The 72,089-nt window shown below is 44.2% G+C and overlaps 1 protein-coding gene across 1 annotated transcript; it reads right to left on the bottom strand.

Moving 5' to 3' along the window:
• Positions 1-18,488: 18,488 nt before the first annotated feature.
• On the bottom strand, positions 18,489-61,781 carry GPR139 (G protein-coupled receptor 139). The gene is made up of 2 exons (XM_052636230.1): positions 61,658-61,781; positions 18,489-19,423 (listed from the first exon to the last, which is right to left on the bottom strand). Exons 1-2 carry the CDS (start codon positions 61,779-61,781, stop codon positions 18,489-18,491), a joined length of 1,059 nt encoding a protein of 352 aa, XP_052492190.1.
• Positions 61,782-72,089: the final 10,308 nt, after the last annotated feature.

Genomic DNA, 72,089 nt, shown 5'->3' with positions numbered 1-72,089 from the left:
TATTTCCTATGTTTTTAAAAATATTAAAAAAACTTTTAATTTTGTTTTGGAGTATAGTCGATTATCAATGTTGTGATAGTTTCAGGTGAACAACAAAGGGACTCAGCCATACATACACATGTATCCATTCCCCCCAAAACTCCCCTCCCATCCAGGCTGCCACATAACACATAACACTGAACAGAGTTCCATATGCTATACAGTAGGTCCTTGTTGATTATCCACTGGAAGTATGTGCTGTGCTGAGCTTAGACCTGTCCAACTCTTTGTGACCCCATGGACTGTAGCCCCCAGGCTCCTCTGTCCATGGGGATTCTCCAGGCAAGAATACTGGAGTGGGTTGCCATTCCTTTCTTCAGGGGACCTCTTTCCTCAAGGAAAAGAATTTCCCCCAGATCACACAGCATCCTAGAGGCTGAGCTTGAATCAAACACCAGACCTCTCTGTGCCCAGTTTCTTAGTCTTTCTGGTAAACCAGGCCTCAGCCTCACTGAACAGCTTCCATTACTTACACTGTACAGCCCAAAGCTGAAACCCTATCAGTAAAACTTTCACTCTTTTTTCTCAGAGGTCTCTTTCTTCCCAGCCCAGGGATAGCACCCAGGTCTCCCACATTGCAAGCAGATTGTTTATCACCTGAGCCACCATATAGCAGTGTAAAAATGTCCATCCCAAACTCCCTAATTTCCGTTCCTCTCAGTAACCATAAATTCATTCTCTTAAGTCTGTACATCTATTTTTTCTGTAAGTTCATTTGTATAACTTCTTTTTAGGTTCCATGTATAAAGGATGTCATATGGAATCCCTGCTTCTCTATCTGACTTACTTCATTCAGTATGACAGTCTCTAGGTCCATCCATGTTGTTGCATATTTATTTACTTATTTGGCTGAGCACATCTTAGTTGTGGCACGTGGGATCTTTGGTCTTCATTGTAGTGTGTGGACTCTGTAGTTGCAGCATATGAACTTTTAATTGTGGCACATGGGATCTAGTTCCCTGACCGGGGATGGAACCTGGGCCCCCTATACTAGACTGCCAGGGAAATCCCCTCCTATGTTTTTCTCATCACTGATTACCTATCTTTTGACAAATAGTTCAATCTGCTGAAACAGGGCTTTGGTAAACTACAGCCCATGACCCAAGTATAGCTTCTGCCTGTATTTTTGTAAATAAAGTTTTATTGGCACACAGCCATACTTGTTGATTTATGTGTCTATGGCTGCTTTCATGCTACTATGGCAGAGCTGAGTAACTGTGATGAAAGTGATATGATTCTCAAAGTCAAAACTATCATCTGGCCCTTTACAGAAAAAGTTCATTGACTCCTATGCTAGAGAAGAACCAACGTGTATTTCAAGGTGAATAACTGATATGAGCTGCATGATAACTGACATGATAAGATGTCAAAATTGTTACATGTTTGGAACTATCACCTGTATAGAAATGAGGCTACAGGCCAGAAAAACCATAGCTTAATGGCTCGAGGTCTGGATCATGCCCTGGATGTGGAGTTTGGCCCATCTAGTTCTTAGACTTTTGCCTGTGTTAGTGAGCTGGGGCAGTGTGCAGTTTTGAATGAGAAAAGCTGGGTGAGGTTGATGATATTTCATAACAGCCCACACACACTAAGCATGATAATCACAGCACAGCCATCCGAATGATGTCCAAGCTAAACCCAATGCCCCAACACCTTGAGCATGCCTTTCCCTTTAATGTAACACATCTGTTTACTTGTGCCTTTATCTGGAAGTAACTCACACCCTCAAATCACAGCTGGGTCATTACACATCCTGGTGCTTCAGACAGCCAACAAAGATGAAATCATAGATGGTTCTTATGGTTCAGTCATCTCATCTCAGATTTTTGGATGAGTGCCCAAAGCTGAAATAAATGGGGGCCAGTTCAGTCCAGTTCAGTTCAGTTGCTCAGTTGTGTCCAACTCTTTGTGACCCCATGAATCGCAGCACACCAGGCCTCCCTGTCCATCACCATCTCCCAGAGTTCACTCAGACTCACGTCCATCGAGTCCGTGATGCCATCCAGCCATCTCATCCTCTGCTGTCCCCTTCTCCTCTTGCCCCCAATCCCTCCCAGCATCAGAGTCTTTTCCAATGAGTCAACTCTTCGCGTGAGGTGGCCAAAGTACTGGAGTTTCAGCTTTAGCATCATTCCTTCCAAAGAAATCCCAGGGTTGATCTCCTTCAGAATGGACTGGTTGGATCTCCTTGCAGTCCAAGGGACTCTCAGGAGTCTTCTCCAACACCACAATTCAAAAGCATCAATTCTTCGGTGCTCAGCCTTCTTCACAGTCCAACTCTCACATCCATACATGACCACAGGAAAAACCATAGCCTTGACTAGACGGACCTTAGTCAGCAAAATAATGTCTCTGCTTTTGAATATGCTGTCTAGGTTGGTCATAACTTTTCTTCCAAGGAGTAAGCGTCTTTTAATTTCATGGCTGCAGTCACCATCTGCAGTGATCTTGGAGCCCAAAAAAATAAAGTCTGACACTGTTTCTACTGTTTCCCCATCTATTTCCCATGAAGTGATGGGGGCCAAGGATCCTTATATTTAAAAGTGAGGTGCTAGACTCTTGAGAGGACCTTTGTAGTCCCCCAGATAGTTTTCTAGCATTATTTCATCCCCAGCCTCCAGGTGAAGAGGCTAAATTTTCATTCAGAAGTTAAAGACAGTAGAGGGTAAAGAAACCAAAGAGTTAAGATGGTTTTGGAGAGAATTTTTAGACTGTTGATAAATTTATCCCTCTTCTTCCAGCCACGGGGCAGCAGGGGATGGTAGTAGAGTTAAACATATCTGCTTGGATAGGTTGAATTAAATCCCCTGAAACTTGAGGAATAGAGCAACTCTAACCTATTGCATTCTTAACAATCCAGAGCCAAGATGCTGGTTCAAAGCAGAGTATGAGATGAGATTTCCTTTGTATTCCCCCAGCCTCACAGCCAAGGTTGCCTCACCTTATTCATGGAAAATAGCTGGCTGTGAGTCATCCTCAAAGGCATGTCACACATGAGGATTATCCAGAGAGAGGACATTGCCCCAGTAGAAGTATAGACTCCCAGGAGCCAGGACCTGGGGACAAATGAGGTGAAAAAGTTTCTTTAATAGAACAGTGGTAAGAAGAAAGAAGTTTACAATTGATATCCACTTCCACTTTCAGTCTCAGGAAACCATTAATCTACTTTCTGTCTCTATAAAATTGCCTTTTTGAGTATGACACTTTATATAAATAAGATCAAACAGTATGTGGTGTTTTGGGTCTGGTATCCTTCATTTGACATGATGTTTGTGAGGTTCATCCAAGTTGTAGCATATATTCATATTTTATTAATAACAGTATTTTATAGCATGGATATACACTAGATATGGGCAGATTTCAGAGACATTGTGGCTTTGGTTCCAGATCATTGTACTAAAGCCAATATCTCCATAAAATGAGTTACGTGAATCTTTTGCTTCACAGTGCAGATATAAGTTATGCTTATACTAAAGTGTGCAGTAGCGATTATGTCTAAAAATGTACATAGCTTGGATAAAAAATACTTTATTGGTAAAAAAAATGCTAACCATCCTCTGAGCCTTTCATGAGTGGTAGTAGTAACATCAAAGATCACTGATCACCAGTCACCATAACAAATATAGAAATGAAAAAGTTTGAAGTATTTTGAGAACTACCAAAATTTTGAGAATTACTCAGAGACACAAAGTGAGCAGATGCACAAAGTGAGGAAAATACCATGGATAGATTTACTCAATGCAGGGTTGCCACAAACCTTCAGTTTACAAAAATGAAACTGCAAAGTGTAATAAGGCAAAGTGAAAGAAAATGAGATATACCTGTATACACCATGCCATTATAAATTAGAAACTTTTCCTGGTCTATTAAAAAAAAACAAAAAAAACTAAACCCAGCAAACTTCCTTCAGCCTCACCCCTCCATGCAGCAAGAGGCTCCCTCCCTCTCAGCCTTCCTTCCTAACATACTTCTTAGTTAGCTGTCTCTAACTCCTAGCCTCCTGCTCACCTCTCAACCCACTGGCACTCAGGCTTGGACCCACCCACTGCTTTGAAACTAGAGCCAAGGAAATGTCTTGGTCATCCCCTACTTTAGCCTGACAGCATTTGTTTAGCTAATCACTTCCTTCTTCTTGAGACCTGAACACTGTGATGTAGCAGTTTTATGGTTTTCCTCTGTCTGTTTCTTTTCATGAACATTTTATTTCTATTAGCTTTTTACCACTGTGTAACAAGTTATTGCAAATCTAGTAGTTTAGTAATTAGGTTTAAAACAACATAGCCTTATGGTCTCCGTTTCTGTGGGTCAGGAATGCAGCTACAGCTCTTCTGGGTCCTCTGCTTGGATCCCAGAACGCTGGAATCAAAAGACTGGCTGGGTGTGTTTTCATCTGGAATCCTGACTGGGAAAAATTCAGACCTGTGAGCAGTCAAGCCACTGCCATTTCCTCGTGACTGTATCACTGAAGGTTCATGCTTCTTGCAGGGTGCTTCCGCAGGCAGCTCTTAGGTCCTAGAGGGCCACTCACAGTTCCTTGTCATGTGGCTTTCCCCCAATACGGCAGCTTATTTGTCAAAGCCAGCAAGAATTTCTCACTCTCATCTTCTAAGGCAGAGTCTTATATAATATAATGAAATCATTACAGTGATATCCTATCACCTTTGCATAAGATATAACCCAATATTGAGAATGACAATCCATCTTCTTTACTGTGTTCTATTGGTTATAATTAAGTCACAGGTTCTGCTTGAACTCGTAGGGAGGATATCATATCAGGACTTGACTCACTGAAGTTGACTTTAGCATGTATCTGCCACATTAGTATAAATATGATAAATGCACAGAAAATCAAAGGAAATAACAGAAAGGATACTCATCTATATAATATCTTGATAGTTTGCCTTGTTTGTTTCAGAGTTTTTTTTAAAGTAATGAAACAGAGTTTCAGCCCCTGGAAATGTTTGTCCCCTTCTTAATTTCTTTCTCTTATCCAAGTAGTACTCAGTCTCAGAAATTGGTAATTTCCCATCTCTGTTCATGATTTTTAATACTGTTTCTATAAAAGTATGTATGTACGCAGAGAAACTTCATATACATGGAATCATATGGTACATAGGTGTCAACTTTCAACATTCCCTCTTGGAGGCCTATGCTTATTAACACTAGAAGCCTTAGTACATCCATTTGCTTCGGGGTAGAGTATTCTATCTACCTGTTCTCTTCTTCATGGGCATATAGGTTGCTTCTAGTTTGTTGCTAATGCAGTAAGGGGAAATAAACATTGCTGTATCCATCTCTTCAAGCACATATGAGCTTTTTACCTTTCAGCATACACATGGAAATAGCATCACTTGGTTGCAAGGTAATGCATCATTTATTTTTCTGTATGTTGCCCAGTTTCTCTTCAAAGTGGCTGTATCCATTTTCACTCTCACCAGAAGCCCTTAATACTTAAGGTTGTCTATTTCTTTTAATCTTTATCAGTCTGATAGATGTGAACATTGTTGATGTCTTAATATTCACTTTTCTGATTTTTAGTGAACTAGGGCTTGATTTTATTATTAGTCATCTGAGTTTCTTTTTTATTAACTGCCTATTCATAGTCAGAACTTTCATATATTTTTTCCCCCAAATGTGTGCCCATGTGACTTGACCAGGAAGAGGGACCATTTCCTGCCTCTGCTCAGAAGGGGCTCTGTTCCAGCTCCTTGGTGGCCTTTTCATGTGGCCTCTGTCAGCAGTGGCAGCAATGAAGTCCCTGAAGTTCTTTATTATTGGGAGACATCAACAAGGAGGATGTGAGGCAAGGGAAGAGGAATGGGTGTGTCGGAGGCTGGGTGGCATGGGTTGAGAAGTGAGGAGGAGGTGAGGAGCTGGAGAGAATTAGCCAGGACCCCACATAGACATGGTAACTGACAGATTGAGAATATGCGAAGTGACTACAGAAACTCCCAGAATATCGAAGGAGGGACCTGTGTGAACACAGGCAAGATATAAACACTTTGGAACATTATGATTCATGCAGGATCTCAGTGTAGTTCTTTGTCTGTAAGATGAAGCAGGAACATATTTGGATTATTAAACATGTTAGCCTTTTCTGGACTGTGGATAATATGGCACCCGTTAAATCCTTTTATGGAGATGGCAATGGCAACCCACTCCAGTACTGTTGCCTGGAAAATCCCATGGATGGAGTAGCCTGGAAAGCTGTAGTCCATGGGGTCGCTGAGGGTCGGAAATGACTGAGCGACTTCACTTTCACTTTTCACTTTCTGCATTGGAGAAGGAAATGGCAACCCACTCCAGTGTTCTTGCCTGGAGAATCCCAGGGATGGGGGAGCCTGGTGGGCTGCCATCTGTGGGGTCGCACGGAGTCAGACACGACTCAAGTGACTTAGCAGTAAATCCTTTTATACCCCAAGAGGATGTGTGTAAACCAAAGGGAGAAGTTAATCTCTCAAAGATACTGCTGCTTCCTCAGGCAGGGCATCTCTTATCATAAAGATCTGATCCTGCTCACTTTCTCTTTGGGAGGGGTGGGGGCGGTCTATAGCTGTGCTGGTCTTGTTTGAGAGTATATTCTTGTTTGACATTTCAGTTCAACTGAGACAAGATGGAATATTTAAATAGGGCTTTGCTAAAATCCTGGGATTATAACAGGAAACTAACCAAAAGAAGCACAAGGAGCTGGTCAAGCTTTAAGTAGAGTTGCTGCTCCAAGTTCACGTTTCTCATCAACAGGGCCTCAGGAAAAATGGCCCATCCCAGTCCTTTTCCTTCTGGCTTCACCCCTTATCTTTAACATCTCTGCCCCAGGAAATCTACTGCTGATATCTAAACTGTCCAAGTGAAGACAAAGATTATCTGAGCCCTTTCTCCTACTTTCCCAGGCACATTTCCTTTCTCCCTGTGTGATGACCTGCTTCTTCCCCAGATGACTGATGCTATGATGACCCTGTCCTTTCCCCTCATGGTTGTGGCGTTTCCCTTGCAGACCTCACTGGCACAGCAATGTCAGAACACATCACCATGCCCCAGCAATCAGATGCACTAAGAGGCACACATGTATGGCAATAGGGAGTCATTTCCTTACAAATTCTTAGAAATCAGATATTTACAAGATTAATTTACAATAACAAGAAGCCCTTGTCTCCAGCTGAGGAATATTTGTATCCTCTCTCAGAGCCCTAGAGACATACTTGACATAGTTGGGACATACAGGTCATCTGAACCAACCTCCACCCACCAAGAGGAAGGACTATTTCCATTTTTCTCATCATTAGAACCAAGTGATAGCAATTCTAATAAGATGGGCAAGTGGCCTTTATGCAACTGCTATCATATTGCCCCTAAAGGCTGAAGTTTTGCTCTAGAGATTGGCAGTGGATGCAAACTGTCTGAGAGAAGGAATTAAGGTAAAACTAGAGACCACATTTCATTGAAATTTGGAATTGAGTATAGAGTGAGTATGGGCTTCCCTGATGGTTCAGTTGGTAAAGAATCCGCCTGCAGTGCAGGAGAATGCCTGCAATGGATGCAGGTTCAATCCCTGCATTGGGAAGTTCCCCTGGAGAAGGAGATGGTAACCCACTCTAGTATTCTTGCCTGGAAAATCCCATGGACAGAGGAACTTGGCAGGCTAAAGTCCATAGGGCTGCAAAGAGTCAGACATGATTAAGTGACTAAACCACCACGGAATAACTGGGGGTTTCCTTGGTGCCTCAGTGGTAAAGAATCCACCTGCGATGCAGAAGACGCAGGAGATGCAGGTTCAATTGCCGAGTCAGGAAGATCCACTGGAGGAGGGCATGGCAGCCCACTCCAGTAGTCTTACCTGGAGAATCCCATGGACAGAGGAGCCTGGCGGGCTACAGTCCACAGGGTCACAAAGAGTCAGACATGACTGAAGTGACCGAGGATAAGCATGCATGGAGTGGCTGATGGCCTGCCTCTAGTCTTCCACATCTTTGATGATGTATCTTTTTCAGGGACTGTCACTGGATGACTGCAATGAATGATATGCTTTTTCTACACTGGAAAAGAGAGAGCGCTGGAAAATAACACAGCTAAACCCTTTTTTCCTGGGAGAGTCCTCATCATCGTCAAGGTAACCAAGTTTCCCCAAGAAGTCCTGGAATATGCCATGTTCTTCTTGTCCTTACTAAAGGGAACTAAATAATAATGATAAAATAGTTTATTAATGATACAAATATGTTCTAGACACTTAATAATATTATAAATATTTTAGTATTTCCCACTATTGTTATTTCATTTGACACACTATCCAACAGTAGCTCAGAGACTGGGAGTAAGTTGTCCGATGTCACTCATCTAGAAAGTGATGGAATCAGGATTTGAATCCAGATCTGCACAATCCATATCCTTGCAAACCAGAAATCTGGGGGTTTGGGGGTTGTAAAGTTATGAAGATGTCTGGTATTGACACCATTTTTTTTTCACTCCTAAAAGTGCTATTTGGCATCCTTATTTTAATTAAAGTCAATTAAAATTATTTTTGATTTCAGAGCTTTTAGGTACCTATGTGCCAGCTCTGAAAGATAGATATACCAGGGTCTGGAATCTCAGACCCTGAAGATTGAATCATGCCTTTGGAAGCACCCAGTAGCCCTAATTTGAAGACAGTGAAGCCCTAGGTAGATCAGAAGACTCTTTTCTTGCCTTTTCTCAAAGTATTTTAACAGTACAGCACACCTGACTGTCTGTCTCCTTCAGGGTTGTGAAATTCCCAGAGTCACAATTGTAAAATTCCCTAGGTCATGAGGAAGTGAGTATAGGGGGACTTGTTTTTTCTAATAGTTCCATTTTAGCCCATAATTTAGGAATTCTTAATCTTACAGTCAGAACTGTTTGGAATATAACTTCTCTCAACCCTTCTCTTTCATTCCATCCTTGATGGGGAAGGAAAGCCTTGACTGTAGGACTGGAAGAAGGAACACAACATATGTGAGAAAACCCCTTCCCTCTATTTCTCAGGCCTCTAGAAGGGAGAAGTTCTTCCTGTGCCCCCATCTCCCATATTGGAACCCTAACTGCATTGTGATCCAAGCTTGGCTTCTAGAGGAGGGTATGGATGTCCATCTCAAATTGTCCCCACTAGTAGGGTTCTACTTGGGGAACAGAAACTCTGCCTGCAGTCATCTGGGTAACTGTCTTTTACACAGTTCCAGATTCCCTCAGGGATGTTTGAGCCAAGATCTAAACTGGTTGGGTAGGAAATTCATTGACCCTGAATTCAACTGAGGTTTTCCAACCTACCCTTCCAGTAATAGAGCTGATAACTGATCTTCACTGGTATATTTCTTGAATCAATTTCTCAGTTGGTTCCACAATGAGAGTGAGGGGAGAGGTGGATATGACTTGTCAGCCCCCTCGTTCTTCAACAGTGAGAAGTGCAAATGCCAAGAAAGCTCAACAAACTCTGGAGAGTTTGATGAGGCAACTGGCCTGAAGGCAGATTTGGGAAAGCTATGTTGTAATTCCTCAGTTCTTATAGTTCTTCAAGTGTTACCAAGTAGACACGCAGATTCTCAATTCTGGATGTACATCAGAAGCACCTGGAAGTGTTTTAGAGCATTTTGATACCTTGGGCCCATTCCTAGAGGTTCTGATTTAAAGCATCTGGGGGTAGAGTCAGGACATAGGCATAAAAACTCTAGGTGAGTCTAAAGTGCACCTGATGTTGGGAATCACTAAAATAAAGAAACTGCTGCAGACTCCCATGTTTCTCAAAGTTTAGTGTTCATAACACAAAGAGTGTATGAGTGGACTGAGATGGCCATTACACTGAAGCACACTGTAAAAAAAATTCTACCTTTCCATTTTGCCATTAATTCTTCTGCTTAGGTTGAAGAAAATTCTCAATATGGTGGTAGTAGGCCCTTAACATCTACCTTTAAAAAAAAAAACAGAGTGTAGATATCAGTTTCTGATAGGTATGTAAGGTAAGAATTACTGACAGTCTTTGATCTTTTTCTTTAATAGTGGCTATCTATTTATGGCAGGTGATACCAGTTTTCATTTATGATAGTGACATAAAGTTTTCTTTGGGAAGAATCTTCCCCTGAGAAAAGGAAACCCTCATACACTGTTGGTGGGAATATAAATTAGTGCAGCATCTGTTGAAAACAATATAGAGATTTCTCAAAAAAACTAAAAATATAGCTACCATATGATCCAGCAATTCTACTCCTGGGAATATATCCAAAAAAACTAATTTAAAAAGATATACGCACCTTAATTTTCATAGCAGCATTATTTACAACTGCCAAGATATGGAAGTGTTCATGATGAATGGATAAAGATGTGCCATATATGTATATGCATTTACATACACATAGTGGAACATTACTCAGTCTTAAAAAGAATGAAAACATGCCATTTGCAACAATATGGATGACCTTGGAGGATATCACGCTAAGTGAAATATGTCAGACAATGAAAGACAAATAATTATGATATCACTCATATGAAAAATCTAAAATATCAAACAAACTAACAAATGTAACAAAAAAGAAATAGACTCACAGGTATAGAGAAGGAACTAGTGGCTACCGGTGGAGAGAGGGAAGAGGGTAGGGGCAAGATAGGGGTAGGAGAATAAGAAGTATAAACTACTATGTATAAAATAAGCTGCAAGAATACAACAGAATATAAGTACAACACAGGGAATATAGCCAATACTTTATTAGTGGAGTGTAAACTTAAAAAATTGTGAATCACTATATTGTATACCTGTAATTTATATAATAATTGTACATCAACTATACTTCAGTATAAAAAAAGTCTTCTTCTTGGCTGAACACTAGAATTATCTGAAGAACTTTAAAAAATACTGCTCTCTGGATTTCATCTTGGGATTGGGATTTTCAAAAGCTTCTCAATGGTGTGAAACCACTGTTTAAAAGTGCAAGTGTGCAGTGCTCCCCAAACTTTAATATGTGTATGAAGCTCCTGGGGATTGTTTTGAAATTCAGATTCTGGTTCAGCAGGCCCATTGAGGTCTGTGACTCTACGTTTTTTACACACTCTGCCCATGCAATGCTCCTGTGAGTTAGAAGAGCAAGACCAGAGTGAATTTTGTTTCGGTAAGAAATCCGATTTAAAATTGCTTTATAAGGTAAATAATGTTGTCCCAATACCTTTTTTTTTATGAAGGGGGGCACAAAATCTGAATACTCATACATAAAATTTTCTTAACATGTATTACCCTTGATGCTTAAACCAAATTTGTGGCCCAGTAGCGTCAGCACCTTGGACAGAGACATTGGCTTTTTCTTTTTCTTTTGGAAAGACCAGTACTTAAACTGGAGAAAGATTTAGAGTTGAAACCTGCACACAAAACCACTTGCAAAACAATGATATCAAAATATTACTGAGGGTGGTGCAAGAGAGTTTTAAAAAGTATATACTTCATGCCTTGCCCGCTAGTAGAGCCTGTATCATTTCATCCATAATCTTGTTTGGCTGCTTCTCTGCCAGATTTCATGAGACACATGATTTGGATCATTAACTAGAACCATATGATAATATGGCCTGGTGGTTTCTGAATCCTCATTACTGGAATTAGAGGATGACTTTAGCTGATGTAGCAACCTTGGATAGTGAAAAGTCTAATGGGAACAAACTGCTAATTCAGGAGAGTGTTGGGATGTCAAGAAAAAAAAGTGTCACAGTGGCCTGATGAAGTGTTTCATGGAACCAGACAGGACTGGGCTTAAATAACAATTCATAAATTACTCACTATGACCTTGTATTAAAACAAGCTTTATTTAATCCCCAGAGATTTAGCTTTCTCATCTGAAAAATGGAGGTAACAGCATTTTCAGAGTTATGCTGATTAAATGAAGTAAGATCACATCAACTTCTTGATTAAAATTCTCCCTTGTCTTCCCACAAATTCCTTACCAGGGCCCACAAAGCTCTATATAATTTTGCCTCTGTCCACCCCTCCTTGTCTTGTTCAATACCATTCTCTCCTGGATCACTATGCTTCAGCAATACTAGTCTTCTGTTTGTTCCTTGAGTACTCAAAGTTATTCCCATTTCAAGGACTCTGTCTTTAGCCTGGAATGCTCTTTATATGGCTGTTTCCTTTTAATTTGGATTCCAGTTCTGTTACCTTCTCAAAAAGACCTTCCCTGATTAACTTGTCTGCTGTTCTTTCTGTGTGACCTGAGTCACTTACTTTTATTTATTTCCTAGAATATATCACTATCTGAAATTATTTTATTGGCTTCTTCGTGTATTGTCTCCCCTACTAGGGCAGACACCCTATCTGTCTTTTTCACTGAATCTGTCTTGAATCACTATGCCTAGAATAGATCTTGGCACACAGTGTATTTCAATAAATATTAGTCAAATAAATCAATGACCATGGGAGTGCCTGGGACACGTGGATATTGAATAAATGCCCACTCTCTTGATACTCTTCATTTGCATTCCTAGACATGTTCAAGTTGACAGTCTAGTCATTGGAGATGCTGAAGATTAATGAAAGAGATTTCTGACGATGAAGTTTAGAAAGCAAGCTTGTAAAGGACTATAACATATGTTTCTGGGAATGTGCTAGGAAATCACTGGATACTGGACCTGTCAAGCATCTAGGTCATGTTTTGAGTGAAGTAATCTCTAAGATCTTGTCCAGCATCCAATGATAGTAAAATAAGAATTTAACCTTTGCTGGTTATTCAATTGTTTCCTACCTCACTTCACCTTTGATTGTTCACTGCCTTGTGCCTTGGGATCCGGCCACTATGGAGTATATCACCTGCACTTTTCCGGGCTGACTTCTCTTTGAGATCAGCCAGTGGAGTCATCTGTATGATGTCAGTGGGAAGGAAGAAAGAGGTTGGGGTGTCACTTCCTTCCTCTCTGGCATTGTATCTCTGGCAGCAGCATGGCACCTGCTTGCTGGAGGGCCCCCTTCTACAAAGCACAGCCTACTCTGAGCTGCAGTAACAACTGTTTCCTCTCGTTACTCCATCAGGCCTAGGAAGGTAAGGCTTCCTATTATCTCTAGTTCCTGGGTTCCACAATAGCTCTTTTGAGTGTTCCCATGATCTTGCTCAGACCATTATTTAATAGTCTCTTTGTTAAAGTCTTTTTATTGAAATCATCTGAGTGAGATTTGCTTCTCTCCAAGACTCTGATTATTATACAACTCATTTGGAAATACATCCAGAGAAGCAGATTCTAAGAATCCCCATGGAAAACCATTTGTGGAGTTAATAGACATCACTGCAAATATTTCTTCTTTGGTTTGATCTGGATCCCTTGTACTGCAGTTTAAGTCTCATTCCCTCTTGTTCTATCTCCAGTGGAGAAAAATATTATGTTTCTGCCATTCACTAGGTAACAAAGCCCCACAGACAAGGTAACGCCTCATGCAGAGTTGGTCAGATGGCATCTTTCTTCCCTGTAGACTTGTGCTCTTTTTGAATCAGAAAAGTTTTCTTTCTCTTTTTCTGGCATGACGGTGACATATTCTCTCAATAAACCCAGGAAATTCAGTGTCTATTTATCCCATAGACATGAAACTCTTATCCCCCTTGTTGTGTCTGGCAAGTACTCAGATTAATTGTACACCCTCACAGAGGTTGAGCCATCACATTTAACCAAGTGTACTACTAAAAGGATTGTTATTTAGCAGTTCAACCTCCTTCAACTCACTTTTATCCTGCCTGCCTGAGTTGGTGAACAAAATTAATGAGAATAATGTGGCCGTGCCTACCAGCTTCCGTTTGCAACCTTCTTAGCAAAATCTTTGCTTTTCTCTTCTTACCTCTCATTTTGTAAGTTACTTTCATTCTCCAAGTTGATGCAAAGATAGGTTATGACAATAGTTTGTCGGTGGCTGTCAGAATTGATGGTGGTATGTGTGGGAAATGCATAGCTAGTTTGAGAGCTGTGGTTAGGATTCCTGATAGAGTCACTGAAAAAAATCCTACCTCACAGGGAAAGGTCAAATTAAGTGTTTTAATTATGATGCTGCTATAATATATCTCATGCTTGGATGATGTGTATTTGAAGAGTTGGAAAACTAGGCAATATACCCAACTCTAAAAAGGACACAAAAATAATGTGAACCTTGGGAGGGATGAGTCAGAATCTTGCAGAGATTCAATGAGGTAGAGTGGAAAGGATGAAGTGTTGGGTGACTTGGGTTCTACTCTGGACAAATCATTAACGTCTTTGGGCCTAGCATCCTCACCTGTAAGAGAATGTACAATGGAGGCTCTTTTTAACTGTACTATTAATAGTTATCACCTCATAAAGTATTTAATAGAATTACTATTAGCCCTGTTTTATGGAGAGGAAACTGAGACTCCAAAAGACTGAAAACATTGCCCAAGGCTACACAGCTAGAAAGTGGTAGAGGCTGCAAAGTTATAGCCAACAATAACTCACTCCAAACCTTGGTTTCCTGACCTTGAGAGTGTCTTCTAACCTTGAAGTTACCTGGGAAAAGTTAACTTTTACACCACTTTCTGCATGAGGATGATATTTCAGAGATCTTCAAGGACTTGTTCAAGGCAATCCAGCTAGTACATGGAGAAACAAGGGCTTGAACTTGTGACCATCTGACTTCAGAGCCTAAATTCCTAGCCGTTATGCTAGATTTCCACTACGGTTATAGCCCTCACTCTCTCAAAGATGCCTAGGGGATGTAGTCAGAGAGAATTCAGATTTACTCCCCGTAAGATACCTAATTTAGGATTAAAAATACATATATATATTTGTTTATTTAATTATTTGGCTGCATCTGGGCTTACTTGCTACACGGGGAATCTTTGTTGTGTCACACGATGGGTCAGGTGTTGCAGCTCAGTAGTTGCAGCTCATGGGCTTAGTTGTTCACGGCATGTGGGGTCTTAGTTCTCAGAACCTGTGTTCCCTGCATTACAAGGTGGATTCTCAACCACTGGACTACTGGGGAAATCCCTAGTTTAGGATTATAGAAAGCAGAGTTCAATAGTCTTAAATTCTAGAATATACCTGGATAACCAGGGGCAGGTGGGACGCAGATTTCATTCTAGCACCAGCACAAAGTATAAGGAAGATACTTATTTAAAAATTTTAATTGGAGTTCTGCCATTTCTTGAGCATATATGCATATACGAAATCCCAATTGTGCACCATATTAGAATTTATTATAATACAAACAAGTCCAAACACAATATAATATCTAATTAAGAAAATATGAACATTTGCTATTTTTTTTCCCATTCTTTGAACTGGAATAACCAACATTAGAGTCTCTTATTCACTTCAGATAGGCCCCTCAGGTTGGACCAGTAGGCACCAACTGTGCAAAGTAAGTTTCCATTTGCAGAGTGTTTGCAAAATGAAACTTCATGCCTTCTCATGGTCTGTCTTTTACGGTTTGTTTGTCATCCTCCTTATTTCCTTCCCATTAGGCAGTTCAGTCCTTGAGTTGCTCAACAGAAAGACACAGTGTGTACGTGTGTAGCATCACTGCATGTCCAACCAAGGACACAAATCATACAGGAGGGACGCTAGTTAACAGTCTTTGAAAGGGGCATCACAAAAACCTGATATAAGGCAATTGCTTATGTGCCATCAACAGCAGCTGTTCATGTGCACGCTTCAAAATTCAAAGCTATATTTCCAAAACTGGCCTGAAAGAAAAGGCTTAAAAGTTTGTTTTCTCTTTAAAAAGCTTTTAAATTTTGTCCACAATTATTACTATAAATAAGAATAAATTAAAAGTCCTTATGTTACTTGAGATAAATTTTAGGAGAAATGTATCAACCTAAGCCAACAGGCATTTGTATGCATTGTAACCAGAAGACAACACATGGACTGCCTTCAAAAATCAGACCTCTTTTAAACATTATTGTATCAAAATATAAAATACAGTCAGAAGGACAAGAGATCAAACACTAATTCATATAGCCTCTATTATTAAGAGAAGTAATAAATGAGTGTATGAGGAAAACATTCCAAGTACACACTCAGCTTTTACTTTTTAAACATCAGTAATTAATTTTTACACATACCTAAAAATGTGGAGCAGAGAGCATTGAGATCCACATACATATTTTTCATCTTACATTCATTCTCAAAAAGGAATTGCTTAACCATTATAGATATTGCACGGTGACTCATTCATATATAGCTCAAACTAGCATTTTTCAGACCTATTGTTTAAAAATAAATAATCAAATAAATATTTATATATATTAGGGGTAGGTAGCCTTTGGTTCATTCACAAAGGCGTGTGATGGAGTCATATCATACACACAGTTAATGAACAGGTACCCGACTACACATGCTTGGCAAAAAAGAAACAGAAAGGCAACTTAATGGGAAATCTGCCCATCCTCCCACACAATGCACACTGCCCTGGGGAGAGTGTGACCTGGAAGTTATGAATCTGCTCTTCCCTCATTCAGACTTCCATGAACATCTTTTAGTGGAAGCACCTTGCTGCACCAGTGTGATCCTAATGTTCTTGAATACAATGGAGTCACACAATATGGTCTCTAAATGTAAGTCAATTCTGTCTTGTCTTCAGTGGAAGAAACAGCAAACTGTTCCACTGCTGGCAAAAAAGAAACTTATCTGAGTTAGGGATTTTAAGGGATAGAATATGGTCTCCGACATGGATCCTTCCTGAGAACTTTGCAGAGGTAACTTTGGCTCTGCCAGATTTTTTCCATTTGCACTGACTTCAGAACTAATCTTTGGCTGAGACGAGACTCTTCTGCAATCATGTAAACAGAGTAGGAATTAGGATCTTTAGGGTGAACATAACCTAAAATTGTACTGATTTAATGCTGAGGGTATTGGCTGAAGTTTCAGGATTATGTGGCATTGGAGTCTTTTCTACCCTGCTCATTTATTGCAAGTTCCCTTTAAAAGGGTAGATGTGTCTTCCAATTTAGGGACAAAAGTGCAGTAAAAATCCAGCCCGAGGAACCAAGTGTTTCAAGTGGACTCTCTGCTTTTTGTTGGGTCACCAAAAATATCATACAATTCCAAAATCATGTTGGAATACTTCTTTCAGAACAGGGATAACTTCAAATACTGGGAATCTGGGAGAAGGTTAAAAAAAAAAAAAACTGAGAAAAACTCCAGCATAGATTTTTCTTTCAAAACACATCATGGGGTACACAGGAGCCTAATGTATTCAAGTCTGTGCGTATGCACACATGAGTGGTAATTCCCAGGGAAACCTCCATTAATTATACCCTAGAACTGTTCTTGCCTTGTACAGGCAAGGGAAGAAAAACGAAATTCATATTTTATTATTTTGCAAAGGATCTGGGTTAAATAGCATCATTGAAAACTGGCACCACCCTTCTGAGCCATGTGCATCAAAGGGCAGACATGCAGACAACATGGGCACCTTCTCATTACCGTTTGTGGCCAAATGGCAATGCCAGCTGGACTGCGGGGTGGAGCTGAGACTGCCTCCTTTCACACCTGGAGAGCTACAGTTCCTGACCCTTGAAAATTAAATCCAGTTCAAAAGTCACTTCAAATAAAACAGTTTGGTGAGGGCGTCAGCAAGCAGGGTGGCAGGGTTGGCAACTCTACACATAAAGGCTTCTCCAGGAAGCTTGAGTGGCACGGCAAGAAGAAGCTATTTCAGTAAAGACATCATACACAGCTGACTCAAGGGTGGATTGAAACAATGGCAAGAGTGGGCTTATTTTTTGTTTTTCTGGGCTCAAGAATTCCTCCTATGGCCCTGCACACCAGGCAGGGTCTTTGTTTTGGAGGCGTTAGATAAAACCTATACATCATGGCAAATAGAAAGACTGCATCTTAGACCCCTGAGGGTCTGAGAGTCATGGTTATGTTGGTTTGGAGCATTTTCACAGAAACTCTGCCAGAGTCTGTGCAGGATTCAATCCTCCCCTGTCAGGGCCACTTCAAGACCAAAACCCTCCCTAGGACAGAGGGAGCCTTGGAAAATTCCCGAATTGGTCTGCATTGTTAGCTGCTGGTAACAACACAGGGAAATAAATGATGGATGACCTCAGTTCTTGGAAGAAGAGTGTAGGCTCAGCTATGTGCTACTGTGGCTTGATGTGTCATGTAAATGAGCAGTTCCCAGTGACTGTGGATGATGCCAAGCCTAAGTCCATAGACTATTTCTCTCTGGTGTGTCCTTACAGGCCACAGGAGAATGATACAACCTCCAATGACATCTTCAAACTGGTAGAGACTTTTGCCGTCTACATGACTTGATGGAAACAAATGCATAAAGGAAAACAAGATTCAAGCTTTCGTTGTTTTTCTCCTCCATTTTTTCTCATCTACCAGTCTGAAAGTTGCTCAGTCCGTGGAGACAGGAAATCAGGTTAGCGCTCTTAAGGAGAGCTCTTCAGCCACAGGATGGGCCACGTTCCCATCTGGAAATAGATTATGCAGAGGCACTAGGTGCCAAACCGATGGGGTCATGGGGATACTTTTATAGGTTTTCCATTTTTGTCATACTGGTACACCAGCATCTTGATACAGTGTGAGTTGGCCGGTGAGATCCAGGGGCTACTTGTTATGGAAAAGTTATGGTTGGTGTAGAACTGAACGGGTTGCTTCTGGCACTTGAAGAAGGCCTTGAGTGTAGCGGCTGCCATGGTGCGGAACCGCTTGCTGATGAAGCAATAGAGGAAGAAGTTGATGGCCGTGTTCAGAAGGGCCAGCATGTTGGCAACATCGGACATGACGTGCACCAGCCAGCGGTTCTGGATGGGTGCCCCGTAAAGGTGGTAGAGGATCATGATGATGCGTGGGGCCCAGAGGGTGGCAAAGATGGAGGTGATGGTAAACAAGATGGCAGTGGTTTTCCCCGTGGAGTAGCCACGGAGGCGAAAATTGCTCTTCCTCCTGAGCTTGTACACAATGATTGAGTTCAAGATGAAGAAGATGGAACAGGGTACCAAGTACACAGTGAAGCAGTGAATCCAGATAAGGACATGATGCATGGAGGTGCTGATGTAGTCTTCAGTCCAGAGGTTGGGCCACCAGTAGTAGGGGATACTGGTCAGGAAGCAGGTGACGTAAACGCTTACGATGACTTTCCGGGTGCGGGCTGGGTAGGAGAGCGTGTGGTACTTGAGCGGGTGGCATACTGCGATATAGCGGTCAATAGTTAATGGAACAGTAATCCAGATGGAAGTGTGGATGGATGAGAATTCCAGCACTTCTACGATCTTATCGGGTACCTGAGGCATCTGCATGTTCAAGATGAAATCTTCCAATAGGAAGTCCACGAACACAATGAAAAAGAGGACCAAGATGTCAGCAGCAGCAAGTGCCAAGAGATAGTTGTACGAAGACTTCTGTCTCCTAGCCACCAGCTGAGAGAGGATGATCACGGTTAGGATATTTGCTGTGGAGAGAAGAGAATCTGGTTTACATCTGAAGCAAGATGACTTTGTTGGTGACTAGGGGCCCCTTAGGAATAGTGTATTGAGCACTCCCATGGAAATCAAAGGGACCGAACCCATGTTCTTGAGGGAAACTTCTGCACGGCAGTTGCATCTCATACAAACATCCTGACACTATTTTGACAAAATTTCATGTTCACATTGTACTTTATCTGTCTTCACACAGTCACAACAGTGGTGCTGCTGTGTCCTCATTTCAGAAATGAAACTGAGGCTCAGAGAACTTAAGGGACTTGCTTAGAGTCAAGAGTTAGTAATTCATGGTGACAGGAACCAAACTCAGATCTCCTAATCCTTAATCCTATGCTCTTTGTTTCGTCTGACTTCAAGGAGGATATGGAGCTGGAATGGTGTATCCTGTGCTCAGGTAGGAGATTGGACTATATGACCTCTAAAGAATCTTTAGAACTTAGATTTGAAGACCTTTCCTTTGTAAGTGGGTTTAGAATGGAGAAGACTATGACCTTTAGATTATTTTTTAAATAAATTATATTTATTTTTAGAATAAGTAGTCTACACACATGGTACATAATTAAAGTTAATAGCAGAGAAAAGTAAAATTTCCTTCCACTCTTATACTCCAACCACCCTCAGGGCAATCATAGTTAAATAATTAGTGCTTTACATGTCTGTGTAATACATGTTGTATATAGTGTTGCAAAAAATAGCAATACATTATTTTTATGGAGATCAGAATTGTTTTGAAATGCATCCACATAATTTCTGATCAATTTTAAGAAGCAAATGTCTCTCTGAATAAGATACATCTGGAAAATCATTAGGGACTCATTCTAAAAGGATATCCCAATGGATAACATCTGAAAGTCATTCTACACTTAACTCTCATTAACTCACAACCAACTCTGAAATTTGAACATTGTTAATCATAGTTTGTGAACAAGGGTCTCAGAGAATTTATGTCCCTTGTTTGAAGTGCAGTGGCAGGGCTGGTATCCAGGGCTGTCTTTCTTGCATGCCTCTTTAAAACTATTTCACAATAGTTCACAAGTGAAAATGTAATATACACATCCTGCCATATTCATCACTCAGATTAAACAAATGTTAACATCTTGCCACATATGCTTTAATTTTTTTTAAAAGAAGAAATGACGCTATATTCACAGTTGAAGTCTTCTTTGAAACTGTTCCAGCTCATCTTTTCCTTCTCCCATTCCCTCCCTAGAGGCTGTCATCTCTAGGGCCGTATTTGCATAATCTTAATTTCTTTTATGCAGAACCTGCCACTCTACATGCTGCTGTTTTTCACTCAACAAGATGGTTTTGAGATCTATTTTTACTGATACATGTAGATCTGTTTCACTCATCTTAATGACTATAGAGCAATTCCATTAATAAATTTGCCAGAATTTACTTATTCACTTATCCATAGGCATGTTTATGCATATACAAACTTAAGTCTATATATGTCTCTATGTACATATACACATATTACATAGACATATACATTTAACTGTCTATAGTGTATATATATACTGACATATATGGACATCTATATGTGTATATATATGCATACACACACATTTAAACTGGTTTTGGGATTTTGCTCTTACAATCTGCTATAGTTAATACCTTGATATGGCTCTCCATGAGAAGTAGCTACATGTGAGAGTTTCTCTCAGATAGCATATACATATTGGAGAAGGCAATGGCACCCCACTCCAGTACTCTTGCCTGGAAAATTCCATGGGCAGAGGAGCCTAGAAGGCTCCAGTCCATGGGGTCGATGAGGGTCGGACAGGACTGAGCGACTTCACTTTCACTTTTCACTTTCATGCATTGGAGAAGGAAATGGCAACCCACTCCAGTGTTCTTGCCTGGAGAATCCCAGGGATAGCGGAGCCTGGTGGGCTGCTGTCTATGGGGTCGCATAGAGTTGGACATGACTGAAGCGACTTAGCAGCAGCAGCAGCAGCAGCAGCGTATACATATTAGAAGTGTGTTTCCTATGTTTCAGAGCATGTGAACCTTCACCTTTCCCAGATATTGCTGAACTGCTCTGTAAAGTGGTTTTACTAATCTGCACTCCAAGCAGTAGAGTATGAGAGTTCCAGTTGCTCATAACCTCTCTGTACTTGGCACTGTCAGGTTTTTGATTTGTTTTTTTAAAGTCTGTGCTGCCCTTGTTCTTGTTCAAAGCACTTTGAAATAACATTTTGAAGTGGTGGAGAGTTAAGGTACCAATTATATTAATTATCCAGTATTCAAACCCAGGACTAATACTCGGGCTGAAAACCACTTGATAATATCAATACTTCTAAACGAGTGGGAGTACCATGCAGGTATGTTATACCCTGTATAATAAAGAAAAATTATAAGTAAACTTTAAGTCAACACTAAAGAAAAAAGGTCCATTAAAGCAAAATTCTTTGTATTATTAATCCTGAAATTTCAAAAATTTACTTATCCAGCTTTGTCTGACTTTATGGCATATCAAGTTCCACTTTGTTTCCAGCCAGAGAAAAGTGATTCCTGTTCTCTAGGTTGTCTCTGACTTAGAAAAGTGCCATTATTTCTCAGAACCTCTTTTTTCCATTCATTAAATAATGCCCAAAATCTCTCTCATGTCCCTGCTCTGCTCCCGACTTATAAGGGGGGACAGAATGAATAAAGGCTGAGATCTCCCCAGAAAGAAATGTCATACAGTCATCCTTTAGTATCCACAGAGTATTGGTTCCAGGACCCTCCTTTGATACCAAAATCTGCCAGTACTCAAGTCCTGTGTATAAAATTGTAGAGTACAGATGGCTCTCTGACTTTGTGGGTTCCCATTCACAAATACGGAGAAGGCAATGGCATCCCACTCCAGTACTCTTGCCTGGAAAAATCCCATGGATGGAGGAGCCTGGTAGGCTGCAGTCCATGGGGTCGCCAAGAGTCGGACATGACTGAGTGACTTCACTTTCACTTTCCACTTTCATGTATTGGAGAAGGAAATGGCAACCCACTCTGGTGTTCTTGCCTGGAGAATCCCAGGGACAGGGGAGCCTAGTGGGCTGCTGTCTATGGGGTTGCACAGAGTCAAACACGACTGAAGTGACATAGCAGCGTTCACAAATACAGACGGCTGACTGTATATATTCTGCAGAGAGTGACTCTTCACCACCATCTCTTACTTCTTCATGGAAACCTATTTGTAGTGTGGTGCTAAAAATCTCCCATAACTAAACTCTTTAAAAATATTCAAGCTCCATCTAATTAGTGTTTTAAGCCAGGCAAATCATCAACTCCAAATGAAATTGCCAGCTATTCATATTTGACATTTCCTTAAGTTCCTAGTAATTGCGTCTCTCGAGAAACTAACCCGCAGCCATTGAGTTTCCCATTTCTTTCATGCAGGTAGATTTGCCCCCAAGGCAACATCAAGAACACTTAAGACATCCTTGGGATGAGAGAGATGTGTGAGCCACAGAGACCCAGAGGGGACTGGAACAGTGTCTGTGTATTGATTTTCTGAAAAAGAAATGAGAAGGTAGAATTTTCAACTCTTAAGGTTTGACATTTGCTATAATTCCTCACATTGAAAAATCCTTTCATTTCCACTGTGACAGTTTTTCCCCAAAGAAAAGGAGTGGTGTTGACAGGGCCTGTGTGTATTTATAAAGGTTGAATAAGCGAAGGAACCCGAGTCATCCCCGCCTGAAATTCCATTTCTTACTTTTTTCCTCAAACTAACTGGCCCAAGAATCTGTTGTGTGGAAACCCAACCAAATCCCATCCAAGCAAGTCCCCATCAACTTCATGATCAAAATATCAATGCTTTTAAAAAACAAATCCTTTCTGTCAATGTTGTCTTTGGACAGGTTTAAGCTCCTGGGTAATATAAAGCCCATGTTTTGTGATTGCAAAGCTTCTTGGTTATATTATTGGGGGAATTCATTTCCTATATTTTGCAGCTTACTGTACACAAATTTGAGAGGATTTGGGGAACAGCTAAAAGAACAACACAGGTCGGGTTGTCAGACCCCACCACTGGGTGGTTGACTGGAGCAGAGTGGAAGGGTCAAGGTCTTCCTGAGGTATTTTCTATGTCTATGAGGAATAAGAGTCCCTTCAGATTCCTCAGAAGAGCCCTGACTGGGAGTTTGGAGTTTACATTTCTTAATTCTGCTACATGTCTAGTTTTTTTTGGTCTCTGAAAATTATTTTCCTCAATTATAAAAGTAAAATATACTTGTAAAAATTAAACATATCAGTGCATAATAATATTATTAGCTCACTTTTATTGAGCATTTATTTTTAAGCATCTTACATACAACACTTCAATTTAATCTTTACAACCACCCTATGAGGTCATAACAGTTATCTGAAAGCTTTGAGGCTCAGAGAGGTTATAAGTAACTTGTTTGAGGTCACACAGAAAGCGAGTGGTGAGCCAGGACAGCCAGGCTTTTTGTCTCCTGTGCTGGTACATTTAACTATTACATCAGACACTGGAAAGTGAAAGTCTGCCCAAATCCCATTTTCTAGAAACATTACAATATCTAGTTGCTTAGATGGCCCTCAGTGGACCACCTCCTGATATTCATGCCTCTGTGCAGTCTCTTCCTTTTGATTCAGGGTTGGTCCCATGACTCACTTTTAACTAGTAGACTGTTGTGGGAGTGACATTGCACAATCAGACTGTAAGTTTTTCAAAAGAAAACTCATTTTGGGAAGCTCTGTCTTGGAGTCCAACTGTGAGAAGTCCATGTCACTTGCAGAGGCTGTGCGTAGGGACTCTGATTGAAAGCCCCATGAGTTCATAGCTGACATCCAACATCAGGTGTCATGTGAGTAAACACTCTTGGATGTCCAGCTCAATGGAACCCCTGATAATGGCAGTCGCAGCTGCTTCTCTTCTGCAACTGCTAGAGACCCCGAGCAAGAGCCATCCAGCTGAGCCCAGTCAGCTTAAGAACCAGGACAAACAATCCTACACTGTTGTGTTAAGGCTGTAAGTACTGGTTTACAATAGTTTACGATGCTGCCACCAGAACAGAGGTTAACCATTTGGTGTTTGTTTCTCCAGGATATTTACATGCCTATAATTAGAAATATAATTAGTAATATGATCATCACCACAAAATGAGGTCATACACTAATACTGTCGTGCAAGCTGTTTTTTTTTAAAATTAGAAATTAGAATCTTCCTATGTCAACAATATTCAGGAAATATTCACCTATGGCTGGACATTACTTATTTTATTATTTTGGCCACTACAGAGTTTCATTAAACATCTTTGCATATTTCTGTGGAATAAGTTCTCCAAAGTAGAAATGCTGGTTTAAAGGATAACACATTTTTTCTCTTCCCCTCTCTCTCCTTCCCTCCTGTTCTCCCTTTTCCCTTCCTTCCTCCCTCTTTCCCTCCCTGTCAGCCTCCTCTCTTCCTAAAGACAGCTAATAGAATTTGTAAGAAGGAAAGGAGCTCAAGTTGAAGCTACAAAAAGATTTAGGTTAGACATCAAAGAGCACTCTCTGACTGCAGTGGCAGTTCTGTGAACTAGAGCAGGCCACTGATACCACAGCTGTTTGGTCCATGCAGGTCTTCCAAAAAGAACAGAGAGTTGTGTATTTGGGCTGATTAAATTCCTGGGATTACCTTCTACAAATCCTCTCTCTGCATCCTAAATCATGTTCTTGTGAATTTCCCAAAAGAGAACCATTCAACCCTTTCAGCCACCATCACCTGTGACTTAAATGAATCCCCCCCCTCCTTTGGATGCCCATGTTTTGCACTAGAAGAGGCAGTCCTCATGTCCTACGGACACAGCAGGACCCCTGACATTGTGAGCAATTCTGGTGGTGTTATTCATGTGGCTGCTGGAAGGTACCTCAAGGACAGATTTTTAGGGAAAGCAATTTCCAAGTCCCACGAGCAAGAAATCAGCAGTGTCCTTGTTTAGATCAGCTGTGGGGGCTGAATTGTGTGATGGGACATTGCCTCTTTTGGGCTGCCGCTTTCCTTATTGTTACCTTTTCAGTTAGAGATCTTGGAGTGGAGAAAGGGGAAACAAAATGATGCTGGCTCTGGAATCCTGAACCAGGCTGCTGCTACTGCCCTGGTTCCCCTGTGGTAGGGAGGGCACCAGGTTGCTGCATCTAGAGGGGCCAAAAGTGGAAGGAGGCATTGTTTCCATTGCAGCTGCCACACCGATGATGCAGAGCATCAGGTGTGTGGTGGCAGGTGATGGGACTCAGCGCTACATAACTGATGCCTTCCCCAAGGAGAACAGCTCTGCAGTGTCTGATGATTACAGTGCCCTGAGTGCATGGTGGGCCCAGACCTGTGGGATGCAGGGCCAGGAGGAGTACGACCCTCTTGCACACTCTCCCACCCTTAGGCCAATGTCTTTGTCATCTGTGCCTCCATTGCAGAGAATGTGTGGCATCAGTGGCATCCAGAAGTGTGTGACCACTCCCCAGAGGTGCCCAGCCGCCTGGTGGACATCAGGGAAGACCCGAGAGCCCAGCCTGATACCTGTGGCTCCTCAAGGAGCAGGGCAGACCCATGCTGTGTGCTACGAGCAGGGCTCAACTTGGTGGCAGGACAGCACTCAGCTTGGGAGAGCCCCTGCCTCTGACTAATTGTGCCTTGAGTGCCCCAGCTGAGCCTAAAGGACAGTTCTGAAACCCCTGGAGGTGTTTCCTAAATGCCTTTAAAAGAGGCCCACAGGAAAAGGGCTTTGGGCTCTGCTCCACACCACTTGGGAACACCAGGTACTCTTGAGAGCTCAAGGTGGTGCCCCTCCCCAAGAAGCAGCCCGGTGTCCCTCCCTGTTTTCCCACACAGACACTGCTGCCTAGGTACTGCATCCTCTCAGGTTAAGAGCTCTCAGCTGTCCTGTCCTTAACTGCTCCCTCACTGCTCTTCAAACTGTTCCCCACTCAAGATGCTCTCTCCTTTCCCCAAAGAAGGAGCCACAAAACCCAAGGGAAACAAATGCACCCTAACCTACCCCCATGTGCCCAGGCTGCTTCTGCATCTGCTGACTGACTCTGCCCCTACCCCCTCTGGACCTTTCCCACCCCATCAGCCTCAAGAAAATCTCCTGTCTCCAGTGGGGGCGGGCTGGTGGGGAAGATGATGCTGATAAGACTTGGTATTCAGTTTTTTTGGCCTCTGTGGATGGTGTCAGGAGGTCTTCAGGAGGTTGTGCCCTCCTGAGGGCTCCTAGGAGAGGAGCAGGGAAGGGTTTCCAACCCCAGGCACTGCCTGCTGGCCAGTGGCCATCCTTGTTTCCTGTTGTTCCACTTGCTTCAGAGCAGAAGCCAGGGAATGTGGAATGTCCTTCCTGAAGTTGGTTGTTAGAGGCATAAAACTGACTGTGGCTGGTGGAGTGGAGATCAGACAGTGGGGCCCCACTTCATAGGAAGGTAATCCCTGAGAGATGCCTTCAAGCTTCCTGGAAGGGCCGTTTGTTCCTTTTGCTCTTTGCAGGCTAAAAGTTGCAAATCATCGTGGAAGAAGTTATGAAGTAGAGTGACTAATCTCCCTGAGCCTCAGTTCCTACATCTGTGAATTTGGCATCAATATAAACGGTATCATCATAGACTGATAGAAAGATAGAGGAAATAAAGTGTGTCAAATGCTCCCAGAACATGGTGAGCACTCTGTAAATGTTAGCTGTTACTTTTCACATCTGGCCTGAACACACAGTTCAGTTCAGCAGACAACATTGAGCTAGAGGCCAGACCCAGTGCTGGAAGCAGAGCTGAATAGGTGAGAGTCCGAGCTCTCAATGAATCCATAGAAGAGTCCCATTTCCCTCTATGGATCATTCCAGGCATTACAGTCCTGTCACCTTATCTGGAAATTCTTCATTCCCAGTCCCTCTAGCTGCATCTGTATTTCACCTCCAGCCTCCTCTTTGTTTCTCTGTTGGTGGAGAAAACCATTGCGCTTTACTACTTGATGATTCAGGTGTCCCTTACGTCCTCTGAAACAGCCTTTGTTCTTTTTAAATTCTAGTTCTTATTTTGATAGCCCTTTAATTTTCATTGTAACTTTACTATCATGCCCTTCACTGTTATACTACTTGTCACCACACTTAGCATTTGAATGTATTCTTCTCAAAGTAGGATCAGTGTTTCCTGCTTTCTTTGAATTGCTCTAGGATCTCATGCCTAGAGTGAGAGCACAGCTTGAGGCAGGGATGACAAAAATATTAAATCTTCAATTGATTGGTAGGGGCTCCTGGACACCATATTGAAGTTCAGTTCAGTCGTTCAGTCATGTCTGACTCTTTGCGACCCCATGAATTGCAGCACACCAGCCCTCCCTGTCCATCACCAACACCCGGAGTTCACTCAGACTCACGTCCATCGAGTCCGTGATGCCATCCAGCCATCTCATCCTCTGTCATCCCCTTCTCCTCCTGCCCCCAATCCCTCCCAGCATCAGAGTCTTTTCCAATGAGTCAACTCTGCATGAGGTGGCCAAAGTACTGGAGTTTCAGCTTCAGCATCATTCCTTCTGAAGAAATCCCAGGGCTGATCTCCTTCAGAATGGACTGGTTGGATCTCCTTGCAGTCCAAGGGACTCTCAAGAGTCTTCTCCAACAGCACAGTTCAAAAGCATCAATTCTTCACAGCCAAAGATGGAGAAGCTCTATACAGTCAGTAAAAACAGGACTGGGAGCTGACTATGGCTCAGATCATGAACTCCTTATTGCCAAATTCAGACTTAAATTGAAGAAAGTAGGGAAAACCACTAGACCATTCAGGTATGACCTAAATCAAATCCCTTATGATTATACAGTGGAAGTGGGAAATAGATTTAAGGGCCTAGATCTGATAGACAGAGTGCCTGATGAACTATGGAATGAGGTTCGTGACATTGTACAGGAGACAGTGATCAACCATCCCCATGGAAAAGAAATACAAAAAAGCAAAATGGCTGTCTGGGGAGGCCTTACAAATAGCTGTGAAAAGAAGAGAAGTGAAAAGCAAAGGAGAAAAGGAAAGATATAAGCATCTGAATGCAGAGTTCCAAACAATAGCAAGAAGAGATAAGAAAGCCTTCCTCAGTGATCAATGCAAAGAAATAGAGGAAAACAACAGATTGGGAAAGACTAGAGATCTCTTCCAGAAAAATTAGAGATACCAAGGGAACATTTCATGCAAAGATGGGCTTGATAAAGGACAGAAATGGTATGGACCTAACAGAAGCAGAAGATATTAAGAAGAGGTGGCAAGAATACACAGAACCGTATAAAAAAGATCTGCAATGACCAAGATAATCACAATGGTGTGATCAATCACCTAGAGCCAGACATCCTGGAATGTGAAGTCAAGTGGGCCTTAGAAAGCGTCACTACGAACAAAGCTGGTGGAGGTGCTGGAATTCCAGTTGAGCTCTTTCAAATCCTGAAAGATGATGCTGTGAAAGTGCTGCACTCAATATGCCAGCAAATCTGGAAAACTCAGCAGTGACCATATTGAAACTTTTCCCAAAATCACACCTGTGTCTGGTAGTGCTGTGACACATTGGTGATGTTTGCCATCATGGGAGAAAAAAAACAAAAACGCTGTGGGGATTTGCCATGAGGAAGTCTTAGGACTGGAATCCACGGTGCAGCTTTCCTTTCCCTCAGAACTTAAGGAAGTAGTCATTTCCGGTGTTGACCAGGACTAGTTGAGACCTAGCAAGACAACCCACTCCAGTATTCTTGCCTGGAGAATCTCACGGACAGAGGAGCCTGGCAGGCTACAGTCCATGGGGTCACAAGAGTCGGACATGACTTAGCGACTAAACCACCACCAACCAAGCCTGCCTTTGCAGTTGCCTAGTCAGCAAGAGCTAAGATTGCTGCCACCTCAGGCCAGTCTGAGTCAGGGCAATGGGGAGAAGGGAGTCAGCATCTAGGCCAGGGACCAATCAGTTGGCCTTCTCTTGTCAGTAAAATTGATTCTGGCTTTTTGACCAGGGGCAGCCTCTTTGGGTAACCATGACAACTACTAGATTCTCAACTGGGAAACCACATTCAAGCTGGCCAACGACTCAAATGTTTCCAAACCACACTTCTCAGTGCCAAGCTTCATTGTCTTATGACTGCCATATATTGAACATCTACTGTGTGCTGGGTGGCTTTGTATAGATGAGATGATTTTATGAGATTTGCTGATGAATATTTTTACTTTCCAAGTTATGTATTTAATTTAAATGGTATTAGAGGAATGTTATTTTTCCATTTAGGGCAGTGATAAAAGCCTGTGTATAAAGTAACTTTATTTAAAAAGTGAGTTGATTTAAAGAAGTATATAAAATGGAAGTGCAAGCATTCTCTGATCTCTATTTTACAAATGAGGAGAAACTAATATTCAGAAAGGGTGAGCCACCTGCCCAAGATGGCACAGCTGGGAAGTCTAAGATGCATTTTGAGAGCACTTGATGGTGCCATTCTGGGTCAAGTTTTGTGCCAAGTGAGGGATGCAGCTGTGTTTTTTTCTCAGCTCTGGGGCTTTTGTCACAGAGACAGATGTGGGCAGGGCTTGAGGTGACTGGCCAGAAGACAGAGAGCAGAAGAATTATCAGAAAGAATGGGCTTGGGTAAAAGTGAGAGGCATGGATTTTGGAGTCTGGAGGAGCTGGGTTAGCACTCAAGATCCTCACATTTCTCACGGCACCCTTGGGCAAGTAAGTGCAGGGGGAAAGTGATAAATGAGGGTAACAGTGGTGTCTGGTTCAGAGGGCTATTTTGAGGATTAGAGGGAATCACACGCAGATAAAGCCCTTGGCATGGTGCCTGGTACAGGGAAAGCGTGTGGTAAGTGGTCTCAGTTAGTGTCTTTGAGTGTGATGACCAGTCCTGTGAAGGCGACAAACTGGACCAGGCAAAAGCCTGATGCAGAGACAACAGCACGGGTCTAGGTGGGGCTTCTCCCGGTGTAGTTCTTGAGGCTTGGAGAACTGGCTCTAGGAGAGACCTCTGACTTATTTTTCTTACTTGCGCAGTAAAAGTGTCCTTCAGCCTGCTGTATGTTACATATGAACGTTGTTAAAGAGTAAATCCCAACAGTTCTCATCACAAGGAAAACTATTTTTGTTTCCTTTTCTGCTTTCTCTTTTTCTTGTATTGCAACTGTATGAAATGACGGAGGTCAACTAAACTCATTGGAGTAATCATTTCATACTATACGTAAGTCAGTCGTCATACTGTACACCTTACTCTTATGCAGTGACGTATGCCAATGATATCTTGATAAAACTGAAAAAAGAAAGCATCCTTAGCCTTTCCAATTTTGTTAGGAGACCCCTCGGGATTAGACTGAGTTCTCACATAGACACTTGTGTTCTCCTGGACATATCGCTTCCCTTCTCAGAGCCTCAATTTCCAGATCTGCAAAGTGAGCCAGTTAATAAAGCACTGATTTAAAAATAGTATCATAGCTCCCATTCGGTAAAGGTGGGCAAGGGTTTAACAGGTACACAAGAAAAGGGAGGGCTCCCAGAGAGTGTGACCAGTATGTGCCAAGGCAAAGAGAAGGAAAAAGGAAGATCCCTCGTCATCCTCTCAGGGCAGCTAACAGTTACTGAGTGTTTACTGTTTGTCAGGCCCTGAACTCAGTTCTTCATCTATGAAGAATATTTCATGTTTATAATATCAAACATTATCTAATATTAAATATCCAACAGGGCTTCCCTAGTTGGCTCAGATAGTAAAGAATCTGCCCACAATGTAGGAAACCTGGGTTCAATTCTTGGGTTGGGATGATCCCCTGGAGAACAGAATGGCAACCCACTCCAGTATTCTTGCCAGGAAAATTTTATGGACAGAGGCTCCTGGCAGGCTACAGTCCATGGGATTGCAAAGAGTCAGACATGACTGAGTGACTAACACTTTCACTTTCAAATATCCAATATACAATATTTGCTAATAAAGTAGATACTATTTTCATCCCTTTATTATAGATGAGAGAGATGGAGGCTCAGAGGGTGAAGAAGTTGACTGAAGTTGGATGCAAAAGTGTCCAATGCCTCTTCCAGTTCTTCCACTCACACAGATCTATAATACAAGGGCTGAGCATCTTCAGTAATAATTGGGACATTTATTAATAATGATTCCCTTTACTAGGCACTTGCTATTGTGGCCCACTTGTTAGAGGTTTTACTGGAATCAAATTTAATCCTCACACAACATTAGGAGGTAGATACTATTTATTAATAAGCCCATTATAGAGTTGAGAACACTGAGGCTCAGTGGGTTAAGAGACTGGCCCACTAGATATCAAATGTGCTCTGGACCTAGGATTCAAAAACAATTTATTAGACTTTAGAGTCCGTTTGATGGACCTGCTCATCCAGTTTCTTCCGTCATTAGCTCAAGGGAACTGACCATTAAGTAGAAATGGGTCAATTCTTTCTCTGTTTCTTTTTTTATTGAACAGTGGGTGTCAGCTGGCATGTATATGGCATGAGGTAGCTGAGGGAAAAATTCCCTACAGAGGATTTGTAAGTCCTTCAAGAATACTTACCAACTGGTATAGCCACTATGGAGAATGGTATGGAGGTTCCTTAGAAAACTAAAAATAGAGCAGTGCCACTTCTGGGCATATATCCAGAGAAAAACATGATCCAGAAGGACCCAAACATGCACCCCAGTGTTCACTGCAACACTGTTTACAGTAGCCAAGACATGGAAGCAACCTAAATGTCCAGCGACAGAGGGGCGGATAAAGAAGATGTGGCACATATATACAATGAACTATTACTCTGCCATTAAAAAGAATGAAATAGAGCCAACATGGGTGGACCTAGAGATTAGAGATTGTCATACTAAGTGCTAAGTCACTTCAGTCATGCCTGACTCTTTGTGACCCCATGGACTATAGCCTACGAGGCTCCTCTGCCCATGGGATTTTCCAGGCAACAATACTGGAGTGAGTTGCCATTTCCTCCTCCAGAGGATCTTCCCAGCCCAGAGATCGAACCTGGGTCTCTTCTATCTCCTGCATTAGCAGGTGGGTTCTTTACCTCTAGCGTCCCCTGGGAAGCCCTGAGATTGTCATACTGAGTGAAGTAAATCAGACGGAGAAGGCAAAATATCATATGACATCCCTTATACATGGAATCTAAAAAGAAATGATACAAACGAACTGACAAAATAGAAAGAGACTCATAGACGTCGGGAACAAACATGGTTGCCGGGGGAAAGATGGGGAGGGAGGGATAGGGAGTTTGGGATGGACATGTACACACTGCTGTATTTAAAATGGATAACCAACGAGGACATACTGCATAGCACATGGAACTCTGCTCAATGATGCGCAGCAGCCTGGATGGGAAGGGAGTTTGGGGGAGAATGGAAACAGGTATACATATGGCTGAACCCTTTCACTGTTCACCTGCAACTATCACAACATTGTTAGCTGGCTATACCCCAATACAAAGTAAGAAGGTTTTTTGTTTGTTTGTTTGTTTGTTTTAAAAAAAAGAACACCTGCCACTCCCAGCCCCTAGGAACAAGCAAGGATAAAGAGACAGGGGGTACATCTCCGCCTCTGAGAGTCTAATTTCTCCCTTCAAGTACAAGGTTTATGACTGGGGCCCTCTCTGTGGCTCCTCCGGATATGGAATGGTGCTCACACTGGCTAATCCTCCCTGGGATTCACCCCAGGTGCTTGCGGCTGGTGGCTGCTATGTGCACAGGATGCTCATTTACCTGACAGTTTTGTGGACCCAGAGTGATGGTCACTGGGTGTCAGGGGACCAACAGGAAATCAGAGGCTTCTGGGCTCTTCATCTGGAGTTCACTCGGGTGTCAGAGGCTAATTGTGGCTCCGCTCAGGTTGTCGCTGTTTGATTAAACATCTTGCGCTAAGCACCATCCATCTGTCTCCCAGTGGCTGCTGGGGTAGGTATTTGCAGCTATGGGCAAACTTCTTATCAATCATGCATATAAAACACAGCCAGTATGAAAGCTTCATTCCTGTTGCCTATCTTCTTCTGTGCAGTCAAGGACAATGGGACAATTAAAGGAGGCTGGCACTCATTTACACATTTCACAAACATTTACTGAGCAACTCACCCTGCACCAGGCACTGGGCCACGCACTGCAGATGCAGTGCTGTGCAAACACATAGGTGGAACGAGTCCACAAGGGGCTTATGATCTATTTTAACCAAGTATAGGTCAGTTCTGCTACCTACTAGCTCTGAGGCCTTAGGTGAATCACACGTTTCTGTGGACCTTTTCTCATTCAAAAAGCATGTGCTGGGCAGGTGCAATGTGGCATTCACAGTACTGAGGCTGCTGGAGCGAGGAGGCAAGTCTCTCTCCACTGGCAAGGGAGGCAGAAAGGGAAAGAGATTGCATGACTGAGAAGCGAGTGTGACCCAGGGGGTCCAGGTATTTTCTTGGGCCCACAGGGAGAAAGTGGGAATGAATTCTGACTTTGGGGCCTGGGAAAGCTGCATGAAAGTGTGAAGAGGAGTTGGGATCCAGGACCTGCACGAGCAAAGGAAATGGGGCCATAGGTGACACAGTCAAGAATGAGGAACATAATAGATAAATTAAACAAATAATTCTTCAGCTAATAACCCAAGCTGTCTTTCTAGCCTGAAGGCTCTCTTCCCAGGGACCATTTCCTAGGGACAGCTGATTGCCCTGCAGCTAAAGCCAGGTATAACCTGCAGCAATCAGCTGTCAACTTTGCACCTCCAGCTGCTTTCTAGTACAAGGTCTGCATCAAATGTCTCCAAGTTAAAAGAAGGAAAAGCAATACCACGTGATGCCAAGAAACAAATCCCACTCGCTAGGATAAACAAAAGTCCCAGGACATGTTGTAAAGGTTAATCTACTTACCCAGGGTTCTATTGCTATAGACACCACCAACACCAGGGTTCCATTGCTACAGACACCACCAACACCAATGTTAGCACAACTCTCACGAACACTTCTTTGATGATTTGGGAGGCACTTCAGGGATTCCCAGTGTCATCCCAGAATGAAAAGAGGCAAAGAGTAAGGATTCTGGAGACTTGCTGCTAGGGTGCAAACCTGCTTCTGCCACTTTCTAGCTGTGTGAACTTGGACAATTTACTTAACCTTTCTGTACTTCAGTTGGCACATCTATGTAAAAAATAATGATACAGTACAGGCTTTTGTGAGCATTAAATGAATTAACACATGGAAAGTGCCAGGCACAGTGCATGGTACCATATAGGCCATATAATTTTAACACTGTAACTATTAGGTTAGAAGTCCAGAAGGGCATGAAGTGTATTACTATTAACATATTGCCAACCTCTTACACAGTCCCAGGCATATGGTTGTTGTTGTTTAATCACTAAGTTGTGTCTGACTCTTTTGTGACCCTCATGTACTGTAACTTAGGCTTCCCAGGTGGCTCAGTGGGTAAAGAACCTGCCTGCCAATGCAGGAGACATAAGAGACACTGGTTCAGTCCCTTGGTAGGGAAGATCCCCCGGAGGAGGGCATGGCAACCCACTCCAGTATTCTTGGCTGGATAATCCCCATGGACAGAGGAGGCTGGTGGGCTACAGGCCATTGGGTTATAAAGAGTTGGATACAACTGCAACGACTTAGCAACCAAGTGCTGTAACCTACTAGGCTCCTCTGTCGATGGGATTTCCTAGGCAAGAATACACAAGTGGGTTGCTATTTCCTTTTCCAGGGGATCTTCCCAACCCGGGGGTCTAACCTGCATCTCCTGCATTGGCAGGTGGATTCTTTACCACTGAACCATGAAAGAAGCCCTAGGCATATGGTAGGTACTCTAAATATCTATTGAATGAATGATTATGAATATAGATTAATGTGACATTGTAGACATGCAGAAAAGGGCTTTGTCATAGTTTTGAATAGACTGGAAGATTGCTAAGTGTTTACTGTGGAAAATAAGTCAGGTGATGTGATCAAGGGTAATTGGAAATTAATTTAGTGTTCAGTGGGAGAGAGATCTTTTAAAGACTATCAGCTTCTCAATGTTTTGTGCCAGAATCTTCCATGTGAATCCAATTTCAGTTCAGTATAAATTCAGTGATGCCTAACTATGTGCCAAGCCTGGATCAGTCTCTCAAGGAGTACAAGACCCTGGGCTCAGGGTGCTGAGATCTTACTGAATAAGTCATCCCAAGGCAGCATGAGGAATCATTCAAACTCCTTGCTCCCTTCAATGACTATGCCATGGCTTATAAACTCAGATGTCACAAGATACCAGGCAGCTGACATCAATGTGTGAGGTGAGCCTGCAGGGACCTTTAGTTGACTCCCTAGCTTATATCCCCTTTCAAGAGAGCAGTCACTGTTCATTTCCACCTACTGGTTTCCCTAATGCTGGGAAAGATTGCAGGCAGGAGAGTCGGGAGACAGAAGATGAGATGGTTGGATGGTATCATCAACTCAATGGACATTAGTTTGAATAAACTCCGGGAGATAGTAAAGGACAGGGAAGCCTGGTGTGCTGCAGTCCATGGGGTTGCAAAGAGTCAGACATGACTGAGAAACTGGACAACAACAACAAGTGGTTTCCCAGAAGGGAATGACAACCAACTGTGGCTGTACTCAGTTGCTCAGTCGTGTCCGACTCTCTGCAACCCTGTGGACTGCAGCATGCCAGGCTCCTCTGTCTGTGGGATTTTTCCAGGCAAGAATACTGGAGTGGGCTGCTATTTCTGTTTCCAGGGGATCCTTCTGACCCAGGGGTCGAACTGCAGGTGGATTCTTTACCATTGAGCTACTAGGGAAGCCAACTGTGGCTCAGTCATCCAATATTTCAAGCAACACACACATACACAAACACACAGTGACCCATGGGTCTTGGATTTGAGACCTCTGCTCTAGAGCAAAATCCCATGTCTTTGCACAAACATCCAGATACCTTCCATATCTTTGCATCCCATGCAAATGCTCTTCACTTCATGAGCTGTTGCCCCAGTGTGCAGTGCTCTTTCCTAGCTTTGTAGCACACTATGGGCTATTTCTTCTGCTTGGAATCTTTTCTCTGCCTATACCACTTTGCCTGGCAGACTTTTTATTTTTAAAGCCTTTCCTGTTCTCAAGGCACTGAGGTAAGCACCTTATTGGATAGAGTATTTAGAACCTTTTATAATGATCTCCTTCAAATCTTTACCAATCCATTAACTGGGAGTCCCTGGGAGGCAGAGACTGTATTTCTTTTCTGTGAACCTTGGGGGGCCTATCACAGGGCAAACAAAGAGTATGCACTCTGTCAATGTTAGAGAAATAAAAGAGTGACAGGGTGGATGGATGGGTGGATGAATGGATTCCCCAAGGCACTCTCTGTGGAGCATTCATTTGCTGGCTGTCACTTCTGAGGTGCTCCATTCTGGCCATGATGACATGATCTTATCCTATCTCTCTGTCTTCTCTCTAAACCGGGTCTCTCTAGGTAGCCTCTTGGGAAAATTTTCCTGTTTCCTCCTAAGATGGTTGATGGATCTGGGTTCAGATTACCCATTTACTTGTCCAGGCATGGTCTTAACTCAGTTTCCTCATCTGTGCAATGGGCACAATACTATTTCCCAAAGGACTTCTTAAGAAGACTGAGTAGGACTTCCCTGGTAGTCCAGTGGATAGGAATCTGGCTGCCAATGCATGCAACCTGGGTTCAGTTCCTGATCCAGGAAGATTTCACATGCCATAGCTGAGCCCATGTGCACAATTACTAAGCCTGCACTCTAGAGCCCGTGCTCCCTAACAAGAGAAGCTACCACAGCGAGAAGCCTGTGCACTGCAACTAGAGAACGAGAGAGTAGTCCCCACTTGCTGCAACTAGCGAAAGCCCATGTGCAGCAATGAAGGCAAAAGTGCAAAGCTCAGTGCAGCCAAAAATAAATAAATAAAATTTAAGAAAGAAGACTGAGTAACCTCATACAGTAGAGCATTAATACTATGCCTAGCATTTAGCAGGTGCTCAAAAGTATTATTCATCCCAGGTGGCTCAGTGGTAGAGAATCTGCCTGTCAAGGTAGGAGATGCAAGAGACATAGGTTCGATCCCTGGGTAGGAAAGATACCCAGGAGGAGAAAATGGCAACTCACTGCAGTATTCTTGCCTAGAAAATTCTGTGGACAGCGGAGCCTGGTGGGATATAGTCCATGGGTCACAAAGACTTGTCACGACTGAGCATGCACACACACTTGTACATTGGATGTGCTAGCTTCTTTCTTAGAGCATCAACTCTTTCCCTGGTCGGAAAGCAGGGAGCACCAGTTCAGAAACCAGACTTTGTGGACTTAAATCCCAAGTGTGTCAATTCCTAGCTTTGTGATCTTGGCTGAGTTACTTATATACTCCGTGCCTTGAAGTTCCCCATTTGTAAAGTGGGGATAATAATTCCTGTCTCCTAGGGTTCTTGTGGGAATTAAATCAAGGGCTGAGAAGTGTGTTTGGCACACAGTGAGTGCTCAGTAAGTGGTCAATTTGTTGCTTGCCAGCTCAACCAAAGAGACTCAGGGGTGAAGAGGACTTTGTGTGTTCACCAGGACTCCTTACTCAGTCCAACTTCCTGCCCCTTCCTGCCTCTGAGTTGGCCAAAAAGTTCCTTTAGTTTTTTAAGTAAAAATAAAAGACACATTTTCCATTTTCACCAAGAACTTTACTGAACAATATATTTACCATTTTGTTCCACTACCTTCTGCCATTTTTCAGGCAACTTCATAATTCCATCTTCCCAGTACTTTTATTTTTTTGAGCAAAGAACTCTTCTAAGTGCCTTTTACAGTCTTCTAGGGAATTGAAATTTTTTCCATTAAGAGAATTTTGTAAAGGCCAAAATAAATGAAAAGCTGAAGATGTAATGTCTGGTGAATACAGCAGATGAATCAGAACTTCCCAGCCAAGCTGTAACAGTTTTTGCCTGGTCATCAAAGAAACACATGGTCTTGTGTTATCCTGATGGAAGATTATGTATTTTCTGTTGACTAATTCTGAATGGTTTTCATCAAGTGCTCCCTACAGTTGGTCTAGTTGGGAGCAGTACTGTTGGAAGTAATTGTCTGGTTTTGAGAAGGAGCTCATAATAGAGGACTCACTTCCAATCCCACCATGTACACAACATCATCTTCTTTGAATAAAGATCTGTCTTTGGTATGGTTGGTGGTGGTTCATTTCTCTTGTCCCATGTTCCATTCCACATTATTGTACAGTATCCACTTTTCATTGCCCATTACAATTTGTTTTAAAATAGAACATTTTTGTTATGTTTAAGGAGAGAATTACATGTGGAAATACAGTCAAGGAGGTTTTTTCTTTTTCACTTAACTTATGTGGAACCCAAACATCAAAGTGATTAATATAACCAAACTGGTGCAAATGGTTTTCAACACTTGAATTGCATATTTTGAGTATATTAGCTATCTCCTGTGTAGTGTAATGTTGATTGTTCTCAATTAATATCTCAATTTGATCACTATCAACTTCAACTGTTCTAGCAAGGTCTTCAGCAAGAAAATTCATAACCATTTTTGACACATTCAATCAGTCATAATCTCTTCTCCATACACTGCACATTTTTTTTTGCATTTCAGTTGTGTTTTTACCTTTCTTGAAATAATAAAGTATAATATTGCCAAAAATGTTGCTTTTTTCCCTTCCATCTTCAGTATTAAAATGGTTACACAAAAATTCACCAATTTTGATACTTAAAAAAAAAAATGCATGCTGATATGTCAGCTGTCACAATACTAGCTAAGAAAATTGTTCTGAATGAAGTTAAAGGCAACTAAGTTCTATTAGAGCCATCTTAAAGAGGAAAGTGGGCTTCCCTAGTGGCTCAGTGGAAAGAATCCATCTGCCATGCAGGAGCCACAGGAGATGTGGGTTTGATCCCTGGGTGGGGAAGATCCCCTGGAGAAGGAAACAGCAACCCACTCCAGTATTCTTGCCTGGAGAATCCCATGAACAGAGGAGCCTGGTGGGCTACAGTCCACAGGTTTGCAAAGAGTCAGACACAACTGAAGTAACTTTGCATGCATGCACACGTGGAAAAAAACCGAATGAATGAACCTTTTGGCCAACCCTTAGAGATATTGACTTCCTGCTGGATTCAGGCACCTTGCTACAACCATGGACGTCCTAGTAAATCAGAGGAAATGGTTTCTTCCTTCCTGGAGCTCCTAGCCTGGCAGAAGCCAGATCAATCCCCAGAGACAAGCTCCACAATAGTGGGAGGAAGCATGCCTTGGCTGTGCTTAGGAAGGGATGATGAGTCTGACCTAGAGAATCACAGACTGGGGGCCCAAGGGGCTGATTTCAGGCTGCAGGTATGTCTTTGACATTTTTGAATCAGTTGCCATGTTTACAAATTGGAGTATTTCATGTCCAATCAAAGATTTGAGCTCCTTTTGAAAACTGGAAGGGGAGGCCACACTGGGTCCACATTTCCACTTGGGGCTAGCCTCCAGCTCAGTAAGTCCCCACGGGCCTCACTCATGTCTGCCACCTGCCTGTCCCAGCCCAGAGCTGGAGTGGGAGCTGGAGGGAGCCCTGGTGGGAGAAGAGGCAGAGAAGTAACAGCACTTGATTCTAATGATTTAAACTGGGTTTGAGTTGAATTTGTCCTGAGGCAATGGAGATTCACTGAAGGGCTTTAAGCACTAAAGGGTTTTACTAAGGAATATGCCTGTTATTTCTGTACCTAACCACAGACATCCCTGAAGGTAGATGAGGGGGTGGTGGAAAACAGTTTCCTTTACAGACTTCATTGAAACTTTCAAACATGGGTTGGCACTGTAGCTTCCTCCTATATACAAGTTTTTTTTTTTTCTTCCCATGTCCCCCTCCCTCCTGAACCTCCCTCCCATCTCCCTCCCTACGAGACTCTCTCCACCCCTCTAGACTGTCACAGAGCCCCCCGTTTGAGTTCCCTGAGTCATATAGCAAATTTCCACTGGCTATCTGTTTTACATATGGTATTGTAAGTTTCCATGTTACTCTCTTCATATATGCAATAACTCTCCTCCTATATACAATTTCACAGCAGCAGCAGAAATGTTTAGAGGTATCATCTTCCTGCATAATATGTCCCCTTCTCCTCTTAGGCTGGCAGGGGAAACCTCCACAGGATCTATTATGTTCAAGAACGTCGGAAATTCTCTGATGCACACCCCCCGCGCGCTGCACGCTCTTCAAGGCTACCGTCCTGGTGGATGTTCTGTTCCACGATGGGACCTGCATCCCCTCAGCAGATGCGGGATTGAAGTGGCAGCACCTGTGCCAGGGGACGTGAACGGACAGGGAACAGGCCATGCCCGGAAGACAATGTCTAATTACCCGGGGGCCTCAGGAAGCAATTTTCTCTGCTTGGAGAAATTGGTTTTTGTGCCTCCAGCCCATGTACACAGCTGAATGACATGTAGGTCAAGGAGCTATAATTATATGGAAATGGATTTATGTTTGGGAACTTCTAAAGACCCACCTCTGCACACAGGGAGGTGGCAGAGAGAGAGATTAGCTACCATTCTGCCTAAGCTGGGTTCAGCAGGTGAAGGACAGTTTGCTTCTTTGTGATTTTCAGGGGGCCTGTATCTTTTATGGTTTGGGGACACCTGCCTGAACATCACAGAAGAAAAGAAACCAGTACTGCCCTGACTAGTGCTGTGATGATGAGCATGGGCATGGGATCCAGATCTGACTCCTACTTGCTGTGTGACCCTGGGCAAGTTACTTAACTTCTCTGTGCCTCCATGTGCACATCTTGAAATGGAGACAATTGTGAGGACTAAATTAGTTAATGCATTGAAAGTGCCTAAAAAAGTTAGGACTTGCATAGTAGACATCACTGGAATTATGACCTCAGCTCCCCTGTCCATCTCATTTCACTCACCACTCTTTCCTTCCCTGTTTCCCAGTTTAGAGGAACTGTGGCACCTGCAGCACCCCAAACAAGCCCATTGCCTCCAGCTTTGAGCTTTGCCTATGGAGTTCTCCCTTCCTGTAATGCTCCTCTTCCATTTCATTAGGATGACCCTTGTCCTTGACCCTCAAGGAGCCAGCTGGTCTGGTCCACCCCTCCCCCCATTGATGCCCCTATGGTCTCCCTATGACAAAATAATCTGCCTCTGCCTCTCTTTCTTTTCCTAGCAGAAATACCATTTCCAAGAGATGATAGGGAAAATGTCAGTAAAAAATGCAAGTCTTTTTTTCCCTTTTAGAAATAAGAGAAAATGTAAGTACTAATAGCAGTCGTAGTAGTAACAGTGATGATGATGATGACAATGAATGATTCTATACATTTTTCTGTCATGAAGGAAGTGGTCTTAAAAAAAAAATTACTATATTTCTCCAGGTTTCCACACTGTTTACATTTTCTTTTTTTTTGGTTGGCCACATCACATGGCTTGTGGGATCTTAGTTCTCTGACCAGGGATTGAACCCAGGTCTTTGGCAGTGAAAGTGCAGAGTTTTAACCACTGGACTGCCAGGGAATGCCTGGAAGTGGTCTTAATAATAAAAAGGATAACTTCTACTTAGCAATCTTAGGATAAGTGTTTTACACTCAATTTTCATTGCTGCTTCCCTCACTTTATAGATTGGTGTTATCAGATCCATCCTATAGAGGAGGGTATTTGGACTGGATTTAGAGTTGCCCAAGTTTACGCAGCTAGTAAGTCACAAAGCCAGGATTTGAACTCAGGTCTGTCCAACTGTAACTGCTACACTTTCTAAGAAGTCAGAGGGCCTTGGGACCATTGTTCTACTGACACCAAATTAGCTGCAGGACAGATTCTGTATTCACTAGTCTGCTGGTCTGCCACTGACAGGAGTACATCCCGGGGTGCTCCCGACTCCAAGGTACTGGACCTTCCTTGCTGCCCCAGGGTAAAAGGCCTTTGCCTACCTGCCCAGGGTTTCCCAGAATGCAGAGGGCCCTCCTTGATTGGACAGAGAAGGGATGAGCTCCTTTCTTGGCAGAGGGAACCACAAGTACAAAATCAAGCAAGTGTGAAACCATGCTGTGTTGGCAGAACTGTAAAATGACAGGCTTGGCTAGCATATGGACCGTGGGGAAATGAGGTTTGAGAATTCAAGACTGCAGAGTGATAACCTCAGTGAAATTGCTTTGCAAACTCCCAAGGTTGTTGTGGGGACTGAAGGAGACAATGCATGGGAAGCGGCTTTGCAACTCAAAGAGCGCTAGGCAAATGTTAATTATCACGAGATATTTCAGAGGAGCCTCATTGGTATCAGGAATGAGATAGCAGAAAATTAAAATGCCTGTTAATTTCTCTTGAATCCACATTTTCAAAAGCATTCATAGATGAAAAATTCCCATTTCCTTGTTCTCATCTTTTTTTTTTTTTCCAGGTGAGTAGATTGTAATAGATTTTGGAAGCTAATAAAAATATCAGTTGATTTCCTAGTGATAGGTTTTGAGACTTGAAATAATTTTTGTTGCTCACCTGTAAGACCACATCCAGCTAATTCTTTATCGAAATACTTCCTTGATGAACCCTATCTTTTCTCTTTCCTCAGGCAGCCTGATACTGGGGGCTCTGGGGTAGGGGACCGGTGTGTGTCTGCCTCGTTTTGTGTCTCTAGCACAGTTTCTGACAGATAGTAGACACTTGACAAATATTTGTTTAGTGCAGCATCCACGTCTAGACGGCATCATATTATACCTGAATTACTGCAGGACTTCTCAACTCCACCCTGGCTCTTGCCCTTCTGCTCCTGAAGCCATTTGTCTACATTTGCTCAAAACCTCAATCCATTTTCCTCAGTCTAATGAAATTGGTAAAACTAACTTAACTAATGTTACATACTAATACTACTACTAATAGAATCCAAATCTACGGTTTCAACAAAATGCTAAGGTAGGAAACTAAACAAAGAGGTGAAACTATTCAAGAAAGCATAACTGTTATTATTATTTGCAGATGATACAATAGTATGCTTACAGAACTCAAGAAAGTAGTCAAAACATTATTGGAACCAGCAGCTGAGACCTCAAGAGGACCAAAGGTAATAACAATAGTTGATTAGAAAATGGAACGGAAAGAAGATTCTATCCACAGCATTCTAAGCTCCCAACGGTGGGGAGAATGGTCTCCTTTCCAACTCTGGTTTGTACTTTGTCTCCTGGGTTCCCAAGCAGCCCTGCTTGTGCCTGAAATCTCCCTAAATCTCTCACAAAACTGATGGAAAGTACCATGGAAATCTCCATCTCTTGCTGCAGCTGATAGATGGGCACACAGGCTCTGGCTCCTGGTGTCTGGGTCAGAGGTCCGTCTTTGCAATAGAAGTAACTGCGTGACCTCGAGCCACTTAATCACTTACCTTGTGCCTCAGTTTCCTTATATGTAAAATGAGGGGTAATAACAGCACTTACTTGATTAGGATTAAATTAGTTAACTCATGGAAAGTGCTGGAAACACTGTCCAACAGGTAGCAGGCACTCAAAGTTCGTTATGATTCTACCGTCAAGGTTTCAGCGGTCCTGCTTTCCAAGCTGCAGCTGTGGATTCTGCCGCAGGGGGATGGCGGAGGAAGAAGTGTGCTGAGGGTTTGGGACTTTCACATCATCCTGAGTTTTTCTTTAGTACAGCAAGTTATTACATTATTGGATAATCGATTGAACCATACAGAATGGACTTTTTAAAAGGTAAGAAGTGGCCAAATATTGACAATTTCATATGATACAACCTAATCATTTTCAATTTACTTGTTTTGTGTACTGGACATTGTAGTGTATGTCTTGAAAGCATGGGAAAAGTTCATTCTCCTTTCTTATCCCCAGTCCTTGGCAGTGGTTCTGATGCTGAAGGAGACGCTCAGTGTGTGTGTGATGAAGAAACAGACTTGTGATCAGAACACACGTAGCATGTCAGATCACAGAGGGGAAGAGGGGATTTTCCAGGTAGTGGTAAATATCTGCCCTGACAGCCCCACCCCATCTCCAGCACTGCCATCCCCCATCCCAGGACTGCAGTTGATACCTTCCTCTGTGTCCCATGGTGTACCACACCCCACAGATGTATACCACACAGATGTACCTGCCTTTTCATCTCTTCAGCCAGACTGTGCTCTCCCCAAGGACAGGAGCCCAGATCTATTTGCAGCACCAGTAGGGAGCACTCTGTTTTCAAATGAATGGATACTGGACAGTCCTAGCAAGATTCAGAGGGGTGGCTCCATTTTGGGTAGGGGTCATTCCTGTCTTTCATAGCTTTTGTGCATTTTGTGGAACATGGAGCCTGGGTTTGAGATTCAAGGATGTAGTTTAATTTTTTTCAAGCCTGCCTATTGGGAGTAACTTGGGAAAGCTGTTTGACTCCTCCTAACTTCAGTTTCATAATGGATGAGCAAGCCCTCTGTAAATTTTAATTCACTTTGTATATTGGCCAACACTATATTAACATTAATGGCTATTACTGATGATTTTTTTTAAGGATTAGGAACAGAGCCTGGCACATAATAGGTGGTCAATAAACATTCACCACATGAATTGGATTTGGAATTCTGAGCACTTGACTGAAGTGAAGTGAGTTTGCTTCTGGCTGATAAAGGACACCTTGGAAGTCTCTGGAAGATGGCAGAGTTTTTCAGGGAGTCATTTCATCACAATATGCTTCTTAAAAAAAAAGCAACTCAATTTCCATTTTGTAGGTTAGGTGTGGGGTGGATAGGGAATTCACCTTCCTGTCCTTGCTTAAAAATAATTTCAAGTAATTAAAGCATCTGCTTGGGGAAAGGGCAATAGGGACACCAGGAAGTGTCCTCAATCAGAAAGGAAGACGTAGTCCCTCAAAATGCCTGCAAAGACCAGGCTGGGAGGGTGAACCAAGGCAGAGGTCTGTAGACACAGCATTTGTCTTCTCTCATACTCTGAATACCAATGTCCACAGCAGGCCCTGTGGCAGCTCAGGCACAAGCAGGGGCGCACAGGATTGTCACAGCTCAGATCTGCTGCTCAGTGGCTGAATTCTCTTGGGTGGCTCACTGTATTTCTCAGAGCCTCAGTTTCCCCACCTGCCACAGAAGTTCCAACCTCATAGCCATTGCTGTGAGGATTAAATGATGCATTGTGGAGCAAAGCGTTTGATCTGGTGTTTGTCTCAGAGTCAGGGCTCAGTAATGGTAGTGGTGGTGATGATGATATTATGGTCAAGATGTATTTTCAGTCTCTTCAAGATTATTAAGGAAGTTATACTCATGGAATTGAGATGGCAGTCATCTGTTTATTCATCCATCCATCCATCCATCCATCTATCCATCCACCCACCCAATACTTACCAAAGCCATTGGCATGTGCCAAAACCAGAGGGCACTGGAATCAAAGAGTAGACTCAGACTCTGTGCCTACTATCAAGGGCACATTGCCTAACTCAGTATCTTTTTGCTGCTTCCAGGAAGAGGTAAGTTTGGGTTCCTACATGAATTTCAATGCCTCACCCTCACTTCTGTTAAAGAATGTGTCACATTATATTATGATTATTGATTTGCTTTTTTACCTAACTAGAGTGAGTGCTTTAAGGGACAATTTCACTGTATCTTTTTCTTTCCCTCCATCATTATCCCCTATAACCTTCGGCACAAATTAGGGCCTCATGGAATGGAGCCTGATACTTTATGCAGCCTAAGAGCCCAGGTGGGGATCAGATAGGAAATCCTTGTCAGCGTTATTTATTAAGCACCTGCTACACCCTTGATCACTGCAGATGGTGATTGCAGCCATGAAGTAAAAAGATGCTTACTCCTTGGAAGAAAAGTTATGACCAACCTAGATAGTATATTCAAAAGCAGAGACATTACTTTGCCGACTAAGGTCTGTCTAGTCAAGGCTATGGTTTTTCCTGTGGTCATGTATGGATGTGAGAGTTGGACTGTGAAGAAGGCTGAGTGCCGAAGAAATGATGCTTTTGAACTGTGGTGTTGGAGAAGACTCTTGAGAGTCCCTTGGACTGCAAGGAGATCCAACCAGTCCATTCTGAAGGAGATCAACCCTGGGATTTCTTTGCAAGGAATGATGCTCAAGCTGAAACTCCAGTACTTTGGCCACCTCATGCGAAGAATTGACTCATTGGAAAAGACTCTGATGCTGGTAGGGATTGGGGGCAGGAGGAGAAAGGGACGACCAAGGATGAGATGGCTGGATGGCATCACTGACTCGATGGACGTGAGTCTGAGTGAACTCTGGGAGATGGTGATGGACAGGGAGGCCTGGCGTGCTGCGATTCATGGGGTCGCAAAGAGTCGGACACGACTGAGTGACTGAACTGAACACCTTTGATGTACATGATGTCATATATTCTCAGCAAGGTGGGTACTCTTAACCTTATGTAATAGATCTGGAAATAGAGGTTGAGAGAGAGAAGTTAACTACATACACCCAGAAAGTCCAGTGGGCCTCAAATCCAGGTCTTAGCAACTTTTCTTGCAATAAAGCATTTAGAATGGTTGGAAGGTGGCTATGCAGTCATAAGTGTGAGGGCGTAAATGGACATGGAGGTGTGTCTGTAGTGTATACAAAGTTACATTTGAGGAAAGGCATTAACACAGAAAATTCAAAATCCTAGAGGGGCCAGGCAGAGGACCCAAGTGAGAGACACAGGCCAGGTAGAAGAAAAGAATCTTTGTCTTGGGCGTGAGTAAGGGAAGAGGTGGGGCTGCAGTGAACTGCACAGCACCAGCTCCCTGCAAAGGTGTTCACGGCTTCCTGGTTTTGGCCGCTTGATAACAGTCTGGGAGAGTTCAGTTTGGCCACACTTTAAAATTTCTTAAGAGTCATGAGACATGTGAATTGTTATGAACTTCTCTCTGAAAGTTAATAGGGAAGGTGCTACTTTTTAAGAAAACCTTGAATAGGCTTCTCTCATATTCTGAAAGGTCGGAGTTTCCAGTCGGCCGCCGGAAGCTGTGACCCCCGGTCTAGACCTCTTCCGGAAGTGAAACAAGGGGCTTGAGGAGGGTGTTAACCAGCAAGCGTCTGACCAGCATTTAGTGCTGGCAGTGATTAAGAAAAAAAAGGTCATCTCATTTCTCAGACTCCGCCTCTTCTGGCCAGAAGGTCTCCTCTGAGAAGATCCAAGAGCCCTTTCTTCCGTCTTCCACACACCTCTCCGTCCGTGGTCACGTTGTCTTCAGCCTCTCCACCACAGTCCTGGGGACATTACTCCCTTCCTCCTGCTGGACCCTAGGCCTCAGAGCTGAGTGCAGCCATGATGATGACGTCCTGCTGCCACGCCGGCCACAACTCGATCCCGTTCCTTTGTCAAGTGACAGAGCTGAAGGTGACTTACTGTTCTCGCCCAGGCAGTCGCCTCCTCTCTGATCAGAACTCTCTGCAACTGACAGCTGGGTCATCAGCGGGACTTACCCAGGGCCACGACCCTGATCAGGGATCTTACAGCGCAGGGTCCCACACCGTCCTGGAGCAGGCACATGTCCGAAGACATCCCCAGTTGGCTCACTTCTCTTGGCTGCCTGTTTTACTTGGAGACGGAGGAGATGGTGGATGGGGCAGGAGTGGGATGTGGGGTGGGCTGTAAACGTGACCTTTGACCCACACTCCCACCGCATGCCCTGCCCTGTGCCAGCTCCCGGAGGCCCTTCACACCCCGTTCCACGGCAGCCACCTCCTCAGCCTCTCCCTTCCCACCACCTTCCCTCCATTCTTCTCACAGCAGCCAGACAGTTCTTTGAAAAACTCAAATTAGGTCATGTCACCTACTTAGTGTCTCTTGCAACACTTAGAGTAAAACCCAAGCGCCTCATCGACCCCAAAGGCCCACACCGTCCAGCCTGCGACTCCCTGGTTCCCACCTCTCGGCATCACGTTCAAGCCCCCCAGCCCTGCCTTCCAGCTCGAGCAGCGCATCCCCTCCCCCGCTTTCACACTCTGCCTGCCCCTTCCTTTCCAGCTGCCATGCCCCTCCTTCTTGTCATTCCAGCCTCTGCTCAGACATCGTTCTCCGGGGAGCCCTGTTCTGCACCCCTCTCTCTGCCACGTCTTACCCTCTCAGACTGCATCAGCATCTAATGTGACTTTGTGGCTGCACTGTTATCCTGTCACTTCTGTGTGCCTCCTGGAGGGCCTGCTGCCTCCCTTAGTGCCCACAGGGGTGCCTGGCACCTGACAGGGGCTCCTCAGACACATGCGCAGTGGGAGACCAAGGCTTGAAGATGGGGAAAAACCTCACAACTGGCAAGATGGCACTTAATTCCTAAACCATTGTTCTGTGATGCCTCTGACCATGAGCAGTGGAGTTCTGGAAGGATCCTGGGTGTGGAGGGCGGACATGTGCTCTGTGAAGGTCAAGAGTTTGCGGGGCCTGTGATTCCTTTAAGGCACATCCATCCCCTCCTTGGAGAAGAAGGCAATGGCAACTCACTCCAGTACTCTTGCCTGGAACATCCTATGGACGGAGGAGCCATGGACTGTAGGCTGCAGTCCATGGGGTTGCGAAGAGTTGGAAATGACTAATCGACTTCACTTTCACTTTTCACTTTCATGCATTGGAGAAGGAAATGGCAACCCACTCGAGTATTCTTGCCTGGAGAATCCCAGGGACAGAGGAGCCTGGTGGGCTGCCGTCTATGGTGTCACACAGAGTCGGACACGACTGAAGCGATTTAGCAGCAGCAGCAGCACCCCCTCCTCACAGCAGTGGCCCTTGCAATCACCGCTCTGTTTTACCACCTTCCAAGGATGCTGCTGGTTTTTTTCAAGAGGCAGATGATGGCCCTTGTCAGCAGGTTCTGTGGAGCTGAACCGTGGGGTGAGGCCAGGAATGCTAAAAGCAAGGGTTGCAGCCAGAAGAGAATCACAGGCCATTCTTTTCCTTTGACTATGGATTATGTGTCTGTGGGGGGGTGGGGGTGGCGGTGGGGGTGGATATATGTATGCATGTCTGTATGTGTGTGTCTATGTGTCTGTTTGTGAGTGTGTGTGTGTGTAGAGGCCCTCAGTTGAAGAGATATGGCTGATAGCTTGCTCTGCACTTAGCTGAAAATGGTAAGAAATGTCTGTGGCAAAAAGCAGCTCCCTGAGCTCTAGCAAGAGCAAACAATGGGGAAGGATAGAAGTTGCTAGTGGACACATCAGTCCTCACACTGCAGAGTGTGTTGTCCCAGCTCAGGATCGGTGTGCATGGTTTTAATGAAGCTCTGGCTTTCTGTTCCCTTCTGCTTGCACCTCACACTATGCGCTCGCCTTGCCTCAGCCACCTTACTCCCAGAATTGAGTGCCTTTTCTGTTCAGCTGTGCGGGCACCGGGTCGCCTCCTGAAGGGTGGCTTCACAGCCGGCTCCTGTTGTCCTCATCCTTCCATCCTTTCTTTCCTCAGCCTCGGGTTTCAGCTGTTCCCCTTGAGGCTCCCTATATGTGCAGGTCACCACGTGCCCTTCTCTGCTTCAAGATCTTTTCACAGATGACTGTTAACATTTATTAGGGTTTCTGGACATGCTGGTTTTCCCCATCTCTGTATGTACGTGTTGGTGTGTGTGTGTGTTTATGGTTGTGTGCACATGCACACAAAGGCAAGGCAGGGATCTCTTTTGGTTTACTGCATGCCAGTATAGTGCCTGGCACTTGGCACTGCCAGTTACATGGACAGGTGGATGGACGGAGGGATGGGTGGATTAGTGAATCAATGAGTGCAGATGCTCTCTGAATGGAACTGTGCTGTCTGGTTTCTCATCTCATCCTTCTTTGTCATGGGGCAAAGTGAATATATATCTTTGGGATAAAAGCCTACTTTCCCCTCAGTGTAGTTCAGCTGGTCATGCCTTTCCTCAAGAGAAGTCCCAATCATTCTGCTTTCACTTGGTAGGAAGGCCAAGCTCCTAAGTCATCCATACAGAGAGGTTCCTTCCCTTTGAATTCCACTGGGACTCAGGGTAGCCACCTCCTCCCCACCCGGCAATTCTACTTGCCTTACGTTTCCTTTGGTGGAGGTGGAGCTGACAGGGTTATTCCCCTTGCTGTGGTCAAACCTTACTTAATTTGGAATCTGGAAGGTTTGGGGTCAAGGTCACCCCTAATTAGCTATGAAACTTTGGGTAACTTGCCCTGTCTGGGTCTCAGTTGCTTCATCAAGAGCATTCTATTAGATCAGTGTTCCCCAGATTTTAGTAACTGACCCATTAATGTTGTAACTTTTGCCATATTCTGTGTCCTGTGTACTATTATTTATTTGACATCTTGTTTTAAAGTGATATGCATTTTTTCTTGTATTTATACTTTATACAGTACTACTGTCCAATATAAATGTAATGTGAACCACATATGCACTCTCATTGTTTCTAGAAGCCACATTAGAAAAAAATAAGAAGAAACAGGTGACATTAATTTTAACAATATATTTTATTTAACCTGATTCATCCAAAATGTAATCAATGGAAATTATCCAGATATTTAACTCTTTTTTCATACTAAATGTCCAAAGTCTATTGTATTTTTTTATACTTCCTGCACATCCCTCTATGGATGCTAAATTTTCACTGAAAATCCTTGATCTGTTTAGATGTCATGAAATGTACAGCTGAAAGGATAGACTTACATACTCACGTTGTTCCAAACAAACAGTTATTTTCTAATAACTGAGTCGAGTATCAGATTTTAATTGTAAATTAATTGAAATGAGATGAAATAAAAAACTCAGTTCTGCAAGTTGTACTAGTTAAATGTCAAGTGCTCAATAGCCACATGTGGCTGGCGGTGACTATACTGGATAGCATGGACATGTGACAATCGTACATGTCACAAACAAACCCACCTCCCTGTTGTAAACAAAACGTAGCCTTAAAAATAAATACAATGACAATACAAGAGTGACATTAAATTCTCGCTAGATACTGCTTCCTGCCGAGGTGCTGAGCTCTAGGTCTGCTCTGTGTCTGCTAGAAAGGAAGATTTTTAGCACATGTGAAAAGGTGTTAAAGACACACTGGCACCTAGCTGAGACTCTCCCTTTGATGGAATTAGAAGGATTAAGAAAACTGAAAAGGGATTTTGATGCTGCAGCCTTGTACCACCTAAAATAATCCTACATAAAACAACAACAGGACCAGCGGCCCCCCCTGCGCCCCCACCAACCCACACCTCTCCTCCGCATCTAGACGATCACTCTTAGCTCTAAAAGTAGCCTTTTGCTCCTTTACTCATCACTTTGTTTCCTTGTCAGAGACCACTCGCATGCGACCTTGTAAGAAGTGAACTAAGCAAGACTTGGAAAAACTAAGTTCTGGTTCAGACTCGGTCATTCCCAGCACTGTGATTTTGGGTGAGGTCTCAGTTTCCTCATTTTGGGAAATGGGAGTGTTTAGATTCACCAAAACCCAGCAACCATGGAGTGGCAGGCTCTGGGCCCTGGCTAGTCTCAAATTATCTCATTTTGTCCATACCATCAACCCTGTGAGAAAGGCACTGTTCCACTCTCTCTGCAGAGAGGAATGTGGAGGCTCAGAGAGCTTTGAGCAATCTGCTAGAGCCCTACCAATAGAAGCCACGAATTTAGAACCTGAATCCATGTCTGGGGACCACTGAGCGATCATTGTCAGATGCGCAGGGCAATTCCCTTCCCCCTAAATGGTAGGCTTTCAAGACACTGTCAGCATAAGTCTGTGGATTTCTTGGAACTTTTCCTTCCAGTTTATGCCAAGTCCCTGGTTTTCTGAGTTGCTATGCTTTTCTGATTTACCCACACTTTCTTTTGGTCTCCATCTCTATTATTTCTTGCTCCTCCCTTCAGCTTGTTTTTATTCGCAATTCACTGCGAGCTGCTTGATGTTTCTTGGTCCTTCTTGAAGTTCTGCCCACTTTGGAGTTTGTGAATTGGCAGCCTGGTGGGCTGCATCAAGCCTGCAGACATGTTTGATTTGGCTCAGGTGGTGCTGGCTCACATAGTGATTTAAAAAATTTTTGAATTTCAGTGCCAACATTGAAACATTGGGCATTTCATGTAAATATCTGGATTTCTAGAGTTTTTAGAACAGTTTACAACACTGGACCATTGGCTGGAAAACTGAGTGGTGGTAGCACTTTCTAACTCCCCTAGGTCCTCCTCCTCCCTACTGTCTATCACCCCACCTCTCAGCCCAGCCTGAGTGTCAGCTGTCAGCTGTCATTGCACATGCGCTGCCATTTTCTTATAATAAAGCTGGACAGCAGTGCCAAATACTGCTCTGTCATTCTCTACTTGTGTGACCTTGGGTAAGTGTCTCAATGTTCTCATCTGAAAATGGGCATAATCATTGTCCAGACCTCAAAGGGTTGTCATGAGAATTAAATAAGCTAGACTGGTTCCAAATCGGGAAAGGAGTACATCAAGGCTGTGTATTGTCACCCTGCTTATTTAACTTATGTGCAGAGTACGTCACGAGAAATGCTGGGCTGGATGAAGTACAGGCTGGAATCAAGATTGCTGGGAGAAATATCAATAACCTCAGATATGCAGCTGACACCACCCTTATGGCAGAAAGTGAAGAAGGACTGAAGAGCCTCTTGATGAATGTGAAAGAGGAGAGTGAGAAAGTTGACTTAAGACTCAACATTCAGAAAACTAAGATCATGGCATCTGGTCCCATCACTTCTTTGGAAATAGATGGGGAAACAATGGAAACAGTGACAGACTTTATTTTGGGGGCTCCAAAATCACTGCAGATGGTGACTGCAGCCATGAAATTAAAAGACCCTTGCTCCTTGGAAGAAAAGTTATGACCAATCTAGACAGCTTATTAGAAAGCAGAGACATTACTTTGCCAACAAAGGTCTGTCTAGTCAAAGCTTTGGTTTTTCCAGTGGTCATATATGGATGTGAGAGTTGGACTATAAAGAATTGATGCTTTTGAACTGTGGTGTTGGAGAAGACTCTTGCGAGTGCCTTGGACAGCAAGGAGATCCAACCAGTCCATCCTAAAGGAGATCAGTCTTGAGTGTTCATTGGAAAGACTGATGCTGAAGCTGAAGCTCTAATACTTTGGCCACCTGATGTAAAGAACGGAGTCATTTGAAAAGACCCTGATGTTGGGCAAGATTGAAGGTGGGAGGAGAAGGGGACGACAGAGGATGAAATGGTTGGATGGCATCACTGACTCAATGGGCATGAGTTTGAGTAAGCTCTGGGAGCTGGTGATGGACAGGGAATTTGGACATGCTGCAGTCCATGGGGTTGCAAAGAGTCGGACACGACTGAGCGACTGAACTGAACTGAATGTATGTAAAGTACTTTGAAGAATCTCCAGCACAAAGTAAGTGCTACATAAGTGTTAGCAATCATTAAGAGGAAAGGGCAGTGTTTTTGGTATATATGTCTCTATCATTGAGAAAAAAGGAAATAGACTGAAAGAGTCACATGTTTTCAGCAAAACAGCAGGGAAGCATAATTCTTTGGATAAGTGAAACAGTTCTTAAAACTGGCCTATTTTGTTTATTCACACTGTTGGCCTGCCTCATGCAGGTATCTGAATTCAAGACACCTGCACTGCCCCACCTCTAGCACTGCAGAGCTGCATCTCCTATAAACATCATCCACATATTTCAGATCCACATAGAGGCTGAGTGGCAGGATCTGTGTTCACCTCTCTTCCCTCTTCTGTTCACCATCCTAGCTGCAGCATGTAGTGTGAACTTGCTGGTGGTGCTTGTCATTCTCTCCACTAATTTTAGCTGAAGACCATTTCATGACCTGGACTGATATTATTTTTGGAGGCTTCACAGAGCCACAGGCAACTCTCTTAGGGGTACAAATTCCCTAGGCTTATGATGGCACTGATTGCTTAATCCATTGGATCATTCTCTCCTAGTTTGCTACGACACGGAGCTTCATGTCTGGTAGGTACACTTGGAGTGGAATTGTGCGTTTATGGAAAAGTCCTATGTACAAAGCAGTCTGTGGCTTAGGGGGTTTACCATGCTTGAACACACTGACATGTTAGGCAATAAAAACAATGTGAGCTACTATTTATTGAGCTTCTACAATGTGTGAGGGACCATGTGAAGCCTTTGCATGTTTTACTTCAAATTGCCACAAAACAATGCAGGGAATAGAAGGTTAATAACATTTATTGAACTCTTAGTCAGAGACAAGGACTACAAAGCTACTATTCTGGACTCCAGCCCAAAGCCAGCCCAGACAGCCTCCAGCATAGCTACCTCATTGGTCTGCGCTTAAATCCCATCAATGGGCCATATCTCCAACTGAGCAACACAAGCAGAGTTCAGCTCTCCTGGGCCTTTAACAGACTCATTAAGAATGACTTGTCCAAGGTCACACAGTGGGTTATTACAAGAACCAAGCCTGGAATTCAGGACTCCTCATGCAATGCTCTTTCTCCCACTATTATGACAAGGATCCTAAGGCCAAATGAGAATTAAGAGGGGCCAGACAGGTTGCAGAGAATTAGGTGCACCACATAGGGACTGTCTCGAACTGGGGTGCATGTGTTCTTTTGAAGGGGTAACCATTAAATAGATTGTACAAATATACAATGGAATCCTACGTCTCTTCATTAAAGAAGGAAAAAGCATTATATATACTGTTTTGGCTTATTGATATATGAAGTGAGAAAACAGCAAGATATAAGATGATATGTATTATGTGCTCAAAAGAATTAAAAAAAAAGGAGACTTGAAATCCCCTATTCATATTTGCTTGTATATATACACTAAAAACCCCTATTCATATTTGCTTGTATATATGCACCGAAATAAATTGGAAACTAGACCCTTTTTTTAAATTAAAAAAGCAGACACATCACTTTGCTGACAAAAGTCCATATAGTCAAAGCTATGGTTTTTCCAGCAGTCATGTACAGATGTAAGAGTTGGACCATAAAGTAGGCTGAGCACTGCAGAATTGATGCTTTTGAATCATGGTGCTGGAGAAGACTCTTGAGAGTTCCTTGGACAGCAAGATCAAACCAGTCACTCCTAATGGAAATCAATCCTGAATATTCATTGGAAGGACTGAGGCTGAAGCTGAAGCTCCAATACTTTGGCCACCTGATGTGAAGAGCCGACTCATTGAAAAAGACCCTGAGGCTGGAAAAGATTGAAGGCAAGAGGAAAAGGGAGTGACAGAGGATGGGATGGTTGGATGGCATCATAGACTCAGTGGACATGAGTTTGAGCAAGCTCCGGGAGACAGCAAAACACAGGGAGGCCTGGTATGCTGCAGTTCATGGGGTCGCAAAGAGTCAGGACTTAGTGACTGAAAAACAACAACAGTGATTACTTATGTGTGGCGGTGATGATGGGATGGTTTTGGGTATTGATGAGCAGGGGAAAGGGAATGGGAGGGAGACTTTGCAACGTGTGCCTTTTCTATACTATTAGGTTTTCAAGTACTATGAATGTTATTACCTGTTAATGTGCATGTATACACACACACACACACACACACACACAGAGTTGCACAGGAAAGGCAAAGCAGCCTACTGCTCAGCTCTAGCTGACTGCTACTGTTTTGGGAACAAGAGTCTAATGTTTTCAGTTGTTTTTTCAAGGGAAGCTGGAAATATGTTTTTTTCATCCCCCTTTCTCTTTTTTTTTTTTACAATAGCGAGTTGAAGTTAAATGGGTGTTTTTTTTTTCAGTTTTATTTGTTTATTTATTTTTGGCTGTACTAGGTCGTCATTGCCCTGAGAGTGCTTTCCCCAGTTGTGGTGAGCCGGGGCTACTCTCGAGTTGCCGTGCTTGGGCTTCTCATTGTGGTGGCTTCTCTGGTTGCAGAGCACAGCTCTAGGCGTGTGGGCTCCAGTGGTTGCAGCATGCGCTCAGTAGCTGCGGCTCTTGCTTTCTAGAGCACAGGTTCAATAGTTGTTGTGCACAGGCTTAGTTGTTCTGTGGGATGTGGGATTTTCTTGGACTAGGGATTGAACCTGTGTCTCCTGCATTGGTTTGTGGATTCTTTACCACTGAGCCACCAGGGAAGCCCCTAATTCCAATTATTAATTTCAAATTTTCCATTGCTAATATGTAGAAATACAATAGGGTTTTTTATATTAACAGTGTGCAAGCGTGTTAATTCATTAATTTTGTCCTTAGGAGCTTCTATTGTGGAGTCTTTGTAATTTTCTATGAAGGCAATTATATCATCTGAGAATAGAAACAATTTAATTTCTTCCTCCATGTACACCTTTTTCTTGCCTTATTGCACTGGCTAAAACGTCCAGTATTATGCTGAATAGGAGTGATGAGAACATCCTTGCCTTGTTCTAGATCTTAGGGGGAAAGCGTTCCATCCTTCATCATTAAATGTGATGTTAGCTATAGGTAATAGATGTTCTTCATCAGATTAAAGAAGTTCTCTCTCTTTTCCTAGTTCGATAAGTTTTTTTATCAAATGGATGAATACTGACTTTTGTCAAATATTTCCTGCATCTATTAAAATGATAATATAGAATTTCTTTTTTAGTTTGTCAGTATGGTGAATCACATTGTTAATGGTGAATGATTTTCAAATATTGAACTATTTTATAACTATATATAACTATATTATATTCCTGGGATAAATCCAGTTTGGTGTTGTGTATTATGTTGGTTCACATGTTCATTTGGGTTTTCCATAAGGTGTTATGGAAAAACCTGAACAAACTTTTTGGCCTACTCAATATTATCCTTCTCATATATTGCTGGATTAGAGTTGCTAATATTTTGTTAAGGATTTTTAAGTCTATGTTCATGAGGACTATTGGCTGCTACTTTTCCTATAATATCTTTGTCTTGTTTTGATATTAGGGTAAAGCTGATGTCATAAAACAAGTCAGGAATTTTCCCTTGATTTCCCTAATTTTTAAATGATGAAAAAATGACCTATAGAGTGCTTGCTGTGTGCCAGGCATTGAGTTAAGTGCTTATTTAATCCTTACAAGAACCCTATGACTCCATTATTGTCATCATCCTCACGTTACAAATGGGGAAACTGAGGCACAGAGGAGTTAAAGTCACTTGCCTAATGTCACACAGCTTCTAAGTACCAAAGCCAAGACTCAAACTCCAGAAGTCCAGCTTCAGACTGGGTACTCTTAATCTGTTTACTACACTTTCTCAAAGATGTTTACAGGCAAAAGAGAACATATCTAGAGGGCTCAGATCAGTTTGCTGCTACTAAGTCGCTTCAGTCATGTCTGACTCTGTGTGACCCCATAGACAGCAGCCCGCTAGGCTCCCCCGTCCTTGGGATTCTCCAGGCAAGAACACTGGAGTGGGTTGCCATTTCCTTCTCCAATGCATGAAAGTGAAAAGTGAAAGTGAAGTCACTCAGTCGTGTCCGACTCTTAGTGACCCCATGGACTGCAGCCTACCAGGCTCCTCTGTCCATGAGATTTTCCAGGCAAGAGTACTGGAGTGGGGTGCCATTGCCTTCTCCGACAACAGTAACTAGCACATGTCAAAGCATTTACTACCTGATAGGCTACAGCCTCATCATCTCCTTTCATCCTGCACCAACCCCCAGAGGCAGACAGGCAATTGGGCAAAGGCTCCCGTCTGCTGTGTGACTTCATCTCTCTCACTTTGTCTCCCTTAACATTCATTGTGCCTTTTAGAAGGAAAAGTTTTAAAAATATCTCTTTCAAATCTCAGTATAACTTTGCATTACTCCTTCCTTATCAGGCAGGCTCACTGGTCCTCTCTCCTGCTCTCTTTCCTCAAGCATTTCAGGCTCATCTTTTCCTCCTGCACTGCCTTCTGCTGTGCACTGTCTTGTCCCAGCTGGCCCAATCAGGGTCCCCAACTCGATTTTGTTGGCTTATTGTATGTGTTTTGAAAAGTTGGAAACATCTTGCTTATTTTATAATGAGGAGGAAAGAGACAGAGTTTTAGGAACAGCTGGGACACCAGTTTTGTTCACTGAGCACACAGCAAGAAGGACTGAAGTTAGTGAAATAACTTCTCAACAGTAAGGAAGGTACTGGATGCAATGGAAGGACAGGTGTTTGCATGCTGGTTGGACTGCTCAACTATAGACGAGGTGCTCCACTTCTCAGGATCTCAGTTTGCTCCTCCGTAAAACATGTTCGGGATATGTACACATCATGGGGGGATTCAGTGCAAAAATAGAAGCATTTTATACAGGAAACAAATCCAGTGTGGAGAAGGCATTGAGTGACAGTGCTTTCCACAGTCTGGGCACTGTGGTAAGCCATTTTAACATAGGTTATCTTAACATAAAGTGCCTGTGTGCTCCACCCATTTAATGGGTGGGGAAAGCTGTGGTGCAGAGAGTAAGAATTCTCAAGTGGCAGAGCTTTGCCTATAACTCCATGTTAGAAATCCCTGTATTCTCCACCAGACCAGTTAAATTAGACTGTCTGGGGGAATTCCTAGAGGCAGGGGATTGGACCATATGGCCTTTACCAAGCTCTTCCTCTTAATCTAGAGGCTGAAGGGGCTAAGAAACAGCCTTGCTTTCCCCTAGCTACTGGCTCCCCTGTTGCCAACACACAGCCACTCCCTAACCCTCTACCACCACAGTGAGAATTTGAAATTGGGGTGAGTCCACTGCCAGGAAAAGTGATTCAATTAAAATCTCAGTTTTCAACAATATTACCAAGCTCTTCAGTCTGTTACTTCACACCCAGCATAGCTGAGCCTCAGAGGTAGGGTAGTGAGAGTTTGCTAATTGTTGGGGGCTGGGGGCAGGGCGGGGAATACTGAAATGAGCTCTGCTGGAGGAGCCGGCACTGAGCCCAGTGCTCTTCTCCGCATGCCTCCAAGTCCTTCCTCCAGCTCAGGCAGGGCTAAGCAGCCCCCGTCCTTCCTACAACTGAATCAGCTTCATGATAACAACTGCAGCAGCACACACAGCAGCAATCAATGTGTGGTGTGTTGGGCACTGAGCTGAGTGCTTGACTTGCACCCTCATCTCCATCAACATCTTTACTTCTCACCACAATTTCAAGGGTAGCTACTCTCATAATGCTCATTTCACAGAAAGGGAAACTAAGGCATGGAGACATTAAAAAGTTCATAGATTAACAGCCAACTCTGCTTCATTTTACAGTCTGCACTCTTAATCACTAGGACATATTTTTTGTCCTTACGGTTTTGAGAGAATGACTTAAGGATGTCACCCTTGAGCCACCTTGCAAGCCATTAACCAAGCTGTTACCAGCCCATGATCTTCCCGCAAGCCTGGCCTCTCCAGTGGTTCTTCTCCAGGATGTTTGACCCTCTGCGTCCATCTCTGAGCTCCCTGATCTCAGAGACTGTGTCTTAGGGGTCTCTGAGTCACCTCCTCAGCTCTTGGCACAACAGTAGGTGGTCATAACTCTGAATGTATGAACACATCAATGTCCTCCAAGTTCTGATAAAAATTCCTCACTCTTTTGAATCTCCAAGCCCTGGGCTCAGCCTTGAAGAGTCTGTGCCTGGCATAAGACAGGTGCCAATGCTAGGGGCAGGAAGGTCCTAGCAGGCATGGGAGTTAATCTGTAAATGTGCAGTACCTTGACTCCCACCTTGAGGGGTTTGAAGATCTGAGCTTTCCCTCATTCTCCCCATCCTCATTTCTCTGCTCTGGACCCTGAGAGCTTTTCCTTGTCTCTATGGTTCTGTGCCTCAAGGGGTTTTCAGAAGAAAAGCCTGAGAGAGTGGTAACTTCAGTCTAAAGAGAGGATGGAGGGGTGACCGATGGGAGTCAGATATACTCTTGGTATGAGGGCTAAAAGGAAAGGGGGCTCTGTCATTTCTGTGGTTCATCAAATAAGTAACCTTCTCAAAAACACTCCTCAAAGGACAGTTCTGGAGAGGTTCAGGAGGGCCAGGGGGTGGGGGCGGGGAGGTGGGAGCTGGGCCTAAATCGATCCCAGCTTGGGGTAATTACAGGACACGTGCCCGCCACCCCAGCAGTGCGAATCAGGCTAGCTCTCTGCCAGGGCAGCCAGAGCAATTAGTTAGTAATAAAAGCCTCATCACTCATTGGCAGAGAGGCTCAGTCTTAGCAAACTTATGCTTTCTCCTACCTGCCAAATTTGGGAGAGGGGCGATTTATTTAAATACGGCAGAGGCTGTGGCTATCAAGTTGAATGTTTTGGAAAGGAAATCTCAGCCAGGCTCTTCAGAAATCCAGCTCTCAAGTTCCCAGGATCCTGAAGGCAGCAGGGTAGATGATGCTATGATTCTAGGCTTTAGGTAGGACTGGATTTTTTTTTTTTTTTCCTATTTCTTTCTGTCCCTCTCTCCCATCTGCCCGCAAGTGATCTTCAGGAATATTTCAGCCACAGAGATTCAGGGACTGTCGCAGGGACTATCTGGAAGAAGTGGCCATCTCCAGCTGGAGCCCCCCAAACTCTTGCTTGCCTCAGGTGCCCTGGCAAGCACCAACTCCCCACTTCCCCGCGACGGCAATGCCCCCTGCCACCCCCCCACCCCAAGCGCTCTTCAGGAATTCAGTACAAGTCTCAGCTACACTTCGGACAGCAGACTAAGCTGTGGAACCAGACAGACATCTGCAGCAGCAGTGAGCTGCCCAGGGTCGGTGGACTGGAGGCAAAGCCAAGAGGTGAGGCAGGTCCTCAAGGAGACTGTGACCCCCTGCGGTGGCGGCCTCGGTAGCCCGCATGTCCCTCCGCACCCTTACCCTGTCCAGGGCACGGTCCTGGAGCCAGCCTGACTCTTCCTAGCCTCGCCTTCCTCAGGGTGGCAGAGGGGGCTCATCCCTTGCTCAATCCCAGCAACCCCCGGAACAAGAGAGTGCCCAGGATCAGGGTTTTCAGCGTCCCCTGGGGTCAGGCGGCGCGGGGCAGAGGTGCCCCTAGTCTGGGTGGACCTGGGGGGCGACGGGAGAGGGGAGGCCCCCATGACACCATCTGTCCGGACTTGCAGTCGAGTCACACACACACACACACAGCCCTCCCTGGAGCCCCTCACAGACGCCTGACCGAGCCCTTCAGTCGCGCACACAAATACACACCGAGGAGCTCAAACCCCGCTCGCTCGCACCGACCCCACACACATCCTGGCCCATCGCCCACCGCGCACACTCTTGAGACGCACACGCGCGCACACACACACACACACACACACACACACACACACACGCACCGTCCCTGCCAGGCCACCGCAACTTCCTCTCACCCCCCAGAGTCTGGAAATGTCCGCAGTTGCCCGGAAAGGCGTAAACTTTTTGCAGAGGGGGCGCCAGGGATCTCACCGAGAAGGTGGCCAGGCCCGGGGGCCCTGAGCAGGGTTCGCCCCGCACTCTCTGGGCTCCCGGCTTCCCTCCCTCTCCCCCACGCCCCTCACCTGGTAAACCGAGGCACAGCAAGAGGCTGTAGTAGACCACGGGCACGAAGCCCAAGCCGCAGGCCGAGCCGGGGGACCAGGACTGCGAGCTGTTGGCTACGAGATGGGCGTGCGTGTGCTCCATGAGCGCGCCCCTCGCTCCCCGCGGCTCGGCGCCCGGCCTGCCAGCCCCGCTCCGGACGCCGGCTCGGTGGTGGCGACCGCCTAGGCAGCAGCCGGAGCAGCAGCGCCTCTCTTCCCGCAGGATTTGCTTCTACCCTTGGCCGCGGTCCCCTCCGCACCTGCCCGCCTGGAATCCCGGCTCAGCCCTCCCGCAGAGCGCTGGGCGCTGGGCGCTGGGCGCTGGGCGCTGGGACTCGGGAGGGGCTCCCGGAGCCCATTTGTGCGCCTCCCACCTCGGGCTCGCTCGGCTCCCGCCTCGGAGCCGGGGGGCTGGGACGCCGGTCCCCGCAGCCAATCAGCAACTGCCTGGACCCGGTGGAAGAAAGAGGTGGAGGGGTGGGGTGAGATGCTCTGGAGGAGGGGGTCCCAGCTGCCCCTCTCTGCTCCAGATTCTGGAGGAGACATGAACTTAGACCTTAGAACCCCAAAGGAAGACTGGGTGGAAACAGGCTACCTTCATCTCCAACCCTCCGTCCCCCGCCCTGAGTGGGAGGGGCGTGGTGTGGGTGGGACCTGCTTCTCCAGCAAAGGTTCTGTATTGGGGCGGCGTGTCCTCAGTTTGCCTTTCTCGACCTTCCCCTCATCCAGCGCTCTTCTCCCCCTTTACCTCCCGCTCCCTCTCGCCGCTCCCGCCAGTGCTTCAAGTCCATCTACTACAGAAGACTCTCCACTCAGGGCAGGGGGTGGGAAGAGGAAACTGTAGGAGCAAGGATGCTCTTGGTTCAGTTCAGTTCAGTCGCTCAGTCGTGTCCGACTCTTTGCGACTCCATGGACTGCAGCAAGCCAGGCTTCCCTGTCCATCACCAACTCCTGGAGTTTGCTCAAACTCATGTCCATTGACTCGGTGATGCCATCCAACCATCTCATCCTCTGTCATCCACTTCTCCTCCTGCCTTCAATCTTTCCAACATCAGGGTCTTTTCCAATGAGTAAGTTCTTCCCGTCAGGTGGCCAGAGTATTGGAGCTTCAGCTCCAGCATCAGTCCTTCCAATGAATATTCAGGACTGATCTCCTTTAGGATGGACTGGTTTGATCTCCTTGCAGTCCAAAGGATGTTCAGGAGTCTTCTCCAACACCAGAGTTCAAAAGCATCAATTGTTTGGTGCTCAACTTTCTTTATGTCCAACTCTCACATCCATACATGAGGATGCTCTGTCTAGGGTTCTCTGTTTTCCTGGTCCAGAGGGCCCGAGTTTAAAAGAAAGAGTGTGTGCAGCTGAGTGTGTGTGCTGACTCTGGGGGAGGCTGGAGGTGGGCTGTACCTGAGCTGAGCGCCTTTGAATGGGATGTGGGCAGGGTAGCAGAAGCCCTCCACACAGGAGCCCTCCTGCCAGCGATAGGATGGCAGCCACGCAGGCAGGCTCATCTACACTCACAAACTTAGTACCTCATCATGGGGGCGCACTCATACACTGAGGCCAGCACGTGGAAGCCCTTTCATCCCACATCTAGACACATGAACACGGAAGGGCACCCTCATCAACATGCACAATGACCACACTCACGGGGCACACAGATGCACATGGAAACTATCTGCGGGGTGGACTAATGTTTGAAGGTTGAGCGAAGGATAAAAGAAATGAAGCTGGTGGGGATATCAGCAATCTTGGAGAGTTGGGGTGAACAGGCACTCCCATCTCACAGTAGGCAGAGGGAGAGTTCTCCATGCGGCTCTTTTGTGGGCCACGACAGAGTTGGTAAAGGAGCCATGCCTGTCCCGGGCTCAAGACAGTGTGTGAGAGAGTTAGAGATTCTGTAGAAATCCCAAGGAGATGGGGGAGGGAGGTGAGAGGGGGATTCAGGATGCGGAACACATGTGCTCCCATGGCTGATTCATGTCAATGTATGGCAAAAACCACTACAATATTGTAAAGTAATTAGCCTCCAATTAAAATTAAGAAAAAAAAGAAATCCCAAGAAGAGGTGGGGATGAGCAGCTGCCACTGCAGGAGCATATGATGAGCTGAGGGAAGACTAAGTCTCCCCTCTGTGTCCCACCCTCCTTAACATTTATTGCAAGAGGGAAGGGAATTAGGTGGACTCCAGGTGGCCCAAGATAAAGAGGCCCCTGGCCCCTCTATCTTGCCTCTCCCCTGCCCAACAAGGGACCTGTGTCCAGTTCCCATCATTAGAATTGTTAGATCATTACATGTCATTGTTAGATTATTACAGAGTCATGTAGGCCCCGTGAGGCCAGGTCTGATAACTCAAGCCAAGTTGGATATTAAAACTTTTCTGTGAACTTTCCCATTTAAATGTGATTACGCCAAATAAAAACAAAACAAAACAAAAAACCTTTCCAGGTTGTTAATAAATAAACCATGCCATCATAGAGGTTTGGCAAATAATTGTTCAAGAACCTATAGATTAGATTTGTCTGCAGGCGACCAGACTGAGATGAGAAACTGGGGTTTGGGAAGGGCAGGTGTGTGTGATTTGACAAAGCTTCCAGGCTATTTAGAGATTTCCTTACCTTGTGACCCACGGATAATGCCTCAGGGCTTTTGCGCTGGCTCTTTCCTCAGCTTGTAGTGCTCTTTCTCCAGAAAACTGCATTAACCTGCTTCTTCACCTTCTTCAGGTCTTTGCTTATATGTGTCCTTCCCACTGAAGCCTTCCCTAACATTCCTATTTAAAATTGAGATCTTCACCCAACTCCTGGCCAAAATGCTTACTCCTCTGGCCCTCCCCTGCTCGATTTTCTCTGTAAGCTTGGCACCATGGACACACTATACGCAATTTGTTTTTTAGCTTGTTGTTTATCTGTGCTTCTACACAGTGCTTGCATTTTGCAGGTTCTCAACAAACACTGTAAGAATGGAGGACCCTGGCAGCACTGACTGGGGGCATGCAGGGGATAGGGCAATGGGTCTGTCTTTGTGGAATAGAGGGTCAGAAAATTGGGTCCTGGTAGGGTTGGGGGAGGGCACAAGCTCAGGTTTAGCATGTAATTATCATGTATGATTGCTACTTTAAAAATAATTTATGTGGTTTGATTCTGGGACTCCAGTTCAGTCGCTCAGCTGTGTCCGACTCTTTGCTGCAGCATGAGCTTTGTGCGACCCCGTGAACCACAGCATGCCAGGCCTCCCTGTCCATCACCAACTCTCGGAGTCCACCCAAACTCACGTCCATTGAGTCGGTGATGCCATCCAACCATCTCATCCTCTGTTGTCCCCTTCTCCTCCTGCCCTCAATCTTTCCCAGCTTCAGGGTCTTTTCAAATGAGTCAGCTCTTCGTATGAGGTGGCCAAAGTATTGGAGCTTCAGCTTCAACATCAGTCCTTCCAATGAACAGCCAGGACTGATATCCTTTAGGACGGACTGGTTGGATCTCCTTGCAGTCCAAGGGACTCTCGAGTCTTCTCCAACACCACAGTTCAAAAGCATCAATTCTGTGGCACTCAGCTTTCTTTATAGTCCAACTCTCACATCCATACATGACCACTGGAAAAACCGTAGCCTTGACTAGAAGGACTAGGACTCTAGTTAGAGACTCTTTATAAAACCAGAAACTTGACTGGGCAGAGGAACTGTACTACATGGGGAATTTTAATGGGCCTTGTTTCTGAGCCTGCATCTCTCCATCTATAAAATGGGGATGAAGGAAACCAGGTATGCCTCATTCGAAGGATGCTGAGGAGGGAGAGAGGGTGTGGAACAGCAGAGACAGTGCAGACTACAATTTTGGAGAACAGAGAATTGGACTGGGTTCTCTGCGGCTCTATCAAGAGCCTTGGCAGCTTGTCAAGGTCCAAGTTTCCTGGGAAATGGAGGGGTGGGATGAGAAACGCTTTCAGTCCTAGGTCAGGCCTTGAGTATTCTTGGTTCTGGGTGAGGGACATGATGAGTCAACAACAAAGTCTGACCCACTTTGTTCAAGTGCTGACCCACTTGACTGGCTCTCTAAGACAATGGTGTATGTGAGCTGACAACTATGGTTGGTGAAAATCATATACTTATTCATTTTTCAACAGACTTTTGCTGGACATTTGATGTATGTTGACCAGGACTGGCCACATAATTTTACATCCTGATGCAAAAATGAATATGTAGGGCCCTTGTCCAAAAATTAAGAATTTTAGGGTTATTAAAATTCTTTAATTTTAATTAAAGACAGCAGAGCATTAAACAAAATAAGGAGCTCTTCCAAGTAAGAGGCCTGAGTGACAGCATGCCTGTGAAGCTGGTACTGCTTAGGATACAGAGGTGAGTAATGAAAATTAACGTTGATTGGGGGTTTATGAAACAGCTATGTCTTAACCCATTTTATCCTCATGGTAACACTGGAAGGAAGGTACAATTATTAGCCCCATTTCACAGGTGAGAAAACCAAAGAACAGAGAAGTTTAGTAATTTCCCAAGGCCACCTGGTTGAGATTAGGTTGAAGGTAGTCTGGCTTCTGGAGAAGGCAATGGCAACCCACTCCAGTACTCTTGCTTGGAAAATCCCATGGACGGAGGAGCCTGGTAGGCTGCAGTCCATGGGGTCGCTAAGAGTCAGACATGACTGAGTGACTTCACTCTCACTTTTCACTTTCCTGCATTGGAGAAGGAAATGGCAACCCACTCCAGTGTTCTTGCCTGGAGAATCCCAGGGATGTTGGAGCCTCCTGGGCTGCCGTCTATGGGTTTGCACAGAGTCGGACACGACTGAAGCAACTTAGCAGCAGCAGCAGCAGCAGCAGCAGTCTGGCTTCAGAGCCTGTGCTATAACCATTGGGAGGAGCTTAGTTTAGTGGAAGGACAAGTATCCAACAGAAAACTGTCACACAATGTAATGTGGGCTCCATGTGACACCAGGGCAGTGATTTCATCTGTCTTGTCCTCTGCTGTATTGCAGCGCACAGTGCCAGCGAGGTGTCCAGCAACAAATCTTAAATAATAGAATAGAAATATATGGAGAATGTTAGGGGAGAGAGTTGCAAACTCAAATGCCTATAAGCCTTGGCAGGTAATAAACATGAATGGAGCAGAACTTTGGTTTATTCTTCACTTCCATAAGGAAATGTGCGATTTTCCTGGTGACACCTGGCCCTCTTGGTCTAGCTTTCATTTCTCCTCCCTTTACAGGGACAGGGGTATGAAGTAATGATTCTTTACTCTGAGAAAAACAGTTGCAAAAATATAATACATATTGTAACTAACACTTTTTAAGTGTTGGGAAATCCATAGGAAGAGGTGGGGACTGTAAAAAAAAAAAAACTAAAGGTATGTGCCAGCCACTGTACTGAGTTCAGCATATATAGTTGTTTTGAAAAGTTGCTCTCTGCTTTCCTGGATCTTAAGTGCAAAAGATAGGCATGAATTAATCTATCTGATACCACAAAGAAGCGGACAGACACATATATACTCACACATATAATAATAAACTTGGATAAATGCTTAAAGAAAAAGTCAAAGGAATGAGAGAACATATAACAGTGATATGTGGCTTGGCAATCAGGGAAGGCTTCTCTGAGGAAGTGATATTTGGACCTGAAAGAAGATGGGAAGGATGAATAAAAGTTAATTAAGAAAGAGATGGCGGGCTGGGGGTGAGGAGAACATTTCAAGGGAGAAAGAACAAGAACAAAGGTCCTGGGGTGGGAGTGAGACAGACCCTTTGAGAAGAGGTGGGAGACTGGGGTGCAGTGAGCCAGGGTGCACGGACCTGGCTGTGCTTGGAGAGTGGGAAGGGCCTTGTAGCCTGTGCTGAGAAGTTCAGTCTTTATCCCTGGTTGTAAGCAGGGGAGTGCCAGAGTTAGATTTGCATTTTAAAACATTTGCTTTGTCAGGAGGTGGAGGATTGATGGAAGCGAGGCAAGAATGAGGACGGGAAGACAAGTTATGAGGCTGTCGAGTTGGACACGTGAGAAATGATGCTCTGTTGAACTCCAGTGGTGTTGGTGATGGAGCCGACTGCCTCCCAGAAGTTAGGAGAGAGTGGGTGAAGGAGAGGGAGGAGGCGGAAGGGGAGAGAGAGGGGGCCACACCAGACAGAGAGGGAGAGGAAGGGAGAGGCTGAGAGGAAAAGAAGGACGAGACAGTGAGGGAGAGACAAAGATGCGGAGAGAGACATGGAGAGACGAGGGACGGATGTATGGAAAGACAGACGGATAGAGTGAGACCCACAGTGATTATGACTGAGATTGTTCAGGCTAGGCGGGTTGGCGTAAGAGGGTTTGGAGCGCAGGAGGCCCCACCTGCTCTCCCCATAGGAGTATAACTTGTCTGCTGGTCCCTGCTCACTTGTTGAGACTCTTCATCCCCAAAGCCTTTCCTGCCCAGCACACCCCCTGCAGCTCCCTGACTGACACTCCTCCTCTGCAACACCTGGCGTGTTGTGCTGCCGCTTAGCCATTACGTCACCTGCAGCTCTGGCCTTGGATCACCTCGTGGGCAGGGCCGGGTTTCTTCCGTATAGAGGAAGGGGAAGGAAGTCTTAATCTTTCATTAAGACCTCACTGCAGGGTGTGTAGTGCCTCCTTGAACCCAGACCTGGATGCATATCACAGGTCAGCTCACGACTGTGTATTCATCAGAAATCTCTTTATTGAAATCAATATCAAAAAGCTCGAACTAGCTTAATTTTTAAAAATTTATTGATTTTTAATTGAATGATAATTGCCTTACAATAGTACGTTGGTTTTGGCCACACATCAACATGAATCAATCACAGGTACACATATGCCCCTCACTCTTGAGCCTCCCTCCCACCTTCCATCCCTTCCTATCCCTCTAGGTTGTTATAGAGCCCTGTCAAACCAGCTTAATTTTTTTAAAGGAATGTACTGAGTCGTAACTGGAAAGTATGGAAGTTCGCTACTGGAAAGTATGGATGTTTGCTGAACTTTAGGCCTGGCTGGATCCAGGAGCAAAAAGCACCCGTCCCTTTCCACCAATGGACTCTGCTTTGCTTTGGATTAGCTGCACTCTCTTATAGGCTCTTACAGCATCATAAGAAGATGGACATCCTTGGATGTATCCTAACAGGTTAGTAACTTGAGCTAAGAGAAATTTGACTCTTGTTGGACCAGCCCTCCTGTGTACTCATGTCAACCAAACTCACCAGTTTGCATTGGATTTCTGAAGTCAGCCAAAAATGTACCCATTGGTCATCTGGGGCTCATGGGTCCAGCAATGGAGCCAAGAGAAGGAGTTAATTCCTCCCTAACCACTTGGACTGTGAAATAAGGTAGACCATTTATCCAAAGGAAAGTTGAGATTCTGTAACAGGAGGAATGGGAATAGGTGCTGGGCAGGTAAAGCCAGCACATCTGGAAGCTGAATTCAGCCCTTGGGATGCCAGTCTGTTAGTCCTCTCTTGAAGTGAAGTGGTTCAGTCGTGTCCGACTCTTTGCGACCCCGTGGACTGTAGCCTACCAGGCTCCTCCGTCCATGGGATTCTCCAGGCAAGAATACTGGAGCAGGTTGCCATTTCCTTCTCTAGGGGATCTTCCCAATCCAGGGATCGAACCCGGGTCTCCCTCATTGCGGGCAGACACTTTAACCTCTGAGCCACCAGGGAAGCCCTTTGCCACAGTTATATGTTTTGTTTCATTTTAAAATTATTTATGTAATTTAAAAAGCAGACAATTTTTTTTAGAGCAGTTTTTGGTTCACAGCAAAATTGTGCATAAAGCAGGGAGATTTCCCATATCTCTTCTGCCCTTACACGAGTGGATCCTCCCCCATTCCTCACCAGAGTGGTACATTTGTTAGAACTGATGAACATGCACACACATTATTATCATCCAAAGTTCATATCTTACACTAGCCTTCACTCTTGGTGGTGCACATTCTATGGGTTTATACAAATATTTAAGGACATTATCCATCATTATAGCATCATAAAGGATATTTTCCTTGCCCTGAAAGTTCTCTGTGCTTCACCTATTCATCCTTTCCTTTTCTTAGCCACCCCCCACTTTAAAAAATTTTATTTATTTTAAATTGGAGGATAATTGCTTTATAATATTTTGTTGGTTTCTGCCATATAGCAACATGAATCAGCCATAGGTACATGCATGTCCCCTCCCTCTTGAACCTCCCTGCCACCTGCCACCCTGTCCCACCCCTTTAGGTCATCACAGAGCACTGGATTTGAGGTTCCTGTGTCATAAGGCAAATTTCCACTGGCTATCAAATTTTAAATATGGTTATGTATATGTTTTAACGTGACTCTCTCAATTCATCCCTCCTGTCCTTCCCCTCATGCCCACGTCTATTCCCTACATCTGTGTCTCCATTGCTGCTCTATAGACAGGTTCATCAGTATTCTCTTTCTAGAGTCCATGTATGTAAATGTGTTAATACAAAAGGTTTGTCTTTCTCTTTCTAACTCATCTCACTCTGCAGAATCGGCTCTAGGCTCATCCACCTCATTAGAACTGAGTCAAATGAGTTCCTTTTTATGGCTGAGTAATATTCCTTTGTATTATAATGTACCACAGCTTCCTTATCCATTCATCTGTCAATGGACCTCTAGGTTGCTTCCATGTCCCAGTTATTGTAAATAGTGATGCAATGAACATGGGGCTCTATGTGTCTTTTTCAATTTTGCTTAACCCTCCTTTTTAATATCGAAAGTATCTTGTGTATGAACTGTAAACAAACACTGAACTCTAGTTGATGACATGCCTGCTGGAGTTCTGGAGTGAGAGACACTCAGTGTATCACTGTAACGCACATCAGAAATTGGAATGCATTGATGACTACAGAGAAGGATGGACAGATATGTATTTAAGCAAGGAGATACTAACAGTGGAGTCTAGGTCATGGGAATATGAGTTTTCACTGTGAAACTCGTTCAATTTTTAATGTATCCTTGAAAATTCTTATAGTAATACATAGTAAAAAATACATTGTGTAAAGTCTCTTGGCCAAGCAGGTTATTACAAGCTATTGTTGAAATCAACACCTCCTTGTGGTGTTGCAGCTCCTTAGACATCCAGCCTTCAGAAGTGTTACAGGAGACCACTCCTTCCCTGCTATTAGGCTGTCAGAATGGTACCTGACATATCCCCCTGATTATCCTGGTTCTCTGCTGCCCTTGGCCAGCTCTGATGGATCCCTTACCAGCTTGTCTTTGTCTGCAGCCTCTTGCTTGCCTTCCTGGAGTTTCTAAGCAGTGTTGATTCTACTCCACGGGCATGGCTTATGGCTGAGGACATCTTGGTGGGCTGCTGAGGATTCATTACAGCGCTGCTTGTAGTAGCCATGCACTAAGTTCTTTGAGGGGCATGTCAATTCTCACGGAATTTGGATAAACTCTTTTGTTTCTTGTCATTGACCTGTCAAGTGGTCAGGGGCTGCCAAAGAGCAGGAAGAGAATATTTCCACAACTGTGGGCCTCTCTCTCCCCTATGAGGGGGAGGGGGAAAGGTAAATTTCATCAACAGGAGACGAGTGCCTGTGGATGAGGGAAAGGAAATGGGCCTTTGTCTGAGAGGAAGGGAGGTGAGAGTTAGGGGTGTGTGTGCGTGTATGTGTGTATTTGTCCTTGTGTGCATGAACATGTATATATAAGCTCAAGCATTTGTGTGTGCGTGCATGTGTGTGCATGCCTGTGTGATGTACCCGCACACGTGTATTTGTGTATTTCTTCACATATGTGTGTGTTCATGGGTGTATGTGTGCACACACAGGTGTACGTTAGATTATGCTTGTTAGATTGAGGGAAGGCATGTGCGTGTGTGTTTGTGGTAGAATGAGGGAGGTTGTAATTGATCAGGATGTTGAAACTGGAGAACAGTCTTTTCTCTTGTTCAGAGAGACCTACAAGACTACTAAATAGCCTTTAAGGCTCATTTTGCTCCTGTCACCTTACCTGACAGAAGTGAGGTGAGGGAGAGAGAGAAAAGAGGAGGGGAAGGACAGGAAGCAAGGGGAGGAGTGAGGAGAGGAGAAAAGAGAGAGGAGATGGAGCTACGAGACAACCAGTCTGTCTCATCAAATGACCTCTTTCTTATCAGGTGGGGAGACATGCACCAGCAAAAGGTAAAAAAAGAAATCATATCTGAGGGTGACATGTTGTGATTATCAATACTTAAGCATTGAAGTGACCTCTGGGAAGTGGCTATTTCACATTCGGAGGCTGCACAGAATCTTATTCCCCTTCCTAACAGATCCTGATTTCCTTTTCAAAGAGTGATCCTCCCCACCAGATGTGTTCTCAGAAGGAGCGTGAATTCAGGAACTTGTCACCCCTTTACAGAAGCAGAAAAGGCCAGATCCTTTGAAGGAGGACAGTGGGGGATGGTCAGGTACCCTAAAGTTGGTCAGTTA

Source organism: Budorcas taxicolor, chromosome 2 (genome assembly GCF_023091745.1).
Source record: "Budorcas taxicolor isolate Tak-1 chromosome 2, Takin1.1, whole genome shotgun sequence".
Classification (NCBI taxonomy): Eukaryota; Metazoa; Chordata; class Mammalia; order Artiodactyla; family Bovidae; genus Budorcas; species Budorcas taxicolor.
This window is presented reverse-complemented; position numbering and strand designations above follow the sequence as displayed.

What these genes read in the sequence shown, in the direction of transcription:
- GPR139 (XM_052636230.1), bottom strand. Translation starts at nt 61,781, where the DNA reads ATGGAGCACACGCACGCCCATCTCGTAGCCAACAGCTCGCAGTCCTGG. An exon ending in GCTGTGCCTCGGTTTACCAG is followed by an intron (nt 19,424 to 61,657) that starts GTGAGGGGCGTG and finishes TTCTCTCCACAG; the next exon opens with CAAATATCCTAACCGTGATC.